This window comes from Castanea sativa, chromosome 9 (genome assembly GCF_040712315.1).
Source record: "Castanea sativa cultivar Marrone di Chiusa Pesio chromosome 9, ASM4071231v1".
NCBI classification, from domain to species: domain Eukaryota; kingdom Viridiplantae; phylum Streptophyta; class Magnoliopsida; order Fagales; family Fagaceae; genus Castanea; species Castanea sativa.
In genome coordinates this window covers 40432179-40493602 of record NC_134021.1, presented here as the reverse complement: position 1 = coordinate 40493602, position 61424 = coordinate 40432179, and the positions used below count along the sequence as shown (strand labels likewise).

Below are 61424 nucleotides of genomic sequence, written 5' to 3'. Positions count from 1 at the left end.
TAAGTTGGGTTGATTTTCTTTTAACCATTTTTTTTTTCTGAAGAACAAAAGAAATGGAATGGATATAATTTCAGTTTTCCTTTTCTGCTATGTTCTTATCGTTTCTTTTCATTTGCTGTTGATTCCGAACCATCAATAGAGCTCTTCCTTTGTTGTTGCTTGGAATTACTATCTAAGATTTAAGTGATTTAGTGGAATTCGCAGTTATCAAATAATCAGATATTAAATTTGACTTTGCCTTATATGATTGTATATTGCTTCTAATATATAAGAATATAGCCGCATGTGCAGTCAAATAATTTTTTTATTAAAAGACTTGCTATACACTTTTCCCAGCAATGACATCAATCATTAGAATTGAAATGAATGCATTTTCAGAATTAATAGTGATAATTTAGTTCAATGAATCCCAACCCCCTTGGCAGGAACTTTAGAAATGATTCAATTGTACTGAGGACCTATCTGGTTTCAAGTTAAAGATTCTGTGATTGCTGTCATAGTTAAGGTTGTTTTTTGGGTCTTGAAGGTTTCAACTTTAATATTAGTTATTAAGTTCTTATTATTTCTGAGTTTGGAATTTTATGGTTTGCTTGGTTATATATCTAATTTTGGATCTTTCACTTCTCAATTTCACTGTTCAGCTTACTGATTCACAATTCAATGTATATTGCAGGAATCTGAATCTTCAATGGCAGCAATACTGGCTTTTCACAGCTGTTATTTCTGCAATATGGAGTCAATAAACCAAGGAAGAACACTACACAACCTCAGTTTCTCAAGCTCAATTTCTGCTCATAAAGCTTCAAAGTTTGACAGATCAACACATAATCCACCTAGGACTGATAAGTTTTACAAGTTTGATGTGAAAATGAAACAAACAGAATCAGTACCCTCAAAATCAGTTACCAATGGGCGAGCTGTTAAAATGGTACCAGCTAGTGAAGTAATGAAAAGAAAGACTCCATCCACTAATAAAGTAGACGTAGTAAATGGTTCAAGGCAAGTTGTTAATGGAGCAAATCTAGTTAGAAGAAAATCTACTCCATCCCTTGTAAAAACCCTAAGAGTTAGGGATTCCAAAGAACTCCCACCAGTGGAGGACCTGAAGGTTTGCCCTCAGATGAAGGTTTCAGTTGGGCAAATGAAAGGTATAATTCCGTGCAAAGGAGTATAGATATTTGGTCTTTTGTTCTATCTTTGCGTGTCCGTGTTTTGTTTGACAATGCAAAATGGGCATATTTGGGAGGCTTCACAGAAGATAAGCAGGTGAATTGTGGAACTTTACTGCAGCTGTTATTGCTTTCTGCTATGATGACTCCTAATCATGATGACATACTACAGAGAGTATTTTACACTAATTTTCTCATTCTGGGCCTGATCTCCAATTAGTTCTTGGTTTTGTGCTCCTTGTTTTTCGTTTTGCCTCAAGTTTTTATAAGATTTCTTCTATATCAGAAAAAAAGAAGGCAAAAGACTGCCTCATGGCTAAGGGAGTGTGTGCTGCAGCTGGGTCCAACTTTTATTAAACTTGGACAATTGTCTTCAACAAGGTCAGATCTATTCCCTAGTGAATTTGTGGATGAGCTTGCAAAATTGCAGGTATATTTTGATTTCTAGTGTAACAATTCTAAACATGCTATGTCTTCTCACATCTTTATGAATTAAAATGCAGACATACTGATATCTACATGATATGATAATCCTTAATTTTTTTATTTTGTCTTACTGAATCTATATGATTTTTAAATGGGCTTCAGGATAAGGTCCCTGCCTTCTCACCGGTGAAAGCAAGAAGCTTCATTGAGAGTGAGCTTGGAGTTCCCATCAACATATTGTTTAAGGAGTTTGAGGACCAGCCAATAGCTGCTGCTAGTCTTGGTCAGGTGTTAGATTCATTTCTATATGTTGTACTAGATTAGTCAACGCTTGTAAATTGTTAGAAGTTTGTCTATGATGTTTCACTTTAAGTAGCTTGAAGTATGTTATGATAAATGTGTATATCACACACAACATTAAGACAATCCTCAGAAAAATCTGGATACATAGGACAGTTTTAGAGAAGGAAAAAAAAAAAATAAATATATATATATATATATATATATATATATATATATATATATTGATGGAATGATGGTAGCCTTATCTTCTCTTTCTTTAATGGAGGAAAACTTCGATAATTCTGATGGCTGCTCTTATCTTTCTTTTTTGTTGAAGTTTATTCCTTTTACTTCTATGCTTATTTAAGTCGTAATTTATCAAGTTATGACCATTCATGATTTCTTTAGATTGGTTCTCTGAATATTTATTTATTCCTTGAAAGTTTTCACTTTTTCTAATTGAAATTTGAGAATCCTGTCTCTAGGTCCATCGTGCTATCCTTCATAATGGAGAGAAAGTAGTGGTGAAAGTTCAGAGACCTGGTCTCAAGAAGCTTTTTGACATTGACTTACGTAAGTAATGCACATTTTCATTCTTACCATGGTGATTTTGTCTGGCTTGTCATTATGGTATAATAGATGTTGTTGCTTGTTTTCTCATTTCCTTTTTTTTCTTTGGTCTTATGGTCTCATCAACCCTTTTTTAGTATAAATTATTTTTAGATGCATAGTAGACCAGTGAAAAGTTCTCTTATATTCATTTACGAAAACATGTGTACAGAACTGTCTACTATTGGTAAACCTTTCAGCTTTTATCAATTTGGAATTGCAAAGGCTCTTTGATATTATATTGTGCCATGGAACTTTGAATCGTTATTGGGAGTTGACTGCACAAAGGGATACCCATGATAATTGTAATTAGAGAGCTACTGCAGGTGTGACTTTTTGACATGCATTAATAATGGGGTTAAGGTTTTTGTTGACAACCCAAATGATGGGATTTTGAGTGAGACACAACAGAAAACACCTGCAGTGACTACTGATTATCAAAGATCAATCTTCGTGCAGTCATATGGATGAAATTTTATTGACTGGCTGCTTTCAGTTGTTGTGAAACTATAGATCTGGTTAAGTGACGTGCTTTCATATTTGTTGTATGTATTTTTGTGAAGACTCATTGGAATTCAGCAGTTTTAGGTGTTTATCATAATCTTTGCTAAATTGCTGCTATCATTCAGGAAATCTAAAGCTAATTGCAGAGTATTTTCAGAGAAGTGAAACTTTTGGTGGTCCAACAAGAGATTGGATCGGCATATATGAAGAATGTTCCGCGTAAGTAGCAAGCTTCTATTAGTTACTATGTTAATTTCTTAAGAGATGCATTTTAGAGTTACAGTGTGATGTAAATCGCATAAGCAAAGAGATAAGAACTATCTCTCTGTTAATTTTGCCTGAGCACCTCAGATCCAAAGTAATGGCCAATACTCGCGTCTGTTGATGTATCTTATTTTATAATGATGCTTAAGATTCTGTTACATTTTTTGATGCGTACTTAAAATTCTGTTAGATTGGACCATTTTAACAAATTTATTCATGAAAGAAAAAGTTTCAGTGCTCCCCTTTGTAAGTTGTGATGCGCTAAAGATATTCTTGGGCTTGTGTTACTTACAGGATTTTGTATCAAGAAATTGATTACATAAATGAAGGGAAGAATGTAGATAGATTCCGCCGAGATTTTCGAAATATAAAGTGGGTCCGAGTACCTGTATGTTTCTTGCATCAAGACTAAAGAGAACTAATGCTTACATCATATAGATTTTCTATTTCCATCTGATCGTTTATGACTACTTAACTAGGGACTTAAAGAATTTATAGAAAGTATAATATACATGTTTAAAACTTTATTTACTTTGATAATTTTTTTTTCCTTACAGCTGGTGTATTGGGATTATACTGCCTCAAAGGTGTTGACCTTGGAGTACTTACCAGGTTAGAATCTGAACTTATGCCTTTATTTTCGTTTAAGATGATACAACTTGTTCTACATTATTAAGCCACCTTATTGTTTTTATGTTGGTGTGAAATTGTCTTTATTATCACTTTCATGGCCAGGGATTAAGATAAATCGACTAGATATGCTAGATTCACGGGGTTATAATCGGTCACGAATATCATCACGTGGTATTGAAGCTTACTTAATGCAGGTCAAGTTTCTTCTTATCTATACCAACTAATATGATTTAATTGTTCCTGATTTTAAAGGAAAATGAAAATGTTCAGGTCAAGTTGGCATTTTAAAGGAAAATGACTTGACCCCCACCTATATCTTTTGGATGTCCAGGCTGTGTGGGCAATGGGAAATGTTGCTGGTGATTCCCCTAGATGTCGTGACCTTGTCCTACGCAATGGGGCTTTGCTTCCATTGCTGGCACAGCTGAATGAGCATGCCTCAGCCTCCTTTTGATCAGGTTAGTTATCTTGGATGCTCTTTGAAACTTAACAAATTATGAAACTGTGGGTGATGCTGCCTAGGCTATTAATTAGTCTAAAATCTAAAATAATGTCGCAAGGTTGCAGTTTTTGGAAACTTACCTTCATCAACCATTGTGATGTTATATATTATGCTGTATTGTTTACTGCACATGTTAAGCCTGCACTCCCAGCTCTTGCACGCCTTATTCATTCAAATGATGAAGAAGTCTTAACTGATGCTTGCTGGGCACTCTCGTATCTTTCTGACGGTACAAATGACAAAATTCAAGCTGTCATTGAAGCGGGTGTTTGTCCTCGGCTTGTTGAGCTTTTATTGTGAGTTCTTAGATCTTCAACCTTATTGAGTTGTACTTATTTTGTGGTGGGATGTGTAAACCTCTATATTATGCACTCAATTATAAAATTTCTTGCCATTTTTTAGGCACCCATCTCCTTCTGTGCTCATTCCTGCTCTTCGTACGGTTGGAAATATTGTTACTGGAGATGATATGCAGACTCAGGTATTAGGAACTTGTGCAGCTTGGAATAATAAAATATGGGCTATATTGTTTTTTTTCGTAGTATATGTAGTCATCAAGATTTAGGTACACGATCTTATCTAATTTTTTTATTATGTCACATGCTTTGTAAATGGAGTGGTGTATTCATGTATGCACTCAGGATTTGTCTGTTGGCAACTATTCTTGGTCTGTGATTTTTTTTGTTTTGGTTATGGTATGGCCAGCTTTTGTAATGCATTAGATCAGACAATGGTTTTGTCCTCTTCTGAATTTTCGTGGTGTACTTACGAGGCCTGTACAAAGAAATAGACTTGGGCAGTAGGGCTAGGCATTATCCTTTTTTTTTTTTTCTTTAAAATATATTTTGTCTCATTCCACAGTCATAGACACGCATGCAAATTGTGCTTTTTGAAGGTTGTGGTTGGATTTGAATTTCAAATAAAGGGATTTGAAGAACAATTACTTGTATAAATTTAACAGCACATGATAATAAGAACTCTGAGGATTTTCTTAAATAAACACTTGCGATATTATGGATTTGAATTGACACCTATAAAAAAATTTGATGGATTTGAAATGACATCTTACACGTGGCCACTTGAAATCCACTTATTAATAAAGCTCAAATCCTTCAATCAATAGAAAAAAATGTCATTCCATACCCTATTCGTTTGGTATCACTTTCAACTAATGAGGTGTTGCTGTTCAGGTTATTATCAACCACAATGCTCTTCCTTGCCTATCAAACCTGTTGACCAATAATTATAAAAAGAGCATTAAGAAGGAAGCTTGTTGGACTATTTCAAATATCACTGCTGGCAATAAGGAGCAAATTCAGGTAACCTATAGATTTAAGCTATTCCAATATGATTTAATCCGTTTTTCTCTCTATTCGTTGTTATGCTCGTCTTAGTTTCATGAAATTTGGATCTAAATACACAATTTCTCTTCAGAACTTTCTGATTCTCAATCATATTTCTTTCATTGCACCAGATAGATAAAGATGGAGCTAATCCAGAACGAGTAATGCAAGAGCTTTCTACAATTGGCCTAATGCCTGAAGACTGGGGTGGTGATACCCCCAATGGTTCAGGTTGTTATCTGAAGCTCAGGAGTTGTAACAACATCTGACATTGAGTATCTATACAATATATTTCATAGCCTTTTGAACCTGCCACTAAACTTGATTTTCATCATGATTAGGGATCCATTGAGGCTGTCAGACAAGCTCTACAGGTGCTGCCACAAGATAATGTCACTTTGAAGTTTCTCTTGCAAACAACAGGAGATGTAAGCAACAGTGATGTTGATCTTGCATTTGCCAACAACGCCATTATATTGGGATTTAATACCAAAGCTTCGGGATCTGTGAAAAGCTATGCTGAAAATAAAGGCGTTGAGATTCGACTGTATAGAGTTATCTATGAACTAATTGATGATGTGCGGAATGCAATGGAAGGACTCCTAGAACCTGTTGAGGTGAGTTATTATTATGTAATTTTAAACCAAAGATGCATTGTGTTACATGGATTTTGATGTGCATGTCAGTTGTACTGTGTCTAGATCTCAAATTCATTGAACCTTCTAATCTTTTAATTGGAAACAAATAAGTTGTTGAAGTCTGTTTACTTTTTCCCCCTGCGAAACACAAAGGTAATATGAAGTGTCTATGTAACAGGACACATGTATGACATAAGTACCAAACATAGCCTTACTCCAATTGCCTAATCATGATGAGAGGCCCTCCTCCGGCACATGCAAGGCCATTCCATCCACTGCATTGCATCAGGTGGACAATCCCCTAATTTGAAGTTCTTCTTCTTTGCACAAAAGGCAGAGGAATTCTCCACATTTCTTGTGCAGTGTATAATTAACACATCATCGGCCAAAGCACAAATAAAGATCAAACCTGATGATCAAAGTGCATCCCAGGCATTCTCAGCTTTGTTCCAATCAGCTCTCTCCAAATTCAGTGTGCCTTAAGGATTTAATTATATCCCTTCAGGGCCCAGCAGAAAATTGGTTATTTCCTATATTTATTGAAAAATCCTCCCCCTCTCCAGAGAGGTTGGAAATGAAATAATATGAAATGAAAGAGAGTGGTAGAAGAACCTTACTCTTTAGCAGTAGATCATTGTATAATGTAATTGAAGATGAGAATTCTCTGTTTTTGTTTTTCCTCCCACACCATAGTTGCTATATACCTCTCTCAATCTTGATCACAGGACATCATCTTGTAGGAACACGTTTCAATTTTCTTGATGTAAGAATATTAAATTTGATGCTACTCATATTAACCAGTTAAAAGGAGGTTATGATGGATGAAACTTGCAAAAATAATGTTGCCTGGTTAAATGCTAGGTGGGATTGAGACCAATTTCTCTTCTTTGGGTAGATATGTTTATAAAATGTTGTATGGTGTCAATCTTCTCAAGCTTGCACATTTTGCTGTCATAGTTTCTAGGCAATATTCAGAGAAAGAAGCTGCTATTAATTATCATCTAGAAGGAGTGATTGAGAAACTTCAAGCAAGTAGAGAGCAGCGAATTGAAGAACCAATCCTTTACATTAAGTTGCAAATAGCCATATTTAAACTAGAGCAAGGTGACCGAAAAGAGTGCAAGAAGCTTCTAGAAGATGGGAAGAGTACCCTTGACAGCATGACGGATATTGATCCAACTATCTATGCTAACTATTACTGGGTTTCATCTCAGTACTACAAATTTCGTCAACAATTTGCTGACTTCTATCAAAGCGCTCTTCTTTATCTGGCATACACATCAGTGGAGTCTCTCTATAAACTCGAGAGTACTAAAATAAAAAAAAATAAAAAACCTCGAGGGTATTTTATACAAATTTATATTTTTTGGGAATTAGTTGGAGTATGCTTTTATCTATTAATAGGTTTTTGGTTCACACGACATATCATTGGGAATGCTTGTCAAAAAGCGTTTGTCACTAATCGTGTAGGAGATTTTTGGTATATTATACCCAAGCCATACTCGAGTTTAGTAGACTCGGGTACTTCTAACACAGTACTCGAGTCCTTTAAACTCGAGTAACAAGTTCCATACTTATTACTTGAGTAGAGTAAGTACAGAATACACGAGCAATACTCGAGCTTACTGGACTCGGGTAGTTCTAATAGTACTCGAGTCCTTTAAGCTCGAGTACCAATCTGTATGGTTTACTATATTATACCCGAGTCCTACTCAAGTTTACTGGACTCAAGTACTTTCTATCACAGTACTCGAGTTCTTTAAACTCGAGTAATAAGTTCCATACTTATTGCACGCACCGACTTTCCTGGCGGCAACCACTACATTAATGCATAATGAATGGTACTCGAGTTCACGGAACTCGAGTACCTCTTCAGAAAACAGACCCCATCACCTTTCACCTATTTTTAGTTAAGGATCTTCTGAACTCTACTCGCGTACCTATCTTCCCAACTCCATGTGACGAGTCAAAATGCTACGTGGACGCAAAAGCTACTGGTAGTTGGGTCACCATCTGCAAGTCCTTGAGTTTGTATGTCAGTTCTCCGTCCAAGACCAACGTGCTGTCCATTTATCCTTTGGGTCAACCCTGCTGTGACCAGAACATAGAGGTAATAGTTAAGTGCTTAGTTTCAAATTGTGTTTGTATGTGCTTCGTATGAGATTGTTATGCATGTGGTGTTTTTGTACTCCATGCATGAGGTGTTTTTGTACTCCCTAGTTTTTCAATATTAACTATGTACAACTGCTGATATTCACACATTTGAATTGAAGTTTCAAAAATTTGGAAATTTAAAAATGTGGTTAATAATAAATAAAGAAGTGATATAAGTAGTTAGTCTATACAAGTATTTGCAAAAATATACAAACGCAACACATGTGAAGAAGTTGTCAAATTTCTTGTGAATGTAATATTACTTTTTGGGGGACTCTCCGTGGAAAAAATGTGTGGCCAACCCACTAACTTGATGATTGGAATCATTTTTCATTGTTGGATTGGATTTGAGTTGGGTCAAATTCAAAGTAATAGTTTTTTTCAACTAATTTGGCCTAACTCCACCCACCATATATACAAATTTATTTTATAATATTATTTTCATTTTCAGTTTGATTAAGTTGGGTATCTTAATCATTAATTTTCACAAATTTGAAATTTTGAAATATAATTTAGGCAAATTATATGAATGGTAAATATTTATTTTTGTAAAATTACTTAAATAGTTTATAAAAACTTGGCCGTTTGGTATAGAATTTTAAGCAACAATTTTTAAATTTTAAACAACATTACACATATTTCTATACATTTTTTCATCCACATGTATTTCCAAAAAATACAAATAACGTTACTAGAACAACATTACCAAACGAACCCTAAAATTTTACAAAGCATGAAATATATATGCACAACCCTTCGACAATCCAACCTAGGCTTATACACATGTAATAAGTCGAGTTGAAAATTACTTCTTTATAATAAAAGCGCGAATGCGCGCACAGTGTCTTGGCACTGTACATCCAATATTTTTCAATAATTGGTTTGTGTTTTTTTTTTTTTGCTTTTAAATATTGATATAAACTGACGTTTATATTGTTATACTGACACATCAAATTTCACAATATTTTCACAATTATTGATGTGTCAATTTCTTACAAGTCGAAATAAATTAATAAAATAAAATATGAGATTGGTTTTTTTAGTTTTTTTTTTCAATAATCGATTTGTGTTTTTTTTCTTTTAAATATTGATGTAAGCTGACATTTATATTGTTATACTGACACAACAAATTTCACAATATTTTCACAATTATTGACGTGTCAATTTCTTATAAGTAGAAATAAAATAATAAAATATGAAACTGTAGTCAACCACAAATAAAAAAAAATGTTTTAAAAAAATGTTACAACACTTATTGTTATCATAATATTTTCACAATTGTTGAGATCTCAGTTTCTTATAGATCAAATAAAAAAAAGAGAAACAAAAGAAGAATAAGGAGAGCAAACTATATATGTATCAAAAAAAAAAACTTAACCATAGCCAATGCACACCAACACTAGTAAACCAGATCCTTAAGATTAATGCATAGTCTATTTTGCTACAGTCATATGGCAGTACCTCCAACGGTTGTTGGACATGAACATGATGTCAGTTTGTGTGGTAGTTCATTGCCTTAGTTATATGGTAATAATAACTCATAACACAATATTGTTTTAACCTAATTTTTTTAAAAAAAATGTAAATATGATTGTATTTGAATTGTTCGTTTGATTATGGTTCTTAATTATGTCAAAACACTAAAAAAAATTTATAATTTTTTGTATGAGAGAAATTTTATAAATGGAGTTAACTAGAACACAAAACTCGATATACTATTAATTGTTTTTATAAATTCAATTAATCAATTATTTATATGTCTATGATTGAGTTTGAATATAAATTTTTTTTATCATACGCCAAATTTATGTAAGTGGTTATACATTATGACAACTTTTATATTGTTAATAACAGGTCAGTGATGGATTTTCACTTTTTCTATGTGTACTACGATGGAGAGATGTATTATCATGACTTGCATGGGTTGTCATACCAAGGCTCGAACCAAAAGCAAAATTGTGTTAGGGTGAAGCGTGGGATAGGCCTTATGAAACTGCAACGAAGAATATTGAAGGTGATGAGGTTAGATCACTCTAGGCACAACATTTTCATCGTGTATCGAGCACCTTAATGGGTTCTGGACACCCATGTTTTTTACAATTCACTACAGTTATCGAGTGCCGCCCAAGTGAAGATGATGTGGGAAATTGTTGAGCAAATGGTGGTGAAAGGATTTGTTGGTTAGGATCTCTATGTCACTGTTGAGCCCACCATAGTAGAGGCTAGAGAGGGTTCACAACATACTATTTTGGATGAAACTGTAGATGAGCACATTGACTCAATATCATTACAGTCTTATCAAGGGTGTGCAGAACACACAGGAGATGGGTATGGTACTGAACCGTGGCAAACATTTTCCCATGCTTCACACATTGAGGAGAAGCAAGGGCCCCAGGAAGTGCATGTAGGAGAGCATTTATCTCATGATGAGCTGCATGGGGGCACATTTGAAAATGAAGATGATCACGGACTTGGTGACGATGCAACCCATATTGATGTTACTAGGGATGACTTCGAGAAGCTCCTAGATACCATGGGTGAACATGAGGATGTTGATCATATCGAGGATGTCGTTGTAGAAGAGAATAGAGACACATGCCTTAATCCTGATCCTACACCTGAATGATTCACCAAAAACACTTGGGATAATATGTTTGATCCATCACCGGTTTTGCAAGTGGAAGTATCAAGTTGGACGCCTGGGGAGCAGCCAATGAAAGGAATGGTCTTCGCGACTAAATTTGCGGTGCGACATGCGTTGACTTGGTACGTACTACGAGAGAATTTTAGGTTCAAAACTGAGCATTCAGACTCAGAGAGGCTTATGGTGAGTTGTGAGGATGATTCCTGTCCATGGTCAGTCCGTGCGATCTGTTGCAAGGGAGACAATGTCTGGAAGATTGCAAAATGCAAGGGCCCCCTCACGTGCGACAAAATTCAGAATGCTCATGATGGTCGGATGATTGATTCGGTGTTCCTAGCATACGTACTTGAGCGCTATATACGAGAAGACTCCGCGTATAAGATAAAGAACTTACGCCACGTTGCTTTGGCATACTTAAAACACGAAGTATCTCACTACAAGGTATTCTTTAACTTGCATTCTTTTTTCAATACAATGTAGAGACATCAGTCTTCATGGAAGTATAAGCATGATATTTTTTCCCAAAACCCATGAATACCTGATGTTATGAAAAATGAAATTGAAAAAACAAAAGAAAAATGAATAAAGAGAAAGAAATATTATCTTCATCTTATAGCCTTACAAGTCTTGATTTGTTTTCTTCAACTATAATTATTTAACTTCTATTCATTTCTAACGTAATCATTATGGTTCACATACAAGGTTTGGGATGCCAAACAAAAGGCCGTTGCAGCTATATACGGGGATTTTAAGGAGTCATATGCAGAGTTGCCGCGTTTTTTGGCAGGACTTAAGGATGCAAGTCCGGGTACAAAGTATAAGTTATTAGTGAACGATAATTATGAACTGGGAACCTGTACATTCAAGTCTGTATTTTGGGCGTTTCGTCCATGTATTATTGGGTTCAAGAACTGTAGGCCTGTGATTAGTATTGATGCAACCCACCTCTATGGAAAATATAAAGGGAAATTGATGATTGCAATGGTGACAGATGCTAATAATAAGATTTATCCACTAGCCTTCGTCGTTGTCGAGAGCGAGAGCACAGAGACTTGGGGTTGGTTCTTGGCTTGTATAAGAAGGTATGTTACTGACTGGAGACACCTGTGTGTCATATCTGATAGACACCTTGGGATACAAGCTATCTTTAGAGACACTAACCGAGACTATTTGCAGCCTCCCATGACAGAACATCGTTACTGCCTTCGTCATCTATGCAGTAACATGAACACTAGATGGAACAATGAAACTTTAAAGAATCTAGTATGCAGGGCAGCAAGTGCTACCCAGGAGCTAAAGTTCAATGCCATGTTTGATTTAATTGAGAATGTGAACCGGGATGCGCACCAATATCTGAAGGATGTGCCGAAAGAGAAATGGGCTCTAACTTTTGACGAGGGTTACCGTTATGGGGCGATGACTACAAATGTCTCCAAGTGCTTCAATGGTGTTCTAAAGGGTGCTCGTAGCCTGCCCATTACAGCAATGGTGAAATACACATGGTTCAAAATGAATGCTTATTTCGATGATTATTGCAATAAGAGCATAGAGCAGTTAAATTCAGGAAAAAAATGGTGTAAATATGCCTTGGATATCTTTATGAGAAATAAGGAGAAGGCAGAGCATCACAGGGTGATGAGATTGAGCGCTCAACAACAATCATATCAAGTAGATACACCGCATAATCCAGGAACTGCTGGACATGGGGATCACACACATAGAGTTAACCTGCTGCAAAGAACTTGCACATGTCAGAAATGGAAATTATATAAGATACCATGTTCACATGTCATTGCAGTTTGTATTAGCTATCGACATGATGCAGAACAGTACATTGACCTATGCTATAGCGTGGACGCACTGTTCCTGAGCTATGCTCCCATTTTCCCTGCGTTGAAAGATAGATTATCATGGTCGGATCCTAAAGAAACTCGAAGGGTCCTCCCTAACCCCCAATTGATCCGAGAGAAAGGTCGCCCTGTCTCAACACGAATTAGAAATGAGATGGACAAGGGCGGGAAGCGGCCTAGAACCACACCATGGAAGGAGGGGGGGAGGAAGGTGCAATGCGGGTTGTGTGACCAAGAGGGGCATAATCGAAGAACATGCCCTAAGCGGAACGAGGCCCCGACGAGTGGTGGTCTCGCGGACTAGGTATGCTAAGTTTGATAGTGGTTGGTGGTGAATCTAGGAATGGATTGTTGGATGATGTACAGGTAGGGAATGTTCCTTTTTCCTTAAAAATTTTACATTCAAAGTGGCAGCACCAATAGATTTAAGTTGTTCATAAAAAGGAGAGGGGGGTGGGGGGGAGGACACCAGATTATTTATGTTTAACATCAAAGTAATTGATTAAATTAGATTTTTAATTTAGTTTCATACCATAAATGCATGATATACATGTTATTATTTTTCACGTGTATTTTCAGGTGCTTGATTTTGATAGATTTACCTGGTCAACAGCATCATCAAAGATTTACTTGTCACCAAGCAGTCTGCCACTAAAGATTCCTGCTTGCAAGGGCCATAGTCTGGTATTATTATATGTCTCAACTACTATTTTGTTTTGCTTTGTTTTGTAGCTGAATTGTTTTTTATTTGAGAATTTTCAATATTGGGATATTGTATACAATGGATGAGAAATGCCATCTTACAATCTTCTCAGATTCCTGCTTGGGATATTATTTGAGAATTGCCACTAAAGATTAGATGTTTTGTTTCAAGTCATATTTCAGCGTTCATGGACTTGACAATGGAAATGCTTAAGAAGCGAATATCAAAACAGCTGCTTAAGAAACACTGGATGAACCGCACACTGCTCTCTGCATGCTTTCTTGACATCCCAGAGCTTAATCGTGTGTCCAAGTTCTTGGATGATCTCGACAGTATTTGCGGGTTGCAGTGTCTCTGCGAGAGTCTTGAGAAGGATGAGGCCAGAGGTGAGTCTTGTGTTCATAATCATGAGAAGACAGTATTCAATGAGGACTTCTCTTCTATAGGATGACTGAATCTCTATGTTTGTTGTTGCAGCTTTACGAATTTGATGCTATAATCAAGACAACTTCTATTGCTATGCAACAGACAGGGAAGAAAATTGATTCAATAACTGCTTATGACTACCGATCAATTATGGTGCCCCTGCTGAAGTCATTAATGCGGGTTTGAGTTGGATTCTCCTTGCCGTTTTGTTGAAAATTCTATATAGTTACCTTCTTGCCTTTCTATGATTTAATGTTTTCAGAGTAATATTATTTTTTTATAGGCACGCCTAGAGGATATGGCTTACGAAGATGCTGAAAAGAAGTCTAATGCTGCAAGCGAAGCGTTGTTGTCAGCACTTGTTCTTAGTGACAAGAAGGGTACTCACAAAGGAGTTGGTGGGGCAAGACAAGGACAGGGAAAATCCAAGACTAAAAAGAAGAAAAAGGATCACAGAAAGACAGAGGAATTAAAGGTACTATATACTGGTTATTTTTCTGTTTCCTCTTTATGGTAGTTAATAGTTGTCCAAATCTACATGTATATAAATACACCGGAAAAAATGGAGAAGGGGCAGGAACTAAAAGTGGGAAACATGTTAAATATTAACATAAGATGACAGAAATTGTAGAAATATACTTGAATTGGATTCTAAAAACTTAAGATATGGAGGAACTAGAATTAAAAGGTGAAACAAAACCGGAAGATAGTGTAAAAAAAAATGGATATTTTAGAGGAACCAAGTTAGGAAAATGCGGATCATGGTTACATGAATAGTAGTAAATAAGGATCTTTAAGATTAATAAATTGAGCAGTCTAATACATTTGAAATAAAACAGACATTGAATGTAGGCACTTACTGAAAGAGATTATCACAATAGCTAGTTAATTGCATATAAAATATGCAGAGAATTGTAAACCTCAATTGTCTTTCCTTCATACTTTGCCTTAGTCTCAGCCTTTGCTCTTGCTTTATTTGTAATATTAGTTGTAGAAGCAGCACCTTTTAGAAACTTTGTTCTTATGGAAGCCGTAAAATTAGCGGCATACTTTTTCCTCACAGGGATCCGATGCTTTTTCACAATCTGGTCTCTATTCCAATCACCAAGACATTGGACCACGCTATTCTGTGAGTTATTCCTATTATTCCTTTTTCTTTTCCCCTTTTAGAATCCCATAACTACATTATGATCTGTCTTGTCCTTTAATCAAGTTCCACTTTTATTTCATTTCTTCCGTAAAAAACCATTAATTTATTTAAAATTTAAAATATCTATAGAATTAAAAGGTTAAAAAGTATTTATTATTCCACTAGTCAAAAAAAGAAAAAAAGCTATTGACATTAATCGCAGGGAGTTTTGTTGGGACTGTCAAACACGGCCGGAGTGCTTGCTGGTGTGTTTGGTACAGCTGCAACCGGTTACATACTTCAACGAGGTAAACAAACCATACATCCACTACAAGAGAAAAAGTATGAAGTTCTGCTGTACTGGTGCCATTTCCATCAGGATTTTCATCATTTGTGAGGTCCACATGGTCCCAAAGGGGCAGTCTTGATGACAGTGGTGCTAGTACAGAAGGAGCAAAGGAAACAATTTGCCACCTGAAATTTGCTTTTCTTATGAAATTTTTGTTTCAGTCCCCAATTATTTCCAACTCTTTTTTCTGTAGGTTCTTGGGATGATGTATGCAAGGTGGCTGTTGTGTTGTACATCATAGGCACGCTGGTCTGGAACTTGTTTTCAACTGGAGAAAAAATTCTTGAATAGAAAAAAGTGAGAATGGCAAGGAAAGATGCAATGGGCATAACTACTGAGATCGATCAAATTATAAAGAGATGGAAGAAATATAAAAACCCAAGCATTAGCAACACATGCAAGGGCAAAACCCTGCTGGGCAATCGAAGCTTAAGATGCTTCCATTCAAGTTTTTATACCAAATTGTGAGGCCCTTAATTTGCTCCAACATCTTTTGGTTTTGACTTCGAAACCCTTTTTACAGGTTCCATTTTCTTCCATTTAATTTACATGGTATAAAGCAAAGAATTTACGGGTAATTTGCACCCACAAACCAAGTACATTTCATTAAAGGGGACCTACTATAACGACTCAAAATCTTCGTGGATGAATCTACATCGTTCTTATTGTATGCCTCCAAAGAACAGCAATATTATCTCTACTTTCTATTTTGTTAGAGATCTGAGACATTTTAGTTTCCTTTGCATTCATAGTGCTGCCTCCTTTTAGTAGTTTCTTACTTTCTTTGCATATATAAGGCTAGAAATTGTGTCAAATTCCTATTTGGATTTGATTTTTGTTATTGGGTTTTCTTGGTGTGGAAGGAAAGTTTTTTTTTTCTTGGTATGGAAGGAAAATTCGTTTTTGAATAAGAATTGGAGCTTCAGAAGTAGGTGTTGTTGCAAAGTTTTACAAATAGGTATTGTTGCAAAGGATTGGTGGTTTTGGTCCAAGGGTCCCCCCATATAAGAAAAGAGAAGGTTCTTACAAGAAAAGAGAAGATTAACAGAGAATATGGATTGGATTTTTCCTAAGAATAGATTTAATGTTTGTTTATTTTTGTGTGAGAGTTATCGTTTAAAATTTGGGGTTATTTTCATTTTGGCATGTCATGTTTGATTTTGTTTTCATATTGGTCCTATAGCCCCTTTTTGTTAGGAAATTGATCATTAAATGCAAGATAAGAGTAGGCTATTAAGACACACTACTCATTTAAGTCCATATCTATTAAAAATTTGACTAAGTATTGTCAATTAAGATACGTTACTCATTTAACAGAATCATTTCACTTCTTACTTCAATTATCTTCTATGACAGGTGATTTTTCTTACATGGATTTTTATATTCACATCATTTTAGGCAAAAGGAATTGTGTGACAAAGAAGATTGCAAGATATGTGATAATCTTGATGTGGATCAGCCATGCATATGTTAGTTTTATCTTTAAAATCGCTTTTTGCATTCTAGATGTTTCTTTCGATGCTTTTTTTTAAAGATGAATTAGAAATATATTTATAAACTACTAAAAACTAAAAAACAATGTACAGTTACTATCTCAACTCACAGACTAAAAGAACTCCTAGTCCTAGTAAAGAGCAGCTATACAATTGCATGTCACAGTAAAGGACAAAAAACACACATAAGGAAGAGGTAGCCTTTGTAAAACCACCCTACCTGCAACCAAAATCTAAACAAACCCCATTTAAGAAATGCACTGCAAAATCTTCAAGCTGAAACTCCAAGTATTGCAATGACTCTGTTCGAGAGAGAGCCTTCATATTTCAAAATGCCTTTTCCAAGGATAATTGCATTTCTCCGATGCCAAATATCATAGATTGATCCTAAAGCTAGCTTACACACCACAGCTTGGAGAGATTTTCCCCTACACTTCTCCACTCTCCATTATGTGATGTCTTCCCATACAAACCCAGGAGCCTGGAGATGGCAGCACCTCATTAACTCTTTCCTAAATAAAGAGCACTAAAAAATGTTCACTAAAAATCAAATGGACGTAAAGATTCGAGCTGCATGATTAAAACACTCCAGAAATTGAGGCCAACAAAGCTCAAGTATCAAATGGCATGATACGCCTAAGAAATGGCGGCCAACCCAAATTAATACTCGAGTTTCACAGACTCGGATACTGTGTTAACAGTACCCAAGTACGTGAAACTCGAGTATCAAATGGCATTATGCACTCACTATATGGAGGCCAATCCAGATTGGTACCCGAGTTTAGTGGACTCGGGTACCACATTATACAGTACTCGAGTCCACCAAACTCAAGTACCAAGTGGCATTTTTTTAATAGAGATTCCATGCTGGCATGCCACGGTGGAAGTATAAAATCTAGTACTCGAGTTTCATGAGCTCGAGTACTGGAAAAAGTGGTATTTCCCCAATTATTTTCGAAATAGTGTTTTTTGCTAAATTTTTTTTAAAAAGATGGTATTGGGCCGATTTGGCCCATAAGCCGTAGCAAAAGTTCCTAGGGAGGAGTGAAAGTTACTGTGTTTTGTTTTCTGTGACAGCCATGGAGTTCGTTTCATGTTGCTTTTTGACCAAAATGAAAATAGTTCTTTTTCATTTTAAAGTAAAACTTCAACCATTTTTACCAGGGCAAAATCTGTTAGAATACATAGTGTATCTTTAGATTATACAAAACGAATTTTTTTAGGTAGTCATTAAAAATCTTAAATTATATAAAATTTGATAAAAATATAATTTAAATATATCAACATCACAAAAAAAATACAAATACAAATACAAATACATGAAGTTTTACAATTTTTTTATAAACAAAATTAAAAAGTAAAAAATGACTGATAAAAAATTAAGTGAGAATTGAAAATGTTAAGATAAAAGTAATAACGGGAGAAAAAGTCTAAAATAATGATGGAGAAAAGAAAAACAGATAAAGTAAAAGAGAGCAATGAATGATCATGCTGTGATTGTAAGTCAAGCTTTTGAAGAGCATAGCTCCTAGCATCACCAAGGAAAACTCACGACCACAATCTCTTTTTTGGTATCCAGGAAAATAAAATCAGAGATTATTTAATTATTTTTTATAAAATGAGTTAAACGAGTTATGAATCTGAATGATTAGAAATTTTTTTTTTTTTTTTTGAATGAGCATTTGTTGGATATCTTGTTTAGTAGTTGTTGTTTGGACTAATGTTGTTTTTTTTTTTTTTTTTGTGTGTGGCTATTTTTTTAATGTTATTTTGGCTCATTTTTATTGTTATTTGAATTTTTATTTATTTATTTATTTTGTTGAAGTTAAAGACTATGTTTGAGAGACCAAGATTATTTTTATGAGTAGCTAGAGACACAAAAAAATTTCACAACAATTCCAATATAATAGCATACAAAAAAAATTTAAATTAGAGATAATAAAAAAAATTTTAAAAAAAAAAGCACATGTGTGAGTTGGTATGCTAATATTGGAATGTTATGAAATTTTTATGAGATTTTATTGTTTTCCTAGCATTATTCTTATTTTTATTAAACCCAAATTCTTGAACATTCTTCTAAGTCTACTTCTAACACCTTCTGTCTCAAGCCCAACTGGTAGATCTTTTGGAGCTTGAAGGATTCAAGGTGTTATATTTTTCAATTTGAGTTACCTACTTTTCAAACGCAACAGATTTTCTATTCTCTCTCTATTATATTTAAGCCTTCATTATTTAGTCTTTAATGATTTTTTTCTTTACAATGGTCATATTTTTTAAACAGCCATATATTTCTAACAATCGTATTTTCCAACAATTATATTCTTTCAATATAAATAGCATAATTTCCTCTCTAATTTTCATTTTACTCTAACGCAATAACAGTCTCCCTCAAAAAAAAAGAAAAAAAGAAAAAAAAGCTTTTATTATGTCATTTATAGGTAGCCCAAATCTTGAAGTTGGTAACTTTTTATCTTTGGGTATGAAAATAGATGTCCATGGAAGAGTTCAAACAGTTCAACATTTGGACTCATGAAAATTTGAGATTATATTTTCTATGAAATTTCAAGTCAACCAAATCTATATATATGTATATATATATATATATATATATATATATATAAGCTGAGACGTAGAATTTAATGTTGCTGTACTCCTATTGAGCCACCTCATCAGCCATGTCATACTTTTTTTTTAATTCCTTTATGATTTTTCTATGTAATTTTATATAAAATAATTAAATATAGTTAATAGACGAACCTGTTAATGCACTCCATTACTATTCAACATGTTACTATTCATTTGTTTTAAATGCATATATTTGACAATTCAACTACCCAAATTGATTTTAACTTTTCATTTTCTTCTTTCTAATTTCAAGTAATTGTTAAAATTGAATAATTCATTATCATTTTAGTGGATATATGCACATGTTTACTATTTATTAGATGCAAATGTTTGACCATATTCAACTATCCAAATTGATTTCAACTTTTCATTTTCTCCTCTCTAATTTCAAGTGATTGTTAAAATTGAATATTTAAACTTTTCATCTTCCTATTCTAAAAATTTTTAAAAAAAAAAAGAAAAAAAAAACTCTTCTTCTCTTTTTCCAGCCTTTCTCCTTCCTCTTTGCCTCTTTATCTCCCTACTATTCTTTACTTTACCATTAAACTTCTTTCATCATTTCCTCTTTCTTATATTTTAACTCGTTTTCTCCCTATCTTATGTATAAATTTGATATCATTTATTCCATTCAATCCATATTTTTTTCCACACAAAAACTGTGAGTACTCTCTCTCTCTCTCTCGCTTGATTTTTTTTTATTTCTTATAGCTCTAATTTAGGTTGATGGTTTTTTTATTTAATTTTTTTGTGTTGTATTTTTTAAATTTCCCATCATAGATCACTCCTATAGTTTTGGTTGAATTTTAGCTTGGGTTAATACGTAGTTTTTTTTAAATAGAAATTTGAGTGTATATCAAAACAAAATATACATGGCTACAAATTTGAATTTGCCTACCAATGGACTTCTACTGAACGGAGATGTATTCACAATGTTTTTAGCTTCATATATTTCTTTGATATTGTGAATTTGAGAAATAGGAAAGAGTAGGCAAAGGATGTATGATCTTTCATAATCCCCTATGTCTTGAAGAAAGTGGAGGGCCTATTAGTCTCCCTTCTATTGGAATTTTGTATAGAAAGCCTTTTGATATAAGTTTCTTGACTTTTTGTTATTTTGTAATCACTCTATAGTCTATATTGTGACAAAAAATGAATAAAGTTTTTTTATTCGTAGAGTATCAAAAAAGTCAAAAAATATTCAGTGTATAAATTTTGTATTGTTACATCTCATGTGTTTGGTAAAATTCCTTTTAGAAATCTTATGTGTTTTTCTCAAATCTATTAGTGATTTTTATTTTGGTCATTTTATGACAAATAATTAGCATTTCCAGTCCACCATCAAATTTTTAGTTAATCTGAACTTTCTTGGTAAGTTTTTACTTTGCTCAGTTGATCATCTTTATTGAAAATGCCAAAAAGAAAATAAGATAAAATATAATTTACTTTATAGCATCATTATGCTATTAATGTTTCTATGTATAGATACTTAAGGAACTTTTTCTTTTTGCATTTTATTTTATTTATCTTTCTACTTTATGATATATGATTGGTGTAAATGCATTTTTAGTCCCTACATTTTGGCTTTTTTCATTTTAGTCCCTACATTTTAATTTTACCACTTTTAGTCCTTAAATCAATTAATGTGTGTTATTTTGGTCATTTCTGCTAGCCCACTAACGGAAATTGATTAGGTGGCAAACTGAGTGCATTGCTGGCACATTAAATGCTGACGTGGCCAATTAAAAAATGATAAAAAAATTTTAATTAGCATTTAAAAAAATGTCATGTCAGCTTCTAAATATAAAAAAATAATAATCAATTTTAATGAAATTAAAAAAGAAAATAAATTAAAAAAAATAAAATACATCAATTCAAATCTAATTCATTTTGAACAAGAACACACAAGAATACAATTACAGATTTAAACATCAACACAAGAACATAAAGCACAAACCCAGAACCAAACACAAAAAACATAAATTCAAATTTAAACATTAACACAAGATCACAAACACAAAGAACACAATAACAAACATAAATCATTTACTCTCAAACTTCCTCTGCTTACTCTCAACAATCAATGTTGCCATCAAATCACCACAATTACACAACCCACCCAAACCTAGACTACACCTTCGCCATTTCCTCCCTCAAATCCCAAGCTCACTCCCTCAACCTCCAAACACAAACTCTCCATTTCACTCCAAAGAAAAACAAATCCATTCTCCTCCTCTCCTGGCTTGGCTCCAAGTTCCAACCCTTCCCTCCCTTCTCTCCTCTTCAACTCCCACGTCATCTTCGTCCCTGCCTAGCCATCCAAATGGTCCCACCTTCCTTTCTCTACCATCCGATCTTCTAATGGTCGCATCTACGCCAGTGGAGCTCAAGAAGACAAGTCCATCACCACCCAATCCCTCTCTCCTATTTGATTCAAATTCGGATCATACCAGTACCAAATCCAAATCTCATGCCTCAAAAACCCACCTTGACTTCGACTTTGACTTCATGGTTGTTGTCGCCGCCACTACTATCACCGAGAATCATTTGCTGGTGTTGGTAGTGAGGGTGGGCGTGAGTGTGAGGGTGAGGTTGAGGAGCGTGGTGAGGTGGCAAGACACCATCATGTGGGTTTCTAGGTAGATCCGAAACCCCTCTCCCCTCACTTTCTCATCTCACTCTCTCTTTATCTGGGTTGAGTCTGCTGTATTTCTTTTGGATTTTTGATAAATTTGAAAAGGGATAATATGGGTTTGTGAAAGGAAATTTTTTAGATCTAGGTGGCGGTGGTTAGCTGGGCTCACAGGTGGTGGGTAGATCTGGATTTTTTGGCCATTGGTGGGGTTTGAAGGTGGTGGATCAGTGGAGGATTTTCTTGGTCTATTATTTTGTTTGGTTGAGTTTTGATGTTTGGCGTTTGGTTGGTTGGGTCCGATAGAGATGTTTTAGTGTTTTGGTTGAGATGTGTTTTGGTATTTTTGTGATTGTTGACTTTTGGTCTCATTTGAAGATTGTTGTGTGTTTTACATGTCTGGTTGCTACAAGAAGAGAAAAAAAAATATTGATTTTTATAATTTCCTGGGCAACGAGTTATTTGAGGAAGAACATGAACCATTCTGGGAAAGTGAGGAAGAACATGAACAATTATGGGAAGAACACAAAGAACATAACAAAGGCATGATCTTCCAACAAAATAATAAAAAGAAAAAATAATGAAAAGAATGGGAGGCGGAGAAACTGAGAAATATCTAGGGAAGAAGAAGAAAATAAAGAAGAGATCTGGGTTACACACGGCCATTTCTTTTGTTAGGTACTATTTGATATTTGACTATTTGGCTGCCGAGAAAACAAAAAGAGAAACTTTTAGATCTGGGTTGGTGTTTTTGGTGTTCTTGTTCAAGAAACTTTTAGATCTTAATTCATGTGAATTTTGGTTTTTAATTCTGTTTTTATTTTTTTTATTTAGTTAAAATTAATAAATTAATTTTTTAAATTTATATGTTTATGTGTCATGGGTGATGTAGATTTTTAATAATATTTAAGTCTTCCATCAGCCACCTCAGATATTTTTGTCTGTTGACTGATGGAAAGGATCAAAATAACACGCGTTAATTGATTTAGGAACTAAAAATGGTAAAATTAAAATGTAGGGACTAAAATGAAAAGAAAAAAAAGCTAAAATGTAGGGACTAAATGTGCATTTACGCCTATATGATTTATTGATAATGATCTATTGCATAGTTATTTTTATTTACTTTTTCACTTAGTGTCAATTGTGAGGAAGAAAGAGACGTGGATCTATGTTTTGGAGAAAAATATATCTATAAGAGTTAAATTGCAAACATCTGTATAGTAATGAACAAAGTATACATAGTTACTGGTCTAATAGTTCTCACACTATCAATTTTTTTAAAAATAAAATAAAATATATTGCATTGTGTTTTCATACATATCTTACTATATATAATACCTGACTACAAAATATATTTTGTTACACTACAAAAAACTTCTAATTTAAAACAGAAGTTCAAATAACACATTGAATTTTTAAAAACACACGATCTAATATATTAATTCAATAATTATCCAATAAAAAATAATCATATTATATTTTTCCATGCATCGCGCGGATTTGCAACTAGTTTAATAATAAGAATGAAACAATAGTTCAACTATGAAGAACAAAGAAGAAAGCAAATATTAGCAAACCACTACAGGTTGTGGCTTGATGGTAAGAATTCTCGTATTGCTTCACATAATACTTGGTAGTAGTTGAGCGGTTCGAGTAGTGACGCTTTGACAACTCTGTTATGCCCACAATAATAGCTTTATCAAGGCCCCGATGATATATATGGTATTACCCATTGCCGTCACGTAGCATGAGATCGATAGTAAAACTGGAGAAAGTTTTTTATTTTTATTTTTAAATGTCAAACTTTAAAAGTGTCATTGATTTTCTTACAACCTACTTTGGGTTTTTGTATAGTGGTGGTTCAATTGAGCACCATCTCAAATGCTATATGTAAGTAAAATGTGAGGGTAATTTTTTTGGTATCAGTTGGAGGATTGTAATTCAAAAACAATATAAAATATGGGTTTAAAAAAGTAATTTACCCAAAAAAAAAAAGTTTGCTATTTTCAAAGATCTGGCTAGCGTGTCAGGTATCCAAACTTCCACTTCCCTTATGCAACTCAGAAGAATAAAAACCCACTTTAGTTAGGAGATGTCAAACGCCGTCGTTTATAGGGCAAAAGATATATATATATATATATATATATATATATATATATATATATATATATATATATAAGAGGAATTTTGAAATTTCAAGAAACAAAAGAAAGAAGAAGTGACCCTTGAGAATGAGACGAGGAGCTATGATGGTTTTGGTTTTCTCCGAATCAAACTCCCTCAATCCCAGTCCTTCAAAATTGCCGTGTTCTCCATTTTTACTTCAACAAGCTCTACTCTGACTCAGTGAAGTGAAAAATGGTGGCAATTGCCAATTAGACAGAAGCTTTTTTTATTGTTGGTATTTCTTTAGAGACAGCAAAAATATATAATTTGGTGTTTAAAATATGATTAAGGTTTTTTATTTTAATTTGAAATATTTAATTTTCATTCCCTATAAAATTGGAAAAAGTGGGCATATCAATAATAAGTTGTTTTGGGAGAAATGTGGTATCTAAAGAAGGAATGTGGTTTCAGAGAAGAGACACTAGTACTGTACTGTGTGTAGAAAATGGTTTTGAGAAATGAGAAGTATTTGAGGATTATTAAATCTCCCAAAAGATGGACATGAGAAACAGATTCAATTTGCATTAGAGTAAGGAATTGGTGGAGTGATCTCTGCTTTAGGCAGGAACAGATACCATAGTGAACCCCAGTAGAGCTTGAGATGGTTCACTGTTCAAGGTTGTTGTGTCGATTGGCATGAGAATGTTACCTAGACACCCTGAAGATATTTATTTATATTGCATTTCTTGAATGGGAAATGGAAATCTAGAAGCAACAATAGGCATAAGCAACTAGTTTGCAATAAGGTTTTTCATAGTATTTGGAGGAATTTAAATTGTTTCTGGGTTTGGAAAGAATTAATGAAGTGCTGCTTAATTAATTCCCAAGAATTTGTGTGGGAAGACATCATTGTATGAGAAAATCAGTGGATGTGGAAATCTCTAAGGGTTGTGGTATGTAAGTTGGCCTCAGGTGCTGTGTGTAGCCATGTATGGCACCAAAGGAAGGCCATTCTCCATTGCCAAGGGATAAGAATTGAGGAGGGATTATGCAGTCCTTAGAGCGAGAGCTTAAACCAAGGGTGGATACCTAAGAAGCACAAGTGCGTTTCAGGACTCGGGTGCAGGTACGGGTGCGGGTACGGGTGCGGCAATTAAAAAATTATTAAAAATATTTTTATTTATATTTTTTAAATATTTTTACTATTAAAATATTCTTAAAAAACACATTACTATGACCTTGGTTCACAAAACAAAGAAAGAAGAAGGCAAGAAACACAAACAAAACACCAAAAAAAAAACACAAAAACACAAAAGAAGCAACAAATATTCAAAATAAAATTGAGGAATGACAAATTTATGATGTTTGGACCTCATTCAAAGCCGATTTCACCTATTCCGGCATGATTCAAGGCCGATTTCAGCCTTTTTTAGCTGTTTCGGTCAGTTTTGACTGCCAGCCAATATGATCTGATTTGGCCGATACAACACAAGTCTGGCCAAATTGGCCCAATTCAGCATGAATCGAAGCCGAGTCGGTGCAAATCCCAAAAAAAAAAAAAAAAAAAAACTTAGACGCAGCACTGACGTGCGGGCAGCGGCGTCGGTGCCCGCACCCCGCATTGGACTCCGTTGCAGCACCCTCCCAGCCGCGTCAGTGCTTCCTAGGTGGAGACTAGAAGTAAGCCATGTGTAGTAAACAGGAGATTAATTTAGCTCTATCCTTGGAGAGCACCCTGCACAGCTAATTTGGTGTGCAAATCACGGTCCAAAATCAACATCTGAACCGAGCGAGGTTTCTTTTTGAAATTTCTCAATATAAATCAGAGAGCCAAATGCCAGGAAGGGGGAAAAATAATAACATTATATATGTTGCGATTGTTGGATAAAAAGACAAACAATAATTATATTAATATAACAAACCGTTACATTGGAAAGATAAATATCAATATGTAATTATGTATTTTTCTTAAAATAAAAGCGGCAGGATTTGTATTGCGTTTCACAAAATTATCAAGTAGCCAAATCTTAGTGGCGCAATTTTTACATCCAAGATCTGCTAAAACTAGAGGAGAATTATTACAGCTTTTGTCCACAAAATTAAACTCGCAGCATCTGAAATTAGATATTGCTAGTTTCACTTTGTTGAACAGAGCATTTCAGGTCACTTATTTTTGGGGGAATCCATGTTAAAAGCAGCAATGGACAATTGGCAATACTTAAGTGGCTCTCAAGTTGAACCTCCTGAATTCCCTGCTGGTTAAACAATTGTAGGGCATGCCAGAATCCTGCAAAATGAGCCTCCAGACAGCATTGGCCACAATCACCTCAACCTTTACTGCAACAAAATTCACATTGAGATCTCTAATCACTGCAACATTTACCTTGGAGTAAGGTAACCGAGGGGGCTTCCATATTAGGAGATGTACTTTCTGCAGTATCTCAGACGAAAATTTTGCAGCCGAGTGTTCATGCTCCTTACCTATATATACCAAAGTAGTTGGCTGTATTCCTGGTTCCCCAAATCTCTCCATTTCTGTGCAGCCATAATTGCCATGGGAGAGTGGGAAATAGTTTCAGTGAGAATGTATTCATATGGTGCAGCATCCAGGAGAATAGATCAATCCAGTTCTGATAAGGCTGGTGGGGGATAAAGTTTATGCATTCAACTAATTGCCATACCTTCTTGGTGTCTGGGCAAGACCACAAAGCATGTAAACTGGTTTCAGGAACTTCATTACACTGCTCACAAGTTACTGAAGAGATGATGCATTTGGAAAATAGATAAGGCTTTGTTGGCAGGACAAACTGAAGAGTACGCCATGAAAAACTTTAATCTTGTTAGGAACCTGAGCCTTCCACAGTGCCTGCCACATAATTGTTGAGCTGTGATTGTTTGAAGCCTCTCCTAAACCTGCCATTGCCTCGTGGTCCGACAAATCATATGCACCCCAAACTGAAAAATCTCCAATTTCTGCACCCAACCAAAATATACTGTAATCAAAATGCTGAGTATTTCACGGAATGCTTTGAATGACAGCAGCTACTTGTGACATGAACAACCTGTCCAGAACAATCTTTCTGCGAGTCTTTGTATTATCATCCAGCAAGTCACACACATAGTTTGCTGCAGATTGAGGATTTTTTAGTAAAATCACCCTAGATGTATTCGGTGTCGGCAGCTGCCTATCTTCCCAGATGTTAACCTGTCTTCCATCCCTATCTTCCAACAGTAGCTCAACTGTGCAACCTTTCAAGCTTCCATTATACTTCTCCAACCAAATGAGGCTTTGGATGGTAACTTTGCGTTAACAAAAAGAGGTAGATGGGAAGGATTTATGTCTGTATGTCATTAGAAGTTTAACAGAACATCACATCTGCAGGACACCCAAAAAAAAAGAAGATTTAATCAATAATAAGAGCAATTGACAGTTAATTTAAAAGCTTGACCATTTAGAATACTTGACCACTTTTGCAAGAGCCCAAGGTGAGTGTGAGAGGAGAATAGCTACTTGGCTAATACTTCGAAGGTGATGCTCTTGTAACTATCCACGGTGGCAAAGGCTTCAAGCTTCTCAGATGTTTGATCCCATCTTACCATTAATTAAATAAAAGTTCACCAACAAGACATGAAGAAAAATTTGTGTTATTCCCACGTGATAAAAAAAACAACTTAGGGGGAAAAAAAAGTGATGCGGAGTGCATGATATTAAATTTTGAGTTTGGGTCAATTTGGATGTGATTGCCAAAAGCTGCCACTAAGGTACAAGTACCACAATATTTTGAAGTTTGTAGAAAGAAAAATGATGACTTACAGGTCATTTTCACTAAATTCTTGAAAATCAGCAATTAATCCTTCAAGTTTAAATCCTCTTTGGCTGTGGATCCTCATTATAGTAGCACTCTCCACTAGCTCCAGCCCTGTCATCCTCATCATGGCTTCACTTAATTCTGATTCTGCAGCTGAATCATCAAGATAATGATGTAGAACACCCAGGACCTCATAAATTGTACTGCTGTTGCTGCTGCACTGTGCCATAGTTTGATTGGGATCTTCCATGTCTTGCCAGTATACTAAGCAGATCCCAATTTTCTCCACTTCCAAGTTCCAGCTATCTATTTTAATATTAAGTTCACAAAATCCATTAGCATCAATTTGGTTTTAACTAAACATTCTTCCCCCATTGGAGCTGAAATGGCAAGACACATAGCAATTGGAAAAATAGGGCAGCCAAAGGTGATGTGATTCAATGAAACCATATTTTATCGTAAAAATAGAGAAAGCAGAAAGGAGAGTAGAGGAAGAGGAATGGAAATATGCTAAGAGAACAATTGAGGATTTGATGAGGCTGTGTGAAATGTACCAATAGAACTTTTTGGGAAGGTGGTTTAGATGGCTGCTTCTACAAAATCATGGGTCGCCCTAGGCTGATCAAGTTACTCATTGCTCTTGAAGATACAGATACTATCAAGTGGCTTGATTTCTTCTGCTGCTATCACAACTTCAAGATGTTAAAAAATGTAGTAACTTATCGCTAAAGGTTCTCTTGTATTTTGTCACTAGCAGAGAAGCATGAATTGACCAACAGCCCAACAGAATCTATTATCTATTACCATATATAATAGCAGAAGCATAATCCTCAATTTCCTCCCATTAAGCCATCTGGCATATCTTGAGTAGCCGTACAATCTCAAACTAATGTAATTATTCAGTCCCAAACACAACATCTATAACAACTGCTCCAAGACACCACCACCGCGCACCCTTGGTGCATGGTGTAGCAATATAATAGTAGGTCAGGTGATATAGAAAGAGAAAAGACAATTACGCATGGAACACAGATTTATGTGGTTCGGCCTTAGGCCTACATCCACAGACAATGTCTAACAAAATATTTCACCAAGAAAATAGGAAATTACAAAATAGAAGAAAAGCATTGGGCAAGTGAATAAACTCTATAAAACCAATTGAACAAAGCCCCACACACAGCAAAAAGGAACCCCCCCCCCCCCCCCCTTGGCTTATTCTTCTACATCGCTCTCATAACTATCCCTCTTACCACTTCAATAGGCTTCAAGTTTCTTGGATCCCCTCCTTCCATTATATGAAAGTGCCCCAACAAGTTAAGAAGAAAAAAAAAATTATTATTCAAACCTGATGAAAAAACTTCAAAATAAATAAATAAAAGTGATATGGAATGATTCTAATTTTTGAGTTTAGGTGATTGGGATGTGAGTGCCAAACAATACTTTGAACTTTCTTTTTTCCCTCTCTCAATGCTTGCTTAAAAATCAAAAAAGAAAAACTCCAATTTATACCTATGACAAATTAAATTTTTTTATCATGCCAATTTAAACCTGAGAAACTAAACCCACAATTTCATTTCATTGGATTCCCCTCTCCATAAAATAATAGAGAACATCAAGACTTCTATATTGTAATAGCAAGAAGAAAGATGATGACTTACAGGCGAAGAAGTCGAATCTTCCTTATACTAAATTCTTTTAGAATCAGCCATACATCCTCCAAGTCTTTGGATTTGGTTCATCACTAGAGTAGCCTTCTCCACTAGGTCCAGCCCCATCTTGCTCATCACGGCTTCGTTTATTTCTGCTACCTTCTGCGGCTGAATGGTAAAGATCATGGCGGCAGAGATCACCCAGATTCTCATAGAGTGTCCTGCTGTTGATGCTCAACTCTGTTATAGTTTGATTGGGATCTTCAATGTCTTGGTAACAATCACTCTTCCCTCTGTGAATGGAGTCAAGCTTCTTGGACGTTTGATCCTCTCCTTCCACTAAATAAAAGTTCACCAACAAGACAAAAAGAAAAATCCGTATTATTCCAACCTGATTAAAAAAATAAACCTAAAAATAGAAACGTGCTATGGTATTATTTTAATTTTTGAGTTTGGGCTTATTTTTCTGCGAGTGTTACTAGATAATGCCAAGGTACTTTGAAGTTAACATTTGAAAATAAAAATGATAGTACTCGTCCCAAAAAAAAAAAAAAAAAAAACGATGATGTCTTGTAAAGTAGTAAGAAGAAAGATGATCACTTACTGGCAAAGAAGTTAAAAATTTCTGATTCTGGCTGATCCTCAGAATCAGCCAGATCCTCATACAGTATGCTGCTGTTGTTAATGCACTGTGCCATAGTTTGATTGGGATCTATGATGTCTTGCTTGTATACCAAATGAACCCCAATTTTCTCCACCCCCACTCTGTTAGCAAATAATTTCATCTCGAGTTGACTGAATCCATTAGCATCAGTGTGACTAAGTATTTTACACCAATCAGAGCCGAAATATTGAGAGGGCAAATAGAGCAGCCAAAGGTGAGGTGATTCAACTTTACCATATTTTGGCCATAAATATTGTACGAAATACGCAATTTGAAATTCATTGATATATAAATCAAATGTAAGTGGTAAGACTTCTGACCCATTGGGTACAAGAACAATACACAATGCAATTCCCATCAAGTCATCACACCCACGAAAAGACACTCCTATGTTACCACCCTGACATTCAAGGTAAAACCATTTCGGAATTTTACCTCCAGGAATAATAGTGTCTGGTAGTCCCTGAAATATACAAGGCATAATGTTAGGAACTTTTAGAGAGAGAGAGAGAGAGAGAGAGAGAGAGAGAGAGAGAGAGAGAGAGAGAGACCTGAAGCATGTTACTGCTGCTTTGAAAATAGTCAACCAATTTGAAGCAGTTGCAACACTGGAAATTTAAACGGGAGTGATCTGACCTAGAAGGATTAAATTGCAGTTCTGGCAATTTCTCCAGTGAGGTACAATTGTTTGCAATTATAGAATCAATAGTTGACGGAGCACTTTCCAATGATTGAAGACTCTTGCAACCCTCTAAATAGAGTCTTCGAAGATTAGAGAGTTGAGACATGCTTTCAGGAAGGGAAACAAAATTATTTCCACTTAGATCTAATTGTACTAAAGAGGACAAGCAGCCAATGTCATTGGGGATTGACAAAAGATTGCAGTCAATAAGACCCAGATTAGTTAAAGACTGCAGACCTGATAAGGAAGGAAATAACAAGCCCATTGGAACAGGATTTGTTGGTAGGGAATAATATAAAGATAAAGACAATAATGGGCTTCTTGGTAGGAAACTCCATAATTGGGCCATCGTCGCAGGAGTTACTGGCATAAAATAAAATTCAGATAACTTCCATTCACTGATATGTAAGTGTTTGAGATTTTTTAGGAGAACAATGGAAGAAGGAACCTCCTTTATGTCCGTCCAACACAAATCAAGCCACTTCAAACCTTTTAGATTTCCTATGTTCACAGGCAAGTTGTTAAATTTTATGCATCCACAAAGATCAAGATAATTAAGCAACTTCAAACTACAAATGGTGCTAGGAAGGCGCACAAGATTTATGCAAAATCTTAGAGTCAATGCAGTAAGTTTAGTCAAACATCCAATTGATGAAGGCATCTCTTCTATAGTTGTTTCACTCAAATCAAGCTTCCCTAGACCTTCGATTATCCATGGGTTCTCTGGCAAATTTTTAAATCTTGAGCATATGGAAAGATCAAGAGCACCATGGAACTTAAAACCACAAGTGGTGTTAGGAAGACGCACAAGATTTTTGCAATTGCTTATATTCAATGAAGTAAGGCTTGTCAAGCGTTCACTTGATGAAGGCAACTCTTTTATAGCTGTTCCACTCAAATCTAGCCTTTTTAAACCCTTGACATTTCCTAAATTCTCAGGCAAGTTGTCAAAATTTGAGCATCCAAAAAGATCTAGAGATTCAAGCGATTTCAAATTACAAATGGTGCTAGGAAGACACACAAAATGAAGGCAATCTCTTATATTCAATGAAGTGAGGCTTCGCAAGCGTCCAATTGATGAAGGCAATTCTATCATACCTGTTCCACTCAAATTTAGCCTTTTTAAACTTTTCACATTTCCTAGATTCTCAGGCAAGTTGTCAAAATTTGAGCATCTAGAAAGATCTAGAGATTCAAGTGATTTCAAACTACAAATGGTGCTAGGAAGACACACAAGATTTTTGCAACCGCTTATATTCAATGAAGTAAGGCTTGTCAAGCGTTCAATTGATGAAGGCAACTCTTTTATAGCTGTAAAACTCAAATCTAGCCCTTTTAAACCTTTGACATTTCCTAGATTCTCAGGCAAGTTGTCAAAATTTGAGCATTTAGAAAGATCTAGAGATTCAAGCGATTCCAAACTACAAATGGTGCTAGGAAGACACACAAGATTTTTGCAATTGCTTAGATTCAATGAAGTAAGGCCTGTCAAGCGTTCAACTGATGAAGGCAACTCTTTTATAGCTGTAAAACTCAAATCTAGCCCTTTTGAACCTTTGGCATTTCCTCGATTCTCAGGCAAGTTGTCAAAATTTGAGCATTTAGAAAGATCTAGAGATTCAAGCGATTTCAAACAACAAATGGTGCTAGGAAGACACACAAGATTTTTGCAATTGCTTATATTCAATGAAGTAAGGCCTGTCAAGCGTTCAATTGATGAAGGCAACCCTTTTATAGCTGTAAAACTCAAATCTAGCCTTTTTAAACCTTTGGCATTTCCTCGATTCTCAGGCAAGTTGTCAAAATTTGAGCATTTTGAAAGATTTAGAGATTCAAGCGATTCCAAACTATAAATGGTGCTAGGAAGACACACAAGATTTTTGCAATTTCTTATATTCAATGAAGTAAGGCCTGTCAAGCGTTCAATTGATGAAGACAACTCTTTTATAGCTGTAAAACTCAAATCTAGCCTTTTTAAACCTTTGACATTTCCTAGATTCTCAGGCAAGTTGTCAAAATTTAAGCATCCAGAAAGATCTAGAGATTCAAGCGATTCCAAACTACAAATGGTGCTAGGAAGACAAATTAGGTTTTTACAATCCATTAGGTCAAGACGAACAAGCTTTTTAAGAAATCCGATGGATGGGTGAAGCTCGCGTAATTCTACACAATAAACTAGAACTAATATCTCAAGATTTGGGACTGTAGTGAAATCTGGGGTTATGATCAGGTTAAAGGAAGAAGACAAGTCAATGAACTTCAATTGTTGAAAATGCTGTTAAAAAAAAAAAAAAAAAAGGGGTTAGAATGATTTGCTTCCTAGCGTATGTTTATTGTGATTTAAAAGCAAAGTTGGAAGAGGTTAATTAAGAACACACTTACCTTTATTCCTATCCAAAGTTGTTCTATTTCGTTGCCTCGCAAACGAAGCTGAACAAGCTCATCTAGCTGGGAACTTGATGGCAAAGATTTTGAAAGATAATCAGTCCAATCAAGAATTCTTAAATCACCAGGAAGATGTGTGGGGACATGGTCAATGAACTTAACTTTAAGAAATTTAAGATTGTACATCTTCAAAAAGGCATCAGGGTTCCAAGTTGCCCCTTGTTCTTTAAGAAAATAATCACCCCTAATATACATAGCTTGAATTGCTTTTGTTCCCTGATAATCAAAATTCAAGAAGGAATTGATAATTTGAAAAAAAATATTATTAGCATAACAATTCAAATTTCAAATTTTTTGAACATGAATGTAGGGAATGAATTCAATTTCTCTAAATAATCTCTTACCTTATTTTTTCTTAATACTTTGTCAATGTCCTCATAAACCCACAGTCTACTACGCTTTCCAGGATCATCAGGGCATTCTTGAAAAACTATGTTCTTACCCATTTCCTCAAGTAAATCATGCATCCACACTACATCGTGATCCATAATTTTCAAGAGAGATTTATCAACGAGTTGCGTCAATCCAATACCAGCATGAAGGCCAAGATTATCCAGTACTTGTACAACACGATTTTTCTTTTTATGATTAAAGAAGCATGCAATATGTAGGAATATTTCCTTCTCTATGTCATGAAGTCCATCAAAACTTATTTGAAGTACATGAAAAACTTCAGGATTAGGATATTCTTTGAGCCTCTCTAACACACTTTTCCATACAACAGTACTTTTTCCAAACACAAATGAACCCAAAACCTCAAGAGCTAAAGGAAGGCCTCCAGCATATTTCAAAAAATGATTAGACAACCCTATATAATCATCAGGGACATGGTCTTTTTTAAAAGCTTTCATGCAAAAAAGTTGAAGTGCATATTCATCATTCAATCCTTTAACTTCATATATTTCATCTACTCCATGTGTGTTCAACACCTGCATATCTCTTGTTGTTATGATAATTCTACTGCCCGGGCCAAACCAATCATTCTCCTTGGCTAACATGTTTAACATGTCTGGTTTATCTACATCATCTAGAACAAGAAGAATTCTTTTATGATGCAACGCCTTTTTGATCTTGAAAACTCCATCATACTTATCTTTTATTTTCAAATCCTTTTCCATCAAAATTTGATCAGTAATTTTTTGTTGTATTGGAACGAAACCATTTTTTTCAAAATTTTCCCTAACATCCTCAATAAAACTGCAAGCTTCAAAATCTTTAGAAACCATTTGATAAACAACCCAAGCAAGAGTTGTCTTACCCATTCCCCCCATCGCCCAAATCCCTATAAAGCGAACATCATTTGACCCTACATCTAAACGCGACTCCAATTCCACCACACGAGAGTCTATTCCTACTAAGCCCTTGGTAACTTCTGAGAATGCATCATTATTCAAGTTATGCCATATTAGCCTCACAATGCTTTTAATAACTTCTGAGAAAGGCCTGCAATAAAGAGAGATCATAGAAGATATTTGGTGTTCAATTCCGCTTACTGAAACAAAACCATGTAATGATGTAAATTGATAAGCTCAAGATAAAATTCAAAGAAATGCAAACATATCTAAATCTGCTAAGGTTCAAAATGAAGTCATATATATGAAATGGGTCATCAGAAAATTTAAAAAAAAATAAATATATCAATTAAAATTAAATTACCTATTCATTAAAGGCCATCCAACGAGATTGCCCACGTGAGTCAAAGCAGCTCTCCACATCTTCACCTTCTCTATATTCTCCTTGAAACGTTTTTCATGTTCAATAAAAGCCTGTGTAAAAGTTCCCAGTTGCTTCCGCACATCAGAGGGCTCCACGTCATAAAAAACTGGCAGAATTTTCATTCCTATGTGTTTCTCACAGTGAAAGATCTTTGCAAGTTCATCTAAGCACCAAGTCGAAGATGCATAGTTTTTTGAGAAAATGACAACAGCAAATCGCGATTCTTCTATTGCTCTTGAAAGCTCCAGCGAAATAGTTTTTCCTTTCTCAAGCTTTTCATCGTCCTTAAAGGCGTTAATGCCCTTCTGATTGAAAGCATCATATAGAAGGTCCGCCAATGAGTTGCGGGTGTCCTCACCTCTGAAACTGAGGAACACATCATACTTCCATCGGGCGGCAGAAGAAGAAGAGGAACTTGGGAAAGATGAGGAGTCCGGTTCCATGCCCATTAAAGCCATTAGAAAATATAGATCTGACATGCAAAATGTAAGGGAAAAAAGAAGAAGAAGATCAATTGGAATTAGTTTAGAATCGAAGAAAGAATAAAAAGAAACCACTTGATCCCCAACCTGAATTGCGTAGCTTTGAAAGAGATGGAATTGAATCTGAAATATGGAACTGATGAAAGAGGAGACTGAGGAGCGGACTGAAATTATTCTTTATTTTTCTGAGTACTTTCACTTCCTAGTGAGGAGCGAAAGTTCTTTTTCTGAGTACTTTCACTTCAAAAGTAGCGATGAAGTTTCCTAGTGCGTGAGCAGCGAAAGTTCTGCAACTACAAAGAAATTCTCTTTTTCATATTGTTTTTTCCACCAGGTTTGTAGTTTTTTCTTTTTAAGTAAAAAATTCAAGCACTAAGGAAGACAGGTCGACTTTCCAGTGACTAGCGAATTCCTGTTTATGTTTATATTTCTTCCCTTTTTCTTTTTTACAAGCTACAATGTAATAAATCCCAAAAGTTGAGTTCTATCAACTACTTGCTAATGTAAAGCCACAAATAATAACTAGCCTCATCACACGTGCTTCGCGCGTGCGATGAGGTTTTTTTTTTTTGTTAGTGGTACTATTTTGTAGAAAAAAAAAACTGTGTTTTTTATTTTATTTTATCTTCTCTATATATTGAGAGGATTCAAAAAGTTAGTTATTATGTTTTCAACTTTTAAAAATACTCCTAATTTAATTAACTTATTCTTATTCCTAAAAAATAAAAAATAAAATTAAAACTGTAAATCAACAAAAACTAATAACAAAAAAGTGAAAAAATAAAAATTGTCCACAATCCCCACTTTCTCCTAAAAAAAACCATCCCACCTTCTAAAAAAAACTACCCTACGGTTTTCTATTAAAAAACGCCTATCCCAAGTTCTGTAAAAAAATAAAACTACCCCACCTTCTTTAAAAAAACTCACCCACGGTTTCCTTAAAAAATTTAAAAAAAAAAAAAAACTGCCACATATCACATAAAAAAACAAAATAAATAATAAATAAATAAAAATTAATATATATCATTTTTATTTTGAAAAAGTAATTTAAAAGTAGATAAAGTAATTTAAAACTTAACAGGAGAGTGGTCCTGTTTTTTAAGCAATATTTTAGTGGGAGTTAGAATTGCAGTTTTACCGGATTGTCCTTTAGTTTTGTCTCTGCTTAAACGTAGAGGTGTAGGGGCATTTTTGAACTAAAAAATGTGAAATCCAAACAGGAGAAGCCCCTTAAATAATAGTATAGATGCTCTAACATGACAGTTAAAAATAGTAATATGATTTTTTTTAACAATATGGCTTTTTAATATCACTAATACTAATGATTTAATATGGTATTTAAAAAATTTTGCCATTTATTTTTTAAAAAAATGGCATTTATAAATAAAAATCATCCCGCCTGGAACTAGAGTCCTATGCAAATTTTTTTTTTTTAACTAAAGTTTATAAAAATCGATTTCAATGCAAAATCAGAAGGAAAAAAAAAAAAACCAAGAAAATTGAGTTTGAAAAACTCTAGTTCTATGTAACACACCTAGTTCCAAATTGCGCAGTTTTCTTTTAAGAGTTTATTTATGTATTTATTTATAAAAAAATAAATATTAAAGAAAAGTAAGAAAAATTGTGCAATTGCCTTTTAAGAACTGAGATTTAAAATTGTGATTTTTTCTTTTTTTTTATTCTTTTGATTTCCTACTGGACAATTTTTTTTTTTTCTGGGATGTGGCGTAACAGTGTTTTTTATTTTATTTTTTATTTTGTTTAACTAAAAATGATTTTTTTTTCTAGATATGATTTTTATTTTTTAATAAACTTGGATGAGTTTTTTTTGTTTTTTGTTATTTGTCACTCTTTTGTTTTAATTAAATATTATTTTTTAACATAAGTATACGAGTAAATTTAAATAAACTCATTTTTTTTATCTTTCCACTTTTTCACTCTCAACCAAAAGTAAATGTTAAAAATTAAAATTTTTCCTATTTTCTTACTTTTTCATCCTACCAAACCAATGGAGTACACGTTCTGGGAAAAGTTCATCATTTACTTTACCCAGTACCCATCTACAACAAGTACAATCTTCTTTATTTGATTATTTTAAATAAAGAATCTCATCTCAGCTGTTCTAAGTAATATCAAGTTTGAATTTATCTTTTTTTTGCAAGACAACGAAAACTGTGAAAGGTCACTTGAAATGTGGAAGTACAAAAAATAAATTAAAGATATGGAGTAAGCGTTCTAGGAAAGTTCATAGTTTACTTTACCCAATACCCATCTAAAACGAGTACAATCTCCCTTATAAGATTATTTTTAAATAAACAATCTCATCTCAGCTGTACTAAGTAATATCAAAGTTTAAATTTTTTTAATCATCAATCTCATAATTATATCCCTGTATAAGAAATTTATTTTTATACTCCTAAAATAAGTAATTTAAATAATTTATATATATATATATATTTAGTGCGTAATTCTGAAATAATTTTTCACCACACACCAGTACTGTACTAAAATATTTCATTCTTATAGCCAATTCGACAAAAACGGCCTAAACATAATTCAAAACTTTGGTTTATATTGCTATTTTGCTTTTTACGTTGCTTCCAAGTTAATAGCTTGTTTATATATTTATTAAAGAATTAATTATTAAAGTAAAGTAAAAAAATCATAAAATTGTCTTTTAAGAACTGAGATTTTTAAACTTAAAAAAAAAATCATTTTTAATTTTAACATTAGAACAAATGAATAATTTTTTGATGAACAAATGAATAATTTTAAACCTTTTAACTTCTCTCTCTTACATTAAAAAAGTGCAATTGCATAGTTCAGGTACATAAATATGCCTAGTAGTTATACGATGGCGTCTTCGCATAACTAAAATAATAAATAATGTTAGCTCAAAAAATCAAAAACATAAATATTGTTAGTTTTATGTATTAAAGTTTATTGTGCTTTTTTAGCCTCACTTTATTTTTAACAGATTTTTATTTTATTTTATGAGAATTTTATTTTTAATTGTGAAGAAGACAGAATTTGCAAGCATTGTTGAAAACGTAAAATTAAGATGGCTATTACAACTCTTAGGTCTAAAGTCTTAAAACTTTGATAGTGGGGATGTTGAGGCAATTCTACGTGTTCCCCCTAACTTGTTATCAGACAAATGAAGCTATATGTTGGTCACATTCCAACAATGAGTTCTACACAGTCAAATCTAGTTATTATGTGGCTAAGATCATCGCAATTAAAGAAAATTTAATTTAGAGCCCAACTGGGGCGTAAGCGTGGTCAAAGTCTCAAAGATTTGAAAGTTTACAGTGCTTGATTCTCAACACACCCATATCTCAATTTTCATAATTTACTTCTCAATTTTCAAATTCCTGTTTGGAACCCAAACTTGAACTCAGTTTTTGGTATGTAAAAAGCAAGTGGGGCCTATGTCAGAACGGCTACCCACGTTTCTTCTACGTACAAACCCAACCTGAAGATAAAAGAAGAATGCAAAGGTGAAGAAAATAAAAGCCTTGATCTCATAAAAATAAACCCAGTAAAGCCAAAAGATCTCAGTTTCAAAGGTTTGGTGTTGATATATGAAGTTCCGATCTCATATCATGACATAAACCCAGTAAATAGCACAAACATCATAAACCCACACATAAAAGTCCGAAAATCAGAGACAAAAAAGACTGTAACAACACATCAAACTCCACAAAATTTTAACAATAAATGAGACTGAGAGAATGAAGGAGACGCACCTGAGATTGGGGCTAGAACAGGTGGATCTGAAATTAGGGAAGAAGAAATGACTTGACCCCAACCCGATCACTTGCGTTGTGTTGAAAATGCGTCGAATCGGAGAGAGTAGAAATCCAATCTGAAATTTGCAAATGAAAAGAGAGAAAAGACCGAGGAGAGCTAGAATTTTAGAAGTAATGAAAGAAGACTGAAGTTTCAGTGCTCCTTCTAGGAAAAATTACAAGAAACGTCCACTGCTCTTTTTTATTACTATTATATATGTTTTCTCATTTCTGAGTAATTTCACTTCCTAGGGAGGAGCGAAAGTTGCTCCCTTTTTCTTTTTTTGTCTTTTTTTGACGCTTTTTCAAAAGTGGCAACGCAAGTTGTAGTGCGGCAGTAGCAAAAGTTCTCTTTTTATTATTTTAATTTTAACGATTACTAAAAAGTTCTTTTCATATTTTCTTCTTAAAAAAAAAATTCTTTTTATATTGCTTTTTTATAAGCAATGATGTTGGAAATTTCCAAAGAAACTTCACCCGAGAGTTTCAAAGAAATTAAAATCTGTTTCGTTACCTTGTTTAAACAATAGTTTTTATTGTTTAAAGGATTCGGTTAATGTATATCTTTAGAGCACACGTTAAGCAGTTTATTTTTAAAAATATTTTTACAGAAATTAAAAAAGCTGTCAAAACTTTTTTAATTTTCGAGAAAATATTTCTAAAAATGTTTAATTATTATGTGCCCTTAGGGTACACATTAGCAAAATCTTTGTTTAAATAACATAACACGTATTTTTACAATACTTTTTACCTACATGTATTTTTACCACATTTAAACAACGTTACTAAAACAACATTACCAAACGAGCCTTAAGTTAATGATAGAGTCATTATATAAGTCAACCTTACTGTACACATCCCGTGTGTTCAAAAATGAGGACAAGGCGTAAATTCATGGTGACTAGCAAAAGATGATGATAACTCGATTGTTACACAAATGGTGGGGGCATTGAATAAGTGTCATAACTCATAAGGGTAAATGTTGTGGTGGAAAAGTTGTATCTGGCTAATTTGTATTTGTTAAAATTTGTGCTAATTAAACCAATTCTAAGTTTAGGCCCATCTTTTTGTCATTAATTACTGGAGCTTTACTATTTGATTTCTGCTCCTTTGCTACTGTGTCTGTGATTGATTCAACCGGTGCTTTCCGTCATATAGAGTTAATTAAGTCTCATTAATAAAATAAAATAAAAACTATTTTTAGTATTGGTATCCTTCGATGTTGACTTTTTTTTTTTTTTTTGAGATAATATACAAAAATACATAGTGGATAGAAAATGAGAGTAGAAATACAAGACTTACAACATTAGCACTTTCAAAAAGGCATAACCTTGGTAGTGGCATCATAATCCTAAAAAAATTCCATAGTTAATTGCATCCATGAAGTTAGATAGGCAAATTGGATTTTAGAATCATCTAACCTTGGTGTGTATTGTCTAAATTGTGTTAGAACTTCTTTCCCTCTTTTTTTTGCGCATGTTTGTTTCTAAAAAAAAAATTCATGTTTGGATTTATTTTTTAAAGGAACTGTTTGAATATTTAATAAGAAGAGTAGTGATGCCGAAATTTAATAATAATAATAATAACACCATATCCTCATTATATTTCCTTCCATGATATGATTTATAAACCGACCATTTACAAAACAAGTATAATGTTTTAAACACACCATTTACACCTTCTCTTCCTCTCTCCCCACTCTCTGTTTTGTTCTCTCCTTTCTCTGTCTCGGTCCATCTCTCTCAGATCGGCATAGAGGGTATGGGTTTGTGGGGATCGGCATGGTGGAGGGTGTGGGTTTGTGGAGATCAGCGTCTGTGGTGGACATCGGCGTTTGTGTTCGAGGTTGAGGTGTGGGTCACGGTGGTGGTTGGGTTGTGGAATCGATGAATCGATGGTTGGGTTATGGAAATCGGTGATTGGGTTGTGGAACTCAGTGGCTGGGTTGTGGGACTCGATGACTAGGTTGTGGAGTCAGTGATTGGGTTGTGGAGTCGGTGATTGGGTTGTCGGTATCGGTGACTGGGTTGTGGGAAACGATGAGTAGGTTGTGGGTTGTGTGGGTTTGGGTTTTGGTGGGTCATTAGGTGGCAGAGTCCGGTCTGTTTGGGTTTGTGGTATGGATTTGGCGGTGGTGGTGTTGTTGGATTTTAGGTGGTGGTGGTGGCTGCTGTGCTGTGGGTGAGTTTTTTTTTTCTTTATCTTTATTCTCTAATGAGAAGGTGTAAAGGGTTTGCTTAAAACATTATAAATCGAGTCTTAGAGACTCGATTTTTAGGTGGACGCCACGTGGAAAAAACGTCACATCAGACATGATCAGAACACTAAAATCGAGTCTTTCAGACTCGATTTATAGCCCTAAATCGAGTCTTTTAAACTTGAGATATTAGTAAAAAAATATATTTTTGTAACAGTGCCTACTAATTATATTGTTTGGCAAACAAGGTTAATTCCCAATTTTGGCCTCAAAAGTGTCATTAATTTTCTTACAACCTACTTTGTGTTTTTGTCTTGTGGTGGTTCAATTGAGCAACATCAATCCATCTCAAATGTGAAACATTCGGTAAATTTTTCAGTATCAGTAGGAGGGTTGTAATTTAAAACCAATATAAAATATGGGTTTAAAAACATAATTTACCCCAAAAAAAAAGTTCAAAGATCTAGCCAACTTGTCAAGTACAATCTAAAAAGTGGAGGTTCCAAAATCCAAACTTCCACTTCGAGCATCCCCATCAAAGATTTTAAAAAATTTAGGAGTCTTTGGTAGAGTAGTTTGAGATGAGATTTTTGTAATTTTTTGAAATACGTGTGGGTGAAAAAATGTGTGAAAATGTGTGTGAAAATGTGTGTAATGTTATTTAAAATGTAAAAATGTGAATTTGAAATGCTACACCAAACACGCCCTTAACATTTACCATCTTAAGAACCAACTTTATAATATATAACACATGACTTTACAACATCACTTACATCAAAATTTCTATTTGGACAAATTACAATTTACCCACCTATGGTTTAGTCGTAATTTAAGTTGCCTGATTTGAAATTTGACAATTTACCCACCTGAGGTTAGCTCAGTTAGATTTCTGTAACCTACCTTTGTTAAAAACAGAGCTAAATATGTAATTTTGCTCCACTTTTATGTCTCTCTTCTCCAAAAACACAATAAATATAAAAATACAAGATTGAATAAGATCAAAAACTATCAATCGGAACACTTTTATCATGAAATTTTAAACCACAGGTAGGTAATTTAAATTTTAGTCAAACCTCAAGTAAGTAAAGTGTCAAATTTTAAATCACAAGTAGGCAACTTAAATTTCAGCCAAACCACAGGTGGATAAGTTGTAATTTGCCCTTTCTATTTTTTTAACACTTCATTTAAATATTCTTTCTTTATCATTTTTTATTCTTCCTCTCTCTGTCTCTCTCCTCTGTGTCTCTCTTTCTCAACCCAGCATCGCCGGCCACCATCTCTCTTTCTCAACCCAAAGCCGCCGGCCACCTCAAATCACCTCAATCAAAGAATCACAAAATCAAAGAATCATCCAAATCAAAGAATCACAAAATCACAACAAAGACCCAACACCACCCCAATCAACCCACACCCAACACCTAAAGCCACCCCGATCAACCCACAAACCTAGCTACCGAAATCAAGAACCCACCAAAATCAATCATAACCACTAAAATTAAAACTCACCAATATCAAATCGCAAAACTCAGTCACCATAGAGACCCATGATTAACCAACACCGTAGAGACCCACGATCAACCCACACCGCAGCCCAACCACACCCAGCATCACATCCCCGACCACACATAAGACCCACGAACTCGAGATGCAGAGAGACAGGGAAACAGAGAGGCGGAGAGAATGAAAGAAAGAGTGGACGGAGAGCACGAGAGAGACAATGAAAAGGAAAGAAGATGTGGACGTAGAGCATGAGAGAGACACAACGAAAAGGAAAGAAGGAAAAATAATAAAAAATGGTAGCAGCTTGCTACAATGAGCTGTTAGAAATAAAACCTCACTGTAGCAAGTTGCTAAAATTTTTGGGGCTGTTTAGCAAATCAATTATAACACATTTTAAACAATTTTACACAATTTCAACACATTTTTTCACCCACACGTATATAAAAAATACTCAAACAACATTACTTAAACTAACTTACCAAACAACCCCTTTAAGATTTGAAAGCTTTGATAAAGATGGGTTTTTACGATTTGAGGTTTAAAAATATTAAAAAATAGCATTTAGCATTTTTAACATCCTTAATGAGAATGCTCTTATATGCAACTCAGAAGAATAAACCCACTTTAATTAAGAAATGTCAAATGACATCGATTTCAGGGCAAGATATATATAAAAGAGGAATTTTGAAATTGCAAGAGATAAAGGAAGAAGAAGAAGAGAACCTTGAGATGAGGAGCTGTGATGGTTCTGGTTTTCTCTGAGATAGACTCACTCGAACCCAGTCCTTCAGAATTGCCATGTTCTCCATTTTTACTTCAACAAGCTATGCCTTGACTCAGTGAAGTGAAAAATGGTGGCAATTGCCAATTACAGATGACGTCATTTTTTTATTGTTAGTATTTCTTTAGAGACAGCACAAATATATAATTTGGTGTTTAAAATATGATTAAGGTTTTTATTTTAGTTTGAAATATTTAATTTCCATTCCATATAAAATTGGAAAAAGTGGGCATATCATATCAATAATAAGTTGTTATGGAGAAATGTGTTGTCTGAAGAAGGAATGTGGTTTTAGTGAAGAGTCACTAGTATTGTACTGTGTGCAGAAAATGGTTCTGAGAAATGAGAAGGATTTGAGGATTATTAAATGAAAATGGTTCTGAGAAATGAGAATGATTTGAGGATTATTAAATGAGTTTATCAGATTCAAATTTGCATTAGAGCAAGGAGTTGGTGGGGTGATCTCTGCTTTAGCCAGGAACAGATACCAGGCCCCAGTAGAGCTAAAGATGGTTCACTGTTCAAGGTTGTTGTGTCGATTGGCATGAGAATGGTTCCTAGCCACCCTGAAGATATTTATTTATATTGCATTTCTTGAATGGGAAATGGAAATCTTGAAGCAACTATAGGCATGAGCAACTAGTTTGCAATAAGGTTTTTCATAGTATCTGGAGAAATTTAAATTGTCTGGTTTTGGAAAGAATTAATTCCCTAGAATTTGTGTGGGAAGACATCATCGTCTGAGAAAAACAGTGGAAGTGAAAATCTCTAAGGGCTGTGGTATGTAAGTTGGCCTCAGGTGCTGTATGGCACCAAAGGAATGCCATTCTCCATTGCCAAGGGATAAGAAATGAGGAGGGCATTATGCAGTCCATAAAGTGACCTAAAATGCTCTATCCTAGGAGGGCACTCCGTGCAGCTAATTAGTTTTGCTCTGTTTAGCTGTTTTTTTTTATTTTTGGTGGTTATGGAGTGTCAAAAGACGAATATCAATATGTTTATAGGAAAGACGAATATCACGTATTTTTTCTTATTAAAAGCAGTAGGACATATATTGCATTTCACAACAAAAAAAGGGTGAGAAAAGGTTGGGGGACACCCAGCCAAATCTCAGTGACACAATATTTACACACAAGATCTGCTAAAACTAGAGCAGCATTATTACAGCTTTTGTCCACAAAATTAAACTCGCAGCATCAGAAATTAGATATAGCTACTTTCACTTCGTTGAACAGAGCATTTCAGGTCACTTTTTTGGGGGGATTCCATGTTAACTGAAGTGGTCCTCAAGTTGAACCTCCTGAAGTCCCTGCTGGTTTACACAATTGTAGGGCATGCCATAATCCTGCAAAATTCCATTAAAATATCTAATCACTGCTCCTATCTCATATCAAAAGTTATTCTTGCATTATTTTTACAGCAACATTTACCTTAAGGTAATGAGGGGGCTTCCATATCGGGATATGTACTTTCTGCAGATGAAACTTTTGCCAAGTAGCATTCATGCATCTCCTTACCTCTACATACTAAATTGGTTGTTGCATTCCTGGTTCTCCAAATCTTTTCCCATCTCTGTGCAGGTGAGAAATAGTTTCAGTGAGATAGTGTTCTTGTGGTGCAGCATCCAGGAGAATAGATCAGTCCAGTTCTGAAAAGCTGGTGTGGGATAAAGTTTATGCCTTCAACTAATTGCCATACCTTCTTGGCGCATGGGCAAGACCATAAAGCATGTAAACTGGTTTCAGGAGCTTTCAATACACTGCTCACAAGTAACTGAATACAGATGAGGCTTTGTTGGTAGGATATACAGAAAAGAGCACAGCATGAAAAACTATAATTTTGTCAGGAACCCGAGCCTTCCACTGCCTGCCACATAATTATTGAGCTGTGATTGTTTGAAGCCTCTCCTAAACCTGACAGTGCCTTGTGGTCCAACTAATCATATGCACTCTGAATTGAAAAATCTCAAGTTTTTGCACCACCCAAAAGAGACTGTCATCAGAATGTTGAGAATTTCACAGAATGCTTTCAATGACAACAGCTTCTTGTGGTATAAAAAACCTATCCTGAACATCCTTTCTCCAAGTCTTTGTATTATCATCCAGCAAATCACAAACGTAGTTTGCTGCAGATTGAGGATTTATTGGTGAAACCACCCTGAATGCTTAGCCTTCCAGGTCATTTTCACTAGATCCTTCAAAATCAGCCATGAATCATTCGAGTGTTTAAATCCTCTTTGATTGTGGCTCCTCAATATTGTAGCATTCTCCACAGAATTTAAATAACAAAAGCAAGAACAAAATTTGAAAAATCAACTCAAAGACACAAAAATGACAAAGATTCGGAGAGAGCGAACCCAAGAAAGAAAAACCCAACATTATAGTATAGAGAATGTTATACCCTAAAAATCAATACCCAAATATTAGTGGACTTATATCAGTACCCAAATAGTAATGTTAACCTTCACAGATCTTTCAATACCCAACACATTCTGGAAAAAGGCATCAACCATAGATTCATAGGGATAATGACACAAATATTCAAAAACATTGTAAGAGAACAAATAAAAAAAAATTCAATGCAAGAGAAATGGAAACAAGAATTACCTAGATTGTGAGGAATTCTGGAGGCCTTTGATGTTTTCTTTGAAACTGTAAAGCAACAACAACAACAGAGTATAGAGACTAAGAATCAATACCCAAATAGCAATGAAAGTTTAAATCACGAAAAGAAAAAAAAAAAGGGAATGAAAAAAAAAACAGATTTAAGCCCCAAATAAGTTACAAAATTTCAAACTTTTCCCTTTCTCTATAAATATATACATTTCTCAGCTACCAATCAAATTTCATAAACTAAAAATCAACAATCCAATCCAATTTTGAGCAAAAGAAGAGTGGCCGCCCGAGTTGAGAGCCCATGTAAACCTTATCTCGAGAGCTCTTCATCTATAAACAAAATATAGTCCCTCTCTCACTCCATATCTCTATCTTCACCAGCAAATCATGCTTTTAGCTCCAATTGAAATCAAAATCAAGCAAAACCAACTCGCTCATTCACAACATATCCACAAACACAAAACAGATCCAACCGAATCAAACCAAAAAAATAAATAAATACAACTCACATATTCTGCTGCACGTACAATTACAAATAAGAAAAAAAGCTTATTTGAACATTTATACAAACACTTCATAGACACTCGTCATCCTAACTTGAATTTTCAAATCACAGGCAAGAGGAGTTGGTCTTAACTGTTTTCCCTTCTTCAATGTTCTCTTCTTCTTCTTTTCTTCTTTTAACAGCTACTATAAAATGCTTTTCATATTTTCTTATAAACGAGTTAAGTTATTATCCTATTGCTTTTTCACCCGGTGAATAGCTTGTTTTGGGATTTGGATCAGGAGCAACAGCTGGGCTGTGGCACCCTTGTAATACCCTTAAATCAAATTTAGAAAGTTACGACTTTTTTATCTTTTATTTCTTCTAATTTTTTTTTTTAAATTTTTTTTAAACCTCTTTGATCCAATGGCTGATATTAAAAGTAACCATTGAGGGTCCGTTTGGATAAAACTTATTGCTGAAAACTGAAAACTGAAAATACTGTAGCAAAATAATTTTTAAATGTGTGAATAGTGATGCGGGACCCATTTTTAATAAAAAATTGATGAAAAAGTACATGAACAGTGTGCGCACAGTGCGCGCATTGCGCACATGTCCCCCTCTGCAGCAGAAAAAAAAAAAAAGAAAAGCAAAACGTGAACGCGGAAATAATCTGAATCCAAACGCCCTTTGAGTGTGGGTTTGCGTGCTACTTTTTTGCGTCTACGTTTACATTTCTCCGGGTCTATGATACTATTATCGTGTAGTTTCACGATACTATTTATATATTTAAAAATTATTTTACTATAGTATTTTTAGTAATAAATTTTTAGTTTTTAATAATAAGCAGATCTAAACAGACCCTAAAAATGAATTGCATAGGGCTTGTTTGGTAGCAGATTTCAAGTATTGTTGTTCAAAATGATATGAAAACTATGGTTCAAAAAATGTTTTCACACGTGTTTAAAGTATTCATAATGCAAAAAATGTGTTTGGTATTATGTTTCAAATAACATATTTTAAATTGTGAAAAAACATAATTATGTGTTTGGTATGTGTATGTGTTCTTTTTTTTTAAAGCTGACAAGTACAATAAAAATATTATTATTATTTTTGAATAGAGAGAGTTTCCTCATGTGGTCTAATCAGGTGGGATTTACAATTTTTAACATATTTACAAAAGTATCATAGAACAATGTTATTTGATCGATGTTTATATCGCGTGGGTCGTGGTTTTTTTTTTTTTTTTTGGCTAAATAAAAAAAGGGGGTCTCTAGTGTGGGCTCATCGACCCCATGCCACGTGACGGTAATGGATAATACCACGTATACTACATGGGCTTTGCTGGGGCTATCGCTCGAACCTCTCTTTTGTGGGTGTTGGGACAATGACTCCTACCATCAAGCCACAACCTCGTGTGGTCACATAAGTCTTAGGTTTGATGGATGTTTCTAGGTTTTGAAGACCGGTCTTGGGTCGTGGTGTTTGATTAGCGGTGGTGGCTAGTGATTTGACAGTAGGTTTGGCAATGGCAATGGGTGTGGATCTTCATGGTTGGGTGTGATTCTATGGGTATGGAAATTTTGAAATTTTTGGGTTTGTGATGTGTTAATCCTGTAGTGGTGGTGGTGGATAGTGATTTGTGGGTTGTTGTGGTTCGGTGGTGGGGGTTGGTGTTGTGGTTTTTTTTTTTTTGTTTACTGGCCATGGGTTTGATGTAGAGAGAAGAAGAGAGAGAAGTATGAAGTGTATATTATATTATTATTTGATGGTTGTTTTATATATATATATATATATATATATATATATATATATATATATATATATTTTTTTTTTTTTTTTAGTATATTTCAACTTATGGCATCCACTCCGAATGATAACTCATTATTATTCAATCAAGATTGGTGTAAGTAGAGATTGAACTTCAAATCTTTTATTTACTATCTATCATAGACTTTAGAAACTTGGACGTTGGATAAATTGCGAAATAAATTAATAAAATAAATAAAGTAGTGTTTGAGTACATAAAATCTGTTTTTTTTTTTAAGTCTTCAATGCTAGAGATCTTAGAGCATTCACAAAATATTAAATCCTATTGAATTAAAAACTCCTGCTCCTGTGCCTTCACAAAAAAAAAAAAAAAAAAAAAAAAAAACTCTTGCTCCTGTTACGGAAGAACCACCATTTCCTACCGCACAAAGACGCCACCCAAATCTGGAAAAAGACGCGAGAGTTGCCTTTCCATGGTAGTTGCAACCATCAAACCCATCCCTCCAATTCCATAAATACAAAAATCAAAAGCCCCCTTTTTCAAACAAACCAAATCTCAAAATTTTGCTACCCAAATCTCATATATGTTGCCAGACTTAGGTGCCCTTAGCCTTTGATCTCTGTAAGATTAAATTTATTCAATCATTTTGTTGGCTTTATTCCGTGCCAATTTACTTATAATTCAGCATTTAGAAACCCTGTATTTAGGTGGGAATCATGTAAGGGTAGTATGTGAGAGAGTGTGAAGAAAAGCTCAAGAGTGTGCACTTAAGCAGGGCCTCGCGACGGGATCTTGCAACTGGATGGCGGTTGGCAAGTCGCCAAAGGAGGCATATGTGTGAAGCATGAAGAGGAGCTAAAGAGTCACACCAACTGGAGCACTACAGGACAAAATTTCCAGTTTAGCTAGGCAGTTAGCTCGCAACTCAGTCAAGTTGTGAGGTCAAATCGCCAGACCACTCTATTTGGGGAAAACTGACCTTTCGCATTCCAAACACACACTAGTTTAAATACCCCTTATACCCACGTATTGTAGAAAGCTTTCAAAGAGAATTTTGAGAGAGAAACCCTAGAAAAAATAACAAGATTGACTCATCCGCAATCTTCATCCTTTAATTCTCCAAAATTCCTCTACTCTCACCCTCTCCATTGTTACATCCTAGAACGGTACATTTAGCCAAATCATTTTCTCACCATACCCATATATGTGAGAAGGTTATTTGGTGCTTGGGAAGCAGTTAGGAAGGGACCAATTGATATTGGTTGATGCTATGGGCTATAGCGGAATCCGGTAAGCTAGAGAATACAAAGGTTCGGCGTAACCTCATTGGAGCAAGAAGCTTAGAGAGCTTAGGTACACTAGGTAGATTAGGCTTGGAGGGTCTTTTGCTGTTTATATTAATTTCATTCTCTAGTGGATTATTGACCGCTTGGAGGGCGGCGGAGAGGTTTTACGCCGAGGATTTCAGTTTTCTCTTCAATAACACATTGTTGTGTTGTTCTTGTGTTTGCATCTCTCTTCCCTTAATTTTTACCTTTTAATTCTTGCTATGGCTGTGATTAATTTCGGTTTAAATTGTTTTACCAATTCTAAGTTAGCTTATTTTCATATTCCGCACATACGTTGTTTGATAATAAGTTTGTGTTGGTATTTTGTAAATTGAAGGTCTAAACGTTCATAAGTGTTTTACACACTTTTTGAACATTCAATCTCCAATAGTAAGCACCACCTCCAGTCGTACCTCTCCATTTTAGGCCAACCAACAAGCATTAATCTGCCGACGTCGTTACTATAAGCCCAACCAAAGTGTCAATGAATGCTGCGAAAAGCTTGTGGTAATCACCGGGTTCCTCACCAAATTTCAAGGTTGCCACTACCGTGCAAAGTGGCTCCAATGGCATCTTTGTGGGGTCAGAGATATTGGTCAAAGATTTAGTAACCTGGATAACAATGATTAAGGCTTTGGAACTCATGGGCTTTTTTTTTTGAAGCCATAGAACTTTTTGGTCTAATGCTGGGGGGAAATAATAAACCAACCTGTCACTTTTTAAGCTTACTGTCTGCTTGTAGCCACTCTAGTCTTGTCAGAGAAGGGCGTGAAGTTTATATTTCCATGAAATGCATATCTGGTATTCAACCTGATTTGGATCATTAGACTTGCGTTGTGGATTTTTTGGCTCGATATGGAAAACTTAAAAGAGGCCTTAGCCTAAATATTTAAAATGGTGATTTTCCTGATAGTAGGATTTGGGGTTCTCTTCTTGCAGCTTGTAGAGTCCATGAAGATATCATACTTCAGGAATATACAGTACAAAGGCTTTTGGATTGGAACCTGATAATATTGGGTATCATACTCTATTGAGTAATCTACAGGCAAGTTTTGGACAATGGAATGAGAAGGATCTGAAGAAGAAACTAGGGTGGAGTTGCATTGAGGCTAAAGGGATGATCCATGGACTTGTTTCTGCAGTAGATCACACCATCAAATAAAGGAGATTTATGAGATATTGGCATGTTTAAGTCAAATGATACAGGAGTTTGTATGGTAGTATTTGCCTAAATTTATCAAATGAGTGCGAGTGGTGCATTCTAATACCCCAGCGGAGACATTATCCTAGTTTAGATTCGGTATCCACATGTTCAAATAGGAGGGGACTGAATGAGAGGGGAGCTTAATTTTAATATGCAGTTGGCAGAAAGGACCACCTGAGACACGCTTGTTTTGCTTTATTCCTCTGCCAAAAGATTATATGAAACCCATAAATGGCCAACCAGAAGGGATTGTGTGGTGAAGCAATGGGAATCATGCATGAATTGCCAAATTTGGGTGAATTGGCTTTGGTGGTTCCTAGGTGGTGTTATGCATTTTATACATGGGGTGGTTGAGTCTGTTCAAAGGGTTAATTTTTTGTCATACCCCTCTTTTGTTTACATGTGTTTGCTTTCTCCAGTGGTATGACTGGCTATGTAGGTAGCATTTGATACTGTTTTTGTTTGTCATTTACAAAATATAAGATTTATCTTAAAGGTAAATTTGAAGTCATTAATAGCATGAATTTTTTTAATCTTCTAGTTAGAAAAAAATTATTTATTTGGTTTTATTGTGCATTTAGTCATGCTTTCCCTGTAAGCGCCCCCCCCCCCCCCCCCCCCCCCCCCCCAAAAAACCCAAAAAAAAAAAAAACAACAGTCAACTAAAAAGTAAAGTAAGCCAAACTGGTGCTGGAAAACCAATAGTCCCGAGTAATGTCTTCCCCAGGAAGAGAGGGAGGAAAAAGGAAAAATGAAAGGAAGAATAATTGAAATATCAAAAAAGTGGAAAAAAGTGGTCCAATGAAAGGGGTGTAGATGTGAAATACAGTCTGAAACTGACATTTTAAGTCACTTTCTGTTGATAATTATTTAATTTTTCCTACTACTTATTAGCATGTATGGTATTTTTTTTTAAGTGACCAAAACAAGATATCCATGTTTTTCACTAAAATTCAATTTCAACTGCAAGTTCCATTTTGCATTTTGTCTATTTTGATAATCATTTTGTCTATTTTGATATATACTGTCATGTACTCATGTTCAATGCTGGAGCTTTCCTGCTTCAAAAATTACAAATGGGAATTCTACTTAATGTTATTTGTTTGAAGGAATATTTAATGTTATTTTTATATCAGCAACTATTATCCATGTTTTGGGAGTCGACTGCTTGAAGAATGAAGCTAACATAATTTGCTCTATTATATCCGGTATCTTAGTCTAATAATTTGTCCATTTTTCTCCTAATAATTTTGATTCATACTATGAAGATTCCGCCTAGCCTGTTGCTAAAGATTTGTCTTATAGTGAATGAATAGGTATAAAGCTTGTTGTCATGCAAATTCATCAACTTCTTATCATTTCCTATGTTCATACTACACAGTGTACACACACACATATATCTATATACACACATACATGTATGTATATGTAAATGTATTTGTAGGTGTGTGAATTTATGACTTCTATATTTTGTGTCAGGGTCAATATGTTGGTTTTGGTCATATATGCAAGTGAATAATGTTGTTAATTCAAGTATGTGACAATTGAGATGAGGGATATCTGTTCTACAGGGTTAGTTCAGGTTTAGGATATTGGTTGTGGTGTTGCCAGCTTCTCTACTTACCTCCTTTCCTTGGATAAATAAACAATGTCCTTTGCTCCCAAAGATGGGCACTGATCTCTGCTCTAGCCACAACACATCTACCATACCCCAGTTGCTCCTTTGAGAGGCTCACTGTTCAAGATTCTTATGTCAACTGGGATGAGAACTGTACCTTGCCACCCAAAAGATATGAGTATATTGCATTTCTTGAATGTAAATGGAAATCGAAACACAACTATAAAAATAAGAAACTAATTTGCAGGTTTTTTTTTTCCTTGTATATAGATGTCTGTCTGGTTTGGCTTGCTAACTCTCAAAACAGTGAGTTTGCCATGCTGCTGTTCCAGATGGGCTGAAGAAGTGAACTCTTGAGCTCTTGCAATTCAAAGAAGGCCCACTACCAGTAAGATATCTCTGGGTTCCTCTCATTTCTAGTAGACTTGGTGCAAAAAACGTAAGCCCCTTCATGATAAGAGCATAATTGAATCTTGGGCAGCAAGTAATCTTTCCTTTGCAGGATGGCCCCAGTTGATTTAATCAGTTCTTTATAGCCTTTTGGTTTACTGGTCCAGCATCTTCATATTGCCAAAGTAGATTTTTAAGGCTTTTGAACATAAATTTAATAGTTAACTTTGGAAAGGAAAGAATGGTTCAGCTCTAGGGGCTAAGTATCCTGGGCCTGGGGTATTGTATACAAGCAAAAGAGAGAAGGTGGATTAGATTTGAAGAGTAGAAGAATTGAACAAAGCAGCCATAATGAGACCTATGTGGGATTTTTTTTTTTTGCAAAGGCGGGCTCAAATTGGGTAGCTTGGGTTCAATCTAATCTTTTAAAAGCTGAGTTCTGGAGTATTAACATTCCTCAAGACAGCTATTGAGGTTGGAAAAAAAATCTAAATCTTAGAAGCACGGTTAAGCCATTACTGAAGTGTGAAGTGGGATCAAGTTGTAGGCTTTTCCAATGAGATGATTGGTGGAATCCATACGGAGCTCTAGTTCAGAAGAATGGTACTTGAGTCATATATGACACTGCCAGTGGATCAAATGAAAGGGTATCAAGTGTTTTGAAGGAAAAACTGTTTTTGGAAGCCAGTGAGATGAGATGGCCTTGTATCTATTATAGTAAACTTTGTTGGTGCATCAAAGTCCTCAAAAAGTTTCAGATAAAGCCTGGTACCTATTTAAGTGCAGAGTCATGGGAGTACATTAGAGCTAAGCTTCTCTTGTTGGTGCTTCAAAGTCCTAAAAAACTCTCAGAGTAGCATTCATTAGGTTAGACCTGGCAAAGTGGGATATCGGCTCATTTAATGCAACTTCAATTACATGTAGGTATTGCAAATCATGGTCTAAAATCTACTTCTGAAAACGAGCAGGTCTGTTTGCATGGAGAAAAAATATATTGAAAACATTAGCATATCGGACTGTCTTTTAAAAATCAATAAATATAAAATAAACTTTTTTTTTTAATAAGGAAAATGAAAAGCAACTAAAGAGACAGATTTTCATTAACTTAAATTTTCTGTACAGAGGAAGAAAAAAGAGAGGACAGTCCTCCAGACATGAGGTCTCCTCATTCTCCTTTGCATACCCCACTTAACCATGGGCTGTTAGATTACACATCTTTAATATTGCATGAAAACTGAAGAAATTTTTTTAAAACAACCTGCAGTGTGAGAACTTCTATATCTTTCTTGGCCTCAAACGAATAGCTTTCATTCAACTTCAATGGAACTATCAACCTGAAATTGGAACAGTCCACCATGAGGTCTTGTATTCCAATATCAAGACTAAATGTAACAGCTCGATTCATCAATTACATTCCACCATGGTGCTGCACAAAGTCTCGACAGAACTTGCAGTTTCTCTTAGCCCAATTTCGTCAAGATTATGCCACAGCAGCCAGGCCATGGTAAAACTGATCTCAAGCTCAGGTGAACCATACTTTAACATTGTCATTTCCACAAAATCAACAAAAGGAACCATCAAATGGGAATTCCCTAAGTACAGGTGAAACGGTTACGCCATAATCTGAGAACAGTAAACACCAAACCGTGGAAGAAAAAGCAAAACAACAATTATATTAATACTAAGGAAGAGAAATTTCAATATGCATTTGTATATAAAAGTTTAACAGAGCATTGCATTTGTAGGTCACCAAAAAAAAAGAAAAAAAAGAACATGATTTAATCAATAATAATAGCTGACCATTTTGAGTCCTTGACAACTTTAGCAAGAACCCAGGTTTGCTAATTCTTTAGCGTGCCTTTGGTTTCTATCCCTCTTAATTACCACCACAATGGGCTTCAAGATTCTTGGACGTTTGATCTCCTCCTTCCATTATATTAAAGTGCACAAACAAGACGACAGGAAAATTTGATTTCAAGCTGATTAAAAAAGAAAGAGAGAAAATGTGGCTATATGAAAGCCAAAAGGTAATGCTAAGGTACAACTGGCACAATACAATGATTTTATTTTATTTTTTAAAATGCTAATAAGGGAAATACAAAAAGAAAAAAATCTCTATTATATACCTAGGAAAAATTAAATTTGTTATCAAGCTAAAATAATTCAAAATCCACACTTTCACTTCATTGGATTCCCTCCCCAAGATAAAGAGAACATCAAGACTTGTAAATTGTAATAGAAAGAAGAACGATGATTACTTACAGGCAAAGAAGTCAAAAAATTCTCTTATACTTGATTCAATTTTACATCCTCCATGTCTTTGGAGGTGGTTCGTCATTTGAATAGACTTCTTCACACAAGGCCCAACCCCACCATCCTCATCATGGCTTCGCTTATTTTGGGTACCTTTGGAGGCTGAATCATTAATAATATCACAATGAATCCCAACTTTCTCCCCCCTCCCCCCCCCCCCCCCAAGTTATTTGAAGGACTTATTCTAATCTCAATTTTATTGGATCCATTCCCATCAATTTGGCAAAAAATTTCTCCCCACTGGGAGTCGAAATAGCGAGGAGACAAATAGAGCCGCCAAAGGTGACATGAACTAACTCCACCATAGTTTTCCCTAAAAGAAGAGCGTATTGGTGATGCGCTTTCAAATCCATTGACTTTAATCCAACATGTAAGTAGAAAATCTTTAGAAGTCTCAACGACTGAAAAATAAACGCACAACCCAAGTCCCATCAGCTCATCACACCCATAAGGCACTTGTACCTTGAATTCATGATTACTAGATTCATTGTTAAAGTTAAACCATTTTGGAAAGTAACCGTAAGGAATAATAATGTCAAAGATGTCTGGTAGTTTACCACTTTGCCCCTGAAATATACAAAGCATAATTAATGTTTAGATTTTTTTTTTTGAGGAAAATAATGTTTAGAACTTAGAGAGAGAGAGAGAGAGAGAGAGAGAGAGAGAGAGAGATACCTTAAGCATGTAACCACTACTTCCAATATATCTAACCAATTTGAAGCAGTTGACACACTGGAAATTCAAATGGGAGTGATCTGACCTAAAAGTATAAAATTGCAGTTCTGGCTATCTCATCAATTCGAAACAATTGCTTGCAATTACAATATCTATAGTTGAAGGAACATTTTCCAATGATTGAAGCCTTGTGCAACCCTCCAAATGGAGTCTTCGAAGATTAGAGAGTTAAGACATGCTTCCAGGAAGGGAAGAAAAATGATTTCCACTTTAGATTTAAGTGTTCTAAAGAGGATAAATAGCCAATGTCATTGGGGATTGACCGAAGATTGGAGTCACTAAGATGCAAATATGTTAAAGATTGAAGGCCTAATAAGGAAGGTTGAGGAAATTGAACGGAAAAAAAATCCTAAGCACCTCTCAAGAAAAAATTCGTTGACGAGATGACTTGTTGGTTGGGAATAAGATTTAGATGAGGAAGGCAATACTAGTTCAAGAAGTGGCATGGAAATTTATTCTAATCTCCTTTGTAAAAAATGTTTGTCCATGAGATGACGTGTTGGCGGGGAAATTGATGAAGGAAATACTAAGCCCATCGGCTCAAGACTTCTTGGCAAGGAATAAGATTCAGATGAACTCCATATACTGATATATAGATGTTTGAGATTTTTAAGGAGGGCAATGGAAGAAGGAACAACTCTTATGTCTGTCCAACACAAATTAAGCAACTCCAATCCTTTTACATTTCCTATGTTCTTTGGCAAGTTACGAAATTTTAAGCATCCAAAAAGATCAAGAGACTTAAGCAACTTCAAATTGCAAATGGTGTTAGGAAGGCTCACAAGATTCTTGCAATATCTTTGAGTTAATGAAGCAAGGTTAGTTAAACGTTCAATTGATGAAGGCAACTCTTCTATATCTGCTTTGCTCAAATCAAGTATCTCTAGACCTTTGATTATTTATAGGTTCTCTGGCAAGTTTTTAATTAGTTCCACAATGGCAATGCGATCCAAAGAAAGCTCTTGTAAGAATTTCAGGTTTGCCACAAATTTTGGAATTTTCTTGAGTTTTGAGCCATTAGAAATTTCAAGAGTCACAAGAGGCTCCATTCCAAACTTGCTTGGAAGATGAAGCAGTCTTTCACAATCTTGTAAATTAAGATAAATAAGTTTTTTAAGAATTCCAACAGATGGGTGAAACTCACGTAAATTTGTACACTTTACAAGAACTAATTTCTCAAGATTTGGGACTCCAGTGAAGTCTGGAGTTATAAACAGGTCTAGGGAGTCGGTGAAGTCAATGAACTTCAACTTGTCAAAATTCTGTTAGAAGAAAAAATATTGTTACAATCAAAACGATTCCCTAACTTTAAGGGAGAGTATCGAAAATTTGAAACCTTAAGGAGTAAAATAAATATTAACTTAACCTTTAGGGTTATCCTGTTTGCCAAAGATCTTCAACTCAGCTCCATTACATTAGAGGGAGATTCGGAGATCAACTCCATTATATTAGGGGGAGATTCGGAGATTAGATTCTTATGGCAATCTCATTGAGGAGATTAGATTCCATGAAAACTCTTTTCTCAATTTTAGAGTTTCTCATGTTAAAAGAAAAAAAGAATTTTGTAGCTCATAACCTAGCTAAACATGTTAGTTGTTTAGTGGTTTGGATGGAGGAGGTTCCCTCCCACATTTTACCTGTACTTTTATCTGATGCTGGTTATATTTTCATTTAATAATAGCTGATTCAGTTTGATTCTCAAAAAAAAAAAAAAAATGTAAGCCAAACTTGTGCTGGAAAACCAATAGTCCCAAGAAACGTCTTCCCCTGGAGGAGAGGGAGGAAAAAGGGAAAATGAAAGGAAGAATAACTGACATATCAAACAAGTGGTCCAATGAAAGGAGTGTAGATGTGAATTACAGTCTGAAACTAACATTTTAAGTCACTTTTTGTTAATGATTATTTAATTTTTCCTACTACTTATTAGCATGTATGGTATTTTTCTTATTATTTTTTTTAAGTGACCGAAACATGATATCCACATTTTTCCCTAAAATTTGATTTCAGCAGCAGGTTCCGGTTTGTCTATTTTGATAATCACATATTGTCATGTACTCATGTTCAATGCTGGAGCTTTCCTGCTTCAAAAATTACAAATGGGAATTTTACTTAATGTTATTTGTTTGAAGGAATATTTAGCGTTATTATATATCAGCAACTATTATCCATGTTTTGGGAGTTGACTGCTTGAAGAATGAAGCTAACATAATTTGCTCTATTATATCCAGTATCTTAGTCTAATAATTTGTCCATTTTTCTCCTAATAATTTTGATTCATACTATGAAGATTCCGCCTAGCCTGTTGCTAAAGATTTGTCTTATAGTGAATGAATAGGTATAAAGCTTGCTGTCATGCAAATTCATCAACTTCTTATCATTTCCTATGTTCATACTACACAATGTACACACACACACACACACATATTTACACATACATACATGTATAAATATATATATATATATATATATATATATATATATATATATATATATATATATATGTGTGTCTGTGTGTGTGTGTGTGTGTGTGTGTGTGTCTTTGTAGGTGTGTGAACTTATGACTTCTATATTTTGTGTCAGGGTCAATATGTTGGTTTTGGTCCTACATACAAGTGAATAATGGTGTTAATTCAAGTTGAGAAATGTGACAACTGAGATGAGGGATATCTCTACTTACCCCCTTCCCTTGGATATAAATTATAAATAAAAAAAAGTCCTTTGCTCCCGAAGATGGGCACTGATCTCTGCTCTAGCCACAACACATCTACCGTACCCCAGTTGCTCCTTTGAGAGGTTCGCTGTTCAAGATTCTCATGTCAATTGGGATGAGAATTGTACCTTGCCACCCTAAAGATATATATGAGTATATTGCATTTATTGGATGTAAATCGAAATTGAGACACAATTATGTCTGTCTGGTTTGGGTTTCTAACTCTCAAAACAGTGAGTTTGCCAAACTGCTGTTCCAGATGGGCTGAAGAAGCAAACTCTTGAGCTCTTGCAATTCAATGAAGGTTCACTACTAGTAAGATATCTCTGGGTTCCTCTCATTTCTAGTAGACTTGGTAAAAAAATGCAAGCCCCTTCATGATAAGAGCATAATTGAATCTTGGGCAGCAAGGAATCTTTCCTTTGCAGGATGGCTCCAGTTGATTTAATCAGTTCTTTATAGCCTTTTGGTTTACTGGTCCAGCATCTACATATTGCCAAAGTAGATTATCAAGGCTTTAGAACATAAATTTAATAGTTAACTTTGGAAAGGAAAGAATGGTTCAGCTCTAGGGGCTAAGTATCCTGGCATGGGGTATTGTATACAAGCAAAAGAGAGAAGGTGGATTAGATTGAAGAACGGAAGAATTGAACAAAGCAGCCATAATGAGACATATATGGGATTTTTTTGCAAAGGCAGGCTCAAATTGGGTAGCTTGGTTCAATCTAATCTTTTAAAAGATGAGTTTCTGGAGTACTAACATTCCTCAAGACAGCTATTGAGTTTGAAAGAAAATTCTAAATCTTAGAAGCACTGTTAAGCCATTACTGGAAGTGTGAAGTGGGATCAAGTTGTAGTATTTTCCTATGGCATGATTGGGGGAATCCAGACGGAGCCCTAGTTCAGAAGAATGGTACTTGAGTCATATATGATGCTGTCAGTGGATCAAATGAAAGGGTATCAAGTGTTTTGAAAGAAAAACAGTTTTTGGAAGCCAGTTGGATGAGATGGCCTTGTATCTATTATAGTAAACTTTGTTGGTGCATCAAAGTCCTCAAAACGTTTCAGATAAAGCCTGGTACCTGTTCAAGTGCAGAGGCATGGGAGTACATTAGAGCTAAGCTTCTCTTGTTGGTGCTTCAAAGTCCTAAAAAACTCTCAAGAGTAGCGTTCATTAGGTAAGACCTGGCAAAGTTTATCAGCTCATTTAATGCAACTTCAATTACATGTAGGTATGCAAAATGCAAATCATGGTCCAAAATCTACTTCTGAAAACGAGCAGGTCTGTTTGCATGGGGAAAAAATTTATAGAAAACATTAGTATATCAGACTGTCTTTTAAAAAAAAATAATAATAAAAAACCTTTTTTTTTGTTAAGTAAAATGAAAAGAAACTAAAGAGACAGATTTTAATTAACTTAAATTTTCTGTACAGAAGGAAGAAAAAAGAGAGAACAGTCCTCCAGACATGAGGTCTCCTCATTCTCCTTTGCATACCCCACTAAACCATGGGCGTTAGATTACACTTCTTTAATATTGCACGAAAACTGAAGAAATTTGTTTAAAACAACCTGCAGTGTGAGAACTTTTATATCTTTCTTGGCCTCAGACGAATAGCTATCATTCAACTTCAATGGATCAACCTGAAATTGGAACAGTCCACCATAAGGTCTTGTATTCCAATATCAAGACTTAATGTAACAGCTCGATCCATCAATAACATTCCACCATCATGCTGCACAAAGTCTCGACAGAACTTGCAGTTTCTCTTAACTTAATTTCATCAAGATTATGCCACAGGAGCCAGGCCATGGCAAAACTGATCTCAAGCTCAGGTGAACCCAACTTTAACATTGTAATTTCCACAAAATCAACAAAAGGAACCATCAAATGGGAATTCCCTAAGTACAGGTGAAACGGTTACGCCATAATCTGAGAACAGTAAACACCAAACTGTGGAAGAAAAAGCAAAACAACAATTATATTAATACTAAGGAAGAGAAATTTCAATATGCATTTGTATATAGAAGTTTAAAAGAGCATTGCATTTGTAGCTCACCAAA

The 61424-nt window shown here is 34.9% G+C and overlaps 1 protein-coding gene, 2 long non-coding RNA genes and 2 pseudogenes across 8 annotated transcripts; 2 read left to right on the top strand and 3 right to left on the bottom strand.

The window, feature by feature from the left end:
• Positions 1-688: 688 nt before the first annotated feature.
• Positions 689-4341, top strand: LOC142610415 (protein ACTIVITY OF BC1 COMPLEX KINASE 7, chloroplastic-like; annotated as a pseudogene).
• Positions 4342-15207: 10866 nt separating this feature from the next.
• LOC142609734 (uncharacterized) lies at positions 15208-16141 on the top strand. Its single transcript, XR_012839663.1, has 3 exons — positions 15208-15276; positions 15500-15584; positions 15819-16141. It is a non-coding gene; the product is annotated as an uncharacterized LOC142609734 (long non-coding RNA).
• Positions 16142-26361: 10220 nt separating this feature from the next.
• On the bottom strand, positions 26362-39926 carry LOC142610153 (uncharacterized). Its single transcript, XM_075781891.1, has 12 exons — positions 39675-39926; positions 36013-36218; positions 35384-35915; positions 34072-35170; positions 33665-33943; positions 33263-33557; positions 31152-33049; positions 30541-31063; positions 29946-30275; positions 28293-28967; positions 27945-28070; positions 26362-27854 (listed from the first exon to the last, which is right to left on the bottom strand). Exons 3-9 carry the CDS (start codon positions 35899-35901, stop codon positions 29989-29991), a joined length of 4899 nt encoding a protein of 1632 aa, XP_075638006.1. The 5' UTR covers positions 35902-35915; positions 36013-36218; positions 39675-39926; the 3' UTR covers positions 26362-27854; positions 27945-28070; positions 28293-28967; positions 29946-29988.
• Positions 39927-45384: 5458 nt separating this feature from the next.
• On the bottom strand, positions 45385-47572 carry LOC142609762 (uncharacterized). Of its 6 annotated transcripts, none has more exons than XR_012839672.1 (4): positions 47319-47572; positions 46801-46845; positions 45625-46381; positions 45385-45539 (listed from the first exon to the last, which is right to left on the bottom strand). It is a non-coding gene; the product is annotated as an uncharacterized LOC142609762 (long non-coding RNA). The 6 variants fall into 6 exon arrangements; XR_012839670.1 differs by having other exon boundaries at positions 45625-46388; positions 47319-47571; XR_012839669.1 differs by lacking the exon at positions 47319-47572 and adding an exon at positions 47119-47312 and having other exon boundaries at positions 45625-46460.
• A 13179-nt stretch (positions 47573-60751) lies between these two features.
• Positions 60752-61424, bottom strand: part of LOC142611006 (TMV resistance protein N-like) — a 14327-nt pseudogene continuing 13654 nt past the window's right edge.

Excerpts from the sequence above, each read along its gene's own strand:
- LOC142610153 (XM_075781891.1), bottom strand. The coding sequence starts at position 35,901 with ATGGCTTTAATGGGCATGGAACCGGACTCCTCATCTTTCCCAAGTTCC. Across the intron at positions 33,944-34,071 it reads AAGTATTAAGAAAAAATAAG|GGAACAAAAGCAATTCAAGC; the intron begins GTAAGAGATTAT and ends TTTGATTATCAG. Across the intron at positions 33,050-33,262 it reads GAATCTAGGAAATGTCAAAG|GTTTAAAAAGGCTAGATTTG; the intron begins GTTTAAAAAGGC and ends GAAATGCCAAAG.